We start from the raw sequence: 72,089 nt of genomic DNA, 5'->3' as shown, positions 1-72,089 counted from the left end.
TCACCGATCATAGATTTATTTTTAGCTGTTCAGGAATTATGGGTTTGCTATCAACCTGAAGGAAAGAGAAGTTATGTAAAATGCTGTACATAGCAAACAATATGTCCAACAGTCCACTGACAGTGAAGAAACTGAACTCAATGTGGCAGTGGACTTCACCAAACTGTCAAGCGTGTTGACAAACACTGACCATCTCAAACAAGAAATGTATGAGTTTGCATTGGAGACATGAATTGCTCCTTTGGCAGGCTGAAACAATCAGTCAGCTAGCGTGGCATCGTGTTTTACACTAAGACTAATGCTCCAAGTTTATTACATCCCAATGTTCTGGACCCTGACTCTGCTATTCGCCATCAAACTTGTGGTGCAACTCAAAAGGTAGGAACACATTATCACAGAGCAGAATTGTTGAAAATCAATCAATGTCAAGACTATGCAAATAAAGGTTTGGCTCCGTTGGGAAGGATATACGTGTGTGATTGATATATGTCATGATGTGGAGATGCCGGCGTTGGACTGGGGTGAGCACAGTAAGAAGTCTTACAACACCAGGTTAAAGTCCAACAGGTTTGTTTCAAACACGAGCTTTCGGAGCACGGCTCCTTTCGGAGCACGGGTTCACCTGAAGAAGGAGCCGTGCTCCGAAAGCTCGTGTTTGAAACAAACCTGTTGGACTTTAACCTGGTGTTGTAAGACTTCTTATTGATATATGTGGCATATGTGCTCAGACATGGTAAACATTTGCACGATAGGCAAAAGCAACATTTTAAAACAATTTAAGGATGGCCTGAAACTGTATGGCTTTGTCAGAAACAGCTAGATGGCATTCAGATCTATAACAAAGAGGATGACTTTGCAATACAGTGGTGGCAGCAGTAACAACTGAGTGAGCAGAAAAGATTTGCTTGTATGGTCAGTGGGCTAGACAAGTTAACCACGTCAGCAATCAGCAATTTACTTTTGGCCGAACCAGATACATTGGCCTGAAGGGATGGGTGTCAGAAAACACGTCTTTAACCTCTTGAATAACCCATAGCAATGATTGATCCTGAAACATAGCCTTAATAAAACAATGCAGCTTTGTATGTACATTGCCTTTTGGTTCAGCTCATTAATGAATAGAACAGAATTCTTCATTGCCTGCAGTGCAGGATTTTTGAAGAACTCCTGATCACCAACCATGCAACCTCATTTCATGCATTCTTCATAGAGGCCAGAGTTCCACAGGCATTTACTTTTTCTCAAGTTGGATAGCACTCTTCACTCTGATGAAAAAAAATGCTTGTATCATGTGCCCATTAAAGCCAAATGGCCTTTGTGCTTTAGTTGCTCCTTAAAACTGGCATAGTTCATCCCAACCTATGACAGATGGTTCACTTCTTGAGAAACTGTTGGGTCAAATTTGTCTGCCATCATAGATTGGTGCCTTTTCCTAGTCCAAAATGGATCCCCCCTGAAATTTCATACTACCATATGACAGAGGCTAATATCAGTCATAGGTTGATACTCTGACAATGCCTGAGTCGCTATCGGAACTTGCAGCCCCAATGGGTACGGGGTCTGTAGAAGAGCACTTTAAAGGAGCAACCTGAAAAATATTTATAATTAAAGGTTGGCACTTTCAATTGTAACAAAAGATTATAATTAATTATAATTAAAACTGACTTATAACTGTTGCATTTTGTGCTTTCTTAATTGTCTTTCCATAAAACTGCATTGAATTAATGGTCTTGCAACCAAAAAATTAAAAATACCATTTATGCATGAGTTTTTCTCAATGGAACAAGTTTGCAACTTATTTTGTTCCTTTCATTCCAGGTTGAGTATCTTGTACAACAGAACGTAATCCCCCCTTTCTGTAATTTATTGGGAGTTAAAGATGCTCAGGTAGTGCAAGTTGTGCTTGATGGACTGAACAATATTCTAAAAATGGCTGGCGAGGAAGCAAGCACAATAGCAGAAATGATAGAGGAATGTGGAGGTAAGCTTTCAGAACATGAATTTTTCTCATATGAAATCCATTTTTGGCATGCCCATTTAAATCATGGGAACTGAAAAAGTATGTGTATAGATTGCAGATAAAACTTAGTGAAAGTCTGTACTGCTCCATCAGTATTTCATTCGTAGATCAAAATGATCTTTACAATTGTTTCAACAGCTTCTAATTTTCTCCCCGACAGGTTTGGAAAAAATAGAAGCCTTGCAGCAACATGAAAATGAAGAAATCTATAAACTAGCTTATGAAATCATAGATCAATACTTCTCTGGTGATGATGTAAGTAGAAAATTGATTTCTTGTTTCGCTGACAGGCAGTTGATTTCTGGGGAGGGGGCAGGTGGATATTGGAAATATGTCTTAGATATCTTAATTCCTCAGTGTCGACGAGATACATGTGCAGTGTCATAAATATTCAACTCGCCATTGAGCAGCAAGTTTGTTCCTTGTGGGTATTGGTTCTGTGCAAATACTTAACACAGGAAGTCACTGTTTTTCTTTGCTTGTGAAATAGAGCAGTACCATTTCAGCAAGAGTGCAAATGACAATCAGCTGCCCCTCTGTCCTTGTTAACATTTGCAACAAAACCACGACTTGTAGCTGGAGCGACAGAAGTAAACACTGGTTTTGCCCCTTTTGATGGTTGACTTCTGCCACAATCGCCTTTCATTTAAATCCGGAAGTAAATTTATCCAGAGTTGACGTCTGGTGGCGGCCATGGAGGAGTAGGTCACACATTTGATAGCTCCCGCCTGTGATGGACTTTTGGACCCTTTTCCCCCCCCGGTTTTTTCTCGGTTTTATGGGATTAATCGGTAAGGAGTGAGACAGTGAGGAGAAATCACCCTACAGTGTATGGAGAATTGGACCAGAAGTGGGCGAGTAAGAAGACAAAGTTCTACAAGAAAGACGCAAGCAGAGCTGGCAATGCGGGAAAGCTTAAGAAGGACGCGTTGGACGAGATCAAGGCTTCGATTGATCAGGTTGTGCAGAACCAAGAAATCCACGGACGTGCGATCCAGGAAGTGGAGAAAAAGGTGTCCGAGCACGAGGAATACATAACCGTGCTGGAGACCAAGATGGAGATGATGAATGACCGCCATAAAAGAATGCTGGATAAGCTGGAGGACTTGAAGAACGGGTCCAGGAGGTAGAATCTGAGTATCGTCGACCTCCCTGAGGGCAATGAGGGATCGGATGCGAGGGCCACATGCTGGGGAGGTTGACGGGGGCTGAGGTGTTCCGCCGGCCCCTGGAAGTGGATAGAGCGCACAGAGCCCTCGCGAAGAAGCCCCGAGCGAACAAGCCGCCGAGGGTGATGGTGGTATGTATGCAGCGGTTCCTGGAACAGCGTTCTGTGGTGGGCCAAGAAAGGACAGAGCAGCAGGTGGGAGAATTGCGAGCTGCGCATTTATCAAGGCCTGGGCACGGATTATGGCCATGAGGCGAGCCGGGTTTAATCAGGCAAAATCAGCCCATTTAAGAAGGGGATGAAGTTCGGGATGTTGTACCCAGCGCGTCTGTGGGTCACATATGAGGACCGGGAATTTTACTTTGAAACACCAGACGATACATTGACTTTCATTAGGGAAAAAAGACTGGATGTGAACTAAAGACACTGAATCCTTGGGGAGAGTATTGCAATGGCGATTTGTTGACAATCAGTTTTGTGCTGGTTTGAATAAGTAGTGTTATGTGCCATAAGGAGCTGTTTCGATGGCTAAAGTTAACTTTGTCTTGCTGGGTGGGGGGGGGGGGGGTTCAGTGGTTGTTTTTCCACTGTTTTTTCTGCTGTTTCTTTACTGGGGAATGTGATGCTTTGAATATGTATGTCCAAGTGGGGGGGTGAGGTGAGAGACAAGACTAGATTGAGAAAGGGGTGGGTTGGCCAAGTATTCCATTCGGGGCTGGACCCAAAGACCAGGGGAGTAGCGATTTTGAATAATAAACGGGTGGCATTCGAGGCAGGGAGAATCGTGTCAGACGGGGGGGGCAGGTACATAATGGTGAGATCCACGTTGGGTGGATCTACGGTTAGTTTTGAGAGAGGGCAACGCCAGCTATGGAGGCTGGATGTGGGATTGTTGGCAGACGAAGCGGTCTGTGGGCGGGTGAACAAGTCCATCCAGAACTACCTGGAAACAAATGATACGGGGGAGGTCTCTGCAGCAACGGTCTGGGAAGCTTTGAAGGCAGTGGTCAGAGGGGAATTAATCTCGATACGGGCCCACAGAGAAAAGGTGGAATGGGCTGAGAGGGATAGGTTAGTTGAGATACTCCAAGTGGACAGGAGATACTCGGAGGCCCCAGACGCAGGGCGACAGAGGGAGTGACGGAGGTTACAGGCGGAGTTTGGGCTGTTGACTACAGGGAAGGCGGTGGAACAGCTGAGGAAGGCAGGAAGGGCGAACTATGAGTATGGGAAAAGGCAAGTAGAATGTTAACGCACCAGAAAAAGGGAGGCAGCCAGGGAGATAGGGAGAGTAAAGGGTAGAGGTGGGATCACAGTCCTGGACCCAGTGAGTGTGAATGAGGTGTTTAAGGACCTTTACAGCAAATTATATGAGACGGAACCCCCCGGCTGGGGTGGAGAGGATCAGGCAGTTTTTGGGTCAGTTGAGGTTCTCGAGGGTGGATGAGGATCTGGTGGAAGGGTTGGGAGCCCCAATTGAAATTGAGGAAATGATGGAAGGGGCTGGAGGGCACGCAGTTGGGCAAGGCCCTGGGGCCGGACGGCCACCCGGTGGAATTCTATAAGAAGTTTTTGGAGATATTGAGCCCACTGCTGGTGAGGACATTTAATGAAGTGAGAGAGAAGGGAGTCCTCCCCCAACAATGTCGAAGGCCTCGATTTCATTGATCCTGAAACAGGAGAAGGATCCGGAGCAATGCGGGTCATACAGGCCAATTTCTTTACTGAACATGGACGCCAAACTGCTGGCTAAGATATTGGCCACAAGGATAGAGGATTGTGTCCCGGGGGTGATAGGGGAAGACCAGACGGGATTTGTAAAGGGCTGGCAACTTAAGGCCAATGTTCGAAGGCTTTTAAATGTTAACGTGATGCCCTCAGAAGGAAGGGAGATGGAGGTGTTGATCGCGATGGATGCGGAGAAGGCTTTTGATCGGGTGGAGTGGTGTTACCTGTGGAAGGTGCTGGGAAAGTTTGGGTTTTGTGAGAGCTTCATTGACTGGGTGCGGTTACTCTCAGGCACCAGTAGCGAGTGTGCGTATGAACCGGTTGAGGTTGGGGTATTTTAAACTACACCAAGGGACGAGACAAGGGTGTTCCTGCTCCCCGCTACTGTTTGCCCTGGCCATAGAGCCATTGGCCATGGAACTGGAAAGTGCTTGTTTGGGGGTGTGGAGCACAGGGTCTCGCTTTACGCAGATGATCTGCTATTGTATATTTCAGACCTATTGGAGGGGATGGGGGATGTTATGTGAATCCTAGGGGAATTTGGTAATTTTTCGGGGTATAAATTGAACATGGGGAAAAGCGAGATGTTTGTGATACAGGCGAGAGGGCAGGAGAAGAGACTGGGAGAGCTGCCGCTTAGAATGGTAGGGAAGAGCTTTCGGTTTCTGGGAATCCAGGTGGCCCGCGAATGGGAGGCACTGCATAAGTTAAAGCAGTCGGGGGAAGGGTGGGTTGGCACTACCAAACTTTTGTAATTACTACTGGGCGGCGAATATAGCCATGATTAGCAAGTGGCTAGTGGGGGAAGGGTCGGTGTGGGAACGAATGGAAGCAGCGTCATGTAAAGACACAAGTTTGGGAGCACTGATAACGGCACCTCTTCCATTCTCGCTGGCCTGATACTCCACAAGTCCGGTGGTGGTGTCGACTCTGAGAATCTGGGGGCAGTGGAGGAGATATAAGAGAGTGGAGGGAGCATCGGTTTGGACCCCGATTTTATAATAACCAGCGGTTTGTACCAGGTAGGCTGGATGGTGAGTTCTGGAGATGGCAGAGAGCAGGAATTCATAGAATCTATAGTGCAGAAGTGCCCATCAAGTCTGCACAGGCCCTTGGAAAGAGCACCCTACTTAAGTCCCATGCCTCCACCCTATCATCTTTATCCCGGTAACCTACCTAAACATTTTGGACACTAAGGGGAATTTCAATCCATCTAACCTGCACATCTTTGGACTGTGGGAGGAAACCCAAGCACACACTGGGAGAATGTGCAGACTACACACAGACAGTGACCCAAGCCGGGAATCGAACCTGGGACCCTGGAGCTGTGAAGCACCTGTTCTAACCACTATGCTACTGTGCTTCCCATAATTAGGAGCATGGGGGCTCTATTTATAGACGGGAGCTTCCCCAACTTGAAAGCCTTGGAGAATACATTTGAATTGCCAGCAGGGAATGGGTTTAGGTCTCTGCAGGTAAGAGACATCTTGAGAAGGCAGGTTCAGGCCTTCCTGCTGCTGCCGCCACGGGAGATGCAGGACAGAGTGGTCTCCAGTACATGGGTCGGAGAGGGAAAGGTATCAGATATCTACCAGGAACTTTTGGAATCAGAGGAAACTCTGGCGGAGGACCGTAAGGGCAAGCGGGAAGATGAGAGATAGAGGTGGGTCTGCGGGCTGATGCCCTAAAAAGGGTTAACACATTATTATTATAAAAATTGCAAATACCCTAATACAAATTATTTTTTAAAAGTTGTGGGCAGAGTGTTGATCAAGTTGACTGCTCTGTATTTGATGGTGTTGAATTTCTTGAGTATTGTTCCAACTGAACTCCTACAGATTAACACAAAAAAGACCATTACGCTCCTGACTTGTACTTCCAAGGTGGTAGAGGGACTTTGAAGAGTCAGGAAATGAAAGACCGATTTGCAGAATATGCAGCTTCAACCTTTGTGTACCAGCAGTATTTACAAGACTGGTCAATTGAGTTTCTACTTACTCAATGGTAACTTCCAGGATGATGTTGCTAGTACACTCCAATGGTAATGTCACTGAGGAGTGCTTGAACTCCTTTCGGCTATTAGAGACATCTGACATTGTGGGGACAAATTCAAGGTCAAGTATTCAAATTCGGCCAGACTATGTGTTTTTTTTAGTTAAAAGTATCCCTGGTATTGGAGATATTGATTTATTCTTCCCCTTTTAAAACAAAAATTTGCCAGTTAATAAAATTGAATGTCTTAAGCCGAAACCTGCAACAATAGTTTTCTATTTCTTCCATTTTTATGTATACCGTTTGAATATCTATCTTCATTGTTGATTTCATTTCAAATTTTAGATTTTTCTTTTGTTCACTAATTGATGAAGTTGGTACTTGGTGCCAAATGCTGCTGCTTTAAATTGCAATTGCTCTCCAGCATTGATGTGTGAAATGTAAAGTGATAACATAACCATTCTTTGTGCTCGACGCTGGAGGCATGAAGACTTTCTGTGATAGATAAAAATGTTAATATTCAGTGTTAAAAATGTCTCTATCTTTAATTCAGAAGTAATGATTAAATCTAACACAGAGGGGTTGAGGTGGAATTGCTGGCTCTTTGAATGACCGAGCAAATGAATATAGAATATTGCAAAGAAGGTGGTTTACTTTTGTTCTCAAACTGACCTCTATAGACTGTTGGGTGATGCCCAGTTAGGTAGCTCAAAGGGAAATCCAGTATAATTGGAACAGTGCCTTTTTTAAAAAGAAAAGGAAGTGAAAAGCTATTTGAACAGTTATTTTTTATAAAGTGGGCTGGAAGTTACATTCGTTGTGTAAGCATAAGAGACAGGCATAAACCATTCAGTCCCCTCGAGCCTGCTCTACAATCCAATAAAGATCATGGCTGATCTTCGACCTCCGTTACACTTTGCTGCACTATTCTCATCCCGTGGTTCCCTCAGTCGCCAAATATCTGTGGATCTGTGATTTGAATATACTTAGTGACTTGAGTATGCACATTGTCTGAGCGAGACAGTTCCAAATATTCACAACCCTTTGAGAAAATTAATTTCTCCTCATCTTGATCCTGATGGGCAGCACAGCAGCACAGTGGTTAGCACTGTTGCTTCATAACACCAGGGTCCCAGGTTCGATTCCCAGCTTGGGTCACTGTCTGTGCAGAGTCTGCACGTTCCCCCGTGTCTGCGTGGGTTTCTTCCAGTTGCTCCGGCTTCCTCCCACAAGTCCCGAAAGACGTGTTGTTAGGTAATTTAGACATTCTGAATTCTCCCTCCGTGTACCTGAACAGACGCCGGAGTGTGGCGGCAAGGGGCTTTTCACAGTAACTCATTGCAGTGTTAATGTAAGCCTACTGGTGACAATAAATATTATAATTGCCTACTGTTAGTTTTAGACTTGACCCCTACTTCAAATTCCTCATCAAGTGGAAGCATCCTTCCAGCATCAACCTTTTCAGTTCCTTGCAAATCCTATGTTTAAATGAGTTCATCTCTCATTTTTCTAAAAACTTTTCTAGTCTATTCAATCCCTCCTCATTGGTCAGCATCCCTCACCATGGGAATTGTCTGGTGAATCTTCATTGCCCTCCCTCTAAGTCAAACATGTCCTCTTTAGGTAAGGAGACCAAAACTGCACACATTACTCCAGCTCTGGTCTCAGCAAAGCATTATACAATTAAAGAAATACTCCTTTACTGTTGCACTCCAATCTCTTGGACTAATACTACTTTACTCATTTAGCCAATCCCTTTGTAGGTAAAAACAAATTACATTTATACAGCACTTTCCCCTGCCATTGGATGTCATAGCGCTTCACAGCCAATTAAGTATTTTTTTTCAAAGTATAGTTGTTGTATTATAAGAAAAGTGGCAGCCAATTTGCATACAGCAAACTCCCACAAACAGCAATGTGATAACTAGATAATCTGTTTTTATGATGTTGGTTGAGGGATAATTATTAGCCACAGTGGATAGCTCCTCTGCTCTTCTTCATAATAGAACCATGGGATCTTTTACATCCAACCATGGAGCCTTGGTTTAATGTCTCATCCGATAAACAGCACCTCCAACAGTGTAGAGCTCTGTTGTACTGCAATAGAGTACCAGCCTTAATTTTGTGCTCAATTCCTAGAGTACAACTTGATCCTTGTGACTGGGCAAGAGCGTTACCAACTGAGCCACGGCTGATATTCAAAAGCTACTTGCTTTCCTAATTGCTTACTGTACCCAATCCGAGTGTTAACTCTGTGATCCATCATTGGGACAGCATGGTAGCACAAGTGGATAGCACTGTGGCTTCACAGCTCCAGGGACCCAGGTTCAATTCCCACCTTGGGTCACTGTCTGTGGGGAGTCTGCACATTCTCCCTGTGTCTGCATGGGTTTCCTCCGGGTGCTCCGGATTCCTCCCACAGTCCAAAGACGTGCAGGTTAGGTGGATTGGCCATGCTAAATTGTCCTTAGTGACCAAAGGGTTATTGGGTTACGGTGATAGGGTGGAAGTGAGGGCTTAAGTGGGTCGGTGCAGACTCGATGGGCCGAATGGCCTGCACGGTATGTTCTGTGTTCTATCAGATTGCGATTTGGAATTCTGGCCATTTTCATCTTTCTTTAGGAATGCCTGTGCCAATTGTAATACTCCAACTGCGGTACTAACTGAAAGCAGTTAACTTAGCACAAACTAAGGATTAAAACTTGGTATTTCTGCACTATTTCATTCAGCTGTTAGTTTGGTCTACTCATTGAGAATGTATGCACGAGGGCAGCACGGTGGCGCCGTGGCTGGCACTGCTCCCTCACGACGCTGAGGTCCCAGGTTCGATCCCAGCTCTGGATCACTGTCTGTGTGGAGTTTCCACATTCTCCCTGTGTTTGCTCTGGGTTTCGCCCCCACAACCCAAAGATGTGCAGGCTAGGTGGATTGACCATTCTAAATTGCCCCTTAATTAGAAAAAATGAATTGGACACTCTAAATTTATAAAAGAGAATATATGCACTTAAACAAGGTATTGGATCCAACCAGCTGAACTTGTTAACTTATGCCATCATTTGAGAATTGCAAATACTTAAAACTGTCAACTCACTTTTGAAGTAAATTACTTCACTGCCCTCTCGGCTTTGTGATCTGTTTGGTACAAGGTCTTTTCTTTTTAATATAAATTTAGAGTACCCAATTATTTCTCCAATTAAAGGGCCAATTCACCTAGCCTGTGCATCTTTTTGTGTTCTGGGGGTGAGGCCCACGCAGACACAGGGAGAATGTGCTAACCGCACTGCTGCCCTTGTACAAGGTCTAATCAGTGAGTTTCCATTTTATTTTTTATCTCCATGTGGTCCATAAGGTATGTGGTGCTTTTCATTTTAAATATGCAGTGAATTAGATCCTATTACTCAAAATGTATATTCCCGATGAGTTTACCTAACAAGTAGCTCAACAATACATTTCAGAAATTCCCAGTTTTGATCCTGAGTCTGTGCTGAGTTAGATGATCTCAACTGGTATTGGACAGGAGGGAGATGCCAATTGACATTAGCTGCAAGTACAATGATCATTAATTATGACCATTAATTACCTATCTTGGTGTACCTTAGCTCAAGATTTGTGTGGAAACGACTGGCTTGAGTATCTTGTCTGTTGACATTTCTGGTGATGTGTGAATCCTCTATAGTTTTATCGTCTGTGAAAAGAATTACAAGTTTGGTTTAACCTTTTAAAGCTTTCTGATGTTTAAGAATGGCAATGCATATCTGCCTGATGTAGAAATAGAACATTTACCTTCCATTTCCTCAAAGTTTAGATTCCGTGTTTTACAGAGAGCAATTGGATTGGAAAGAGTGAACACAGGGATATAACATATAAGGGTTTAGGCTGAACCTTGAAGCTGTAGCGCAGTTTCAGATGGTTTATAACTGCTGACTGAGACTTGAAGAGTTCCAAATATTGGTTAATACTTACCAAGAGTTAATGGGACAAATGAGATAGTCCAAATCATTTCTTACATAAACCAGTTTCAACAAGGAAGTCATGCTAATTTATCCTCTGTCTCCTCTCAATAGATCGATGAAGATCCGAGTCTCCTTCCTGAAGCAACTCAAGCTGGAACTTTCAGTTTCGATCCCACAACAAACCTTCAAACAAAGGAGTTTAATTTCTAAGCTGAGAAGATTCTGTAGCTTCCCTGCCCCTTGCCAACCCAAAACACCAAAAAAATTCACCAAGCAGAAGTGTGATGGAGGCTCGAGAGACATCTGCGCATCTACATTTGATGCTTTTTGAAAAGCCTAATTATCAATCACTCAGCAATTGCCAAAATTTGCTACCACACGGATTGTTGACAGGTGTGCATGATTCTTGTGAGCCCATGAGTAACTATCATATCAACAAATGAGGGTAATCCCCAACATCGCCTGTGATTATACCTTTCCCTCCCTGGTACCTCATTCCTGTGACAGTAGTAGCAGTCTCACTTACAACGTTGCATATTAGGCACACAAGATAGTAGCTCTCTACATAGAACAGGAAGATTTCTGAACGATTAGGTATTTATTAATGGGACTTGCAAAAAGAGACTTGGCTTTGACGTGTGAAATAGGTTTTTTTAGAAGACTTTTCACCGGGGCTTACAATAGAAGGATTTGCAAATACTGTAGAACCATCATGGCCAAAGTAGTCCATGGATGAACCAAAACCAGGATTTTTATTTTTCTGGCGACTGCAAAAACACTTTTTTTTTTGCTATAGGGAGGTTTAAAAAAAAAAAAAAAATCCTGCTTGCATCCATGCTAGATTGTTGTGCTTGCACTGCCTCACAGACTAGAGCTGGAAACTAAACTTAATGAATGGAGCCAAGTTTAACCACAACTTCTTGACAGTTTGTGCAAGTTCTGTGAAAAAGAGCCCCTGCTGATTACTACAACCACTACTAGAACCTGTGTTTTAATTTTTTCTCCCTGCTCTTTTGAAGTACTTAACAAATGCTGTGCATGGTGTTTTACCTGAGCTGCAATTATTATATTGATGTGACTTGAGCCTCTGCTTTAAGCTGAAAGCAAGATTCAACCATGTTTCATATTCACGTTCAGGTTTCTCACTCCGTTAGATGAATCTGAGTTTCTAGCCCCAAAAAAATCTTTAAATTAACCATTTAATCTACTGCGAATCTTGCTTCCAACTGTTAGGTGAATCAGTATTTTTTAATTTCAGGTTAAGCCGTAGTAAACTAAATTGTTGGACTTTTAATGGGTTTAAACTGTGGAGCTTCCATGTTTGCAGTGACACACAGTCTTAGACAGTCATGCATCGCAAATTGACCGTTCCTTACTGTGGATACTGCTGATGGCTGTGAACCAGCAGCTGTTTCATTAAATTTGGCCATGGACTTGAGTGTTATTGACGAGAATCTAAAGCCACACTTTTTATTCAAATGGCTAAAACAAATTGATGAAAAGGAGTAAAATGTACAAAAAGGAGTGTAAATCTTTACGGGGAATGTAACGTAAGCATTGTATAATGCTGTACAGAAGCTTACAGTTAAGTGTACATCTGGTCCGTTAACGTTGAATGCTTTATTTACTGTATTTAAGATACACAGGTTTTTTTTTGTAGGTATTAGGCTAGGTGACACTATTCAGGGATGGGTTTTGTTGCTGTGGTGACTGGATGTAAACTTTCCCCCCCCCCACGCATTATTGGAAAGGGACAGAAGATTGCATTGAAACTAAAGTAGTTATCAAGTGTGGGCAGTATCTACTGTAACTGAATCAGAGAAATGCAATCAAAGCTCTGCAAATGAGTTGTTTCTCATTGATGAACAAAATTGTGCAGGTTTATATCCATCTTAATACCTTGCCGCCAAGACTGAGCCACTTTAAAGACTACCATGTCTTGTATCTTTACAGGATACAAGCTATATAAAACTGCAAGATTTTTACTTGCTGATGAAACTGTTTTAATGATACAAATAGTGTTTTGGCCTTGGTTATTTATATCCTTTTTATAAATTTTAAATTAAAATCTCTTTAAGGTGGCTCATTTCAGCTCTTCTGCCTGAAGAATGAGTTGGATTTCATTGTGCCTTTGTTTTTCCTATATATTTTTATGTTGTAAAATCTGCTACATATGGTAACTGCATAATATCCATTCGCACAATATAGAATTTAAAATGTTGTGTGTGTGATTTACTATGTGGAAAGGGACATTCAGTATCAAATAATTGTAGAATCTAAAACTCAAATTCATGTTTAAATACTACCTCTTGTTTTAATGATCTAATTGTCAAAGTATTATTCCCCTGACCCCCCCCCCCCCCCCCCCCCCCCCCCAACCACACACACACACACACACCAATCACCCAAATAAAAATCCTCCTTCCCTAATTTGGGTGTTGATTCCTCACCAGGATGCAATTCAGTGGGTTTCTCATCAGCAGCCCAGGATCCACATGAAGGACCCGAGTCCAGCTCCCTTAGCCCAGTAGCTTGATCCTATTTTTGGCCATGTTATTTTACAATTTGTCCTGTTTGAATTTTCTTGACCTGGAGATTTGAGAAGGGCTGTCTTAATGGACTAATCTTCATTAGAAAACACAATCTATGCAAATTAATTGGAACATGCATTTAAACTTTATAGATGCCCTGCGATGCTCCTTGGTACATGCCTATTCAGCCCATGAAGGTAAGAGGGGTCACCTCTGATATAAGAGACAACGTATGTTTCAAAGAGGAAACACAGTTAATAGTGTCTGGAGTATTTCATAATATAGTATCATGTCATGGGTTTATTTAAGGGAAAAAATTTATTTTGTCAGGGGCAGGGGAGTATAATTTTGCCTACGTGACAAACTAACATGGTTGGGTTTTTATATAAGCTTTAAGCTGTTTTGGAGGGGTTTCCTGCTGTTTCCTGCTTCTATCAGGTGGCTTGGTTGCTTTACCTATGTTGGTGAGTTATAACAGAAAAGTATCTCTTCCTGTGCTTATTGTAGAGAACCTACATACAGTTTTTTTGTGAAACACAACATCAGCCCTGGAGCATATTTCAGAGCAAAATCGTTCCCTTCCTATTTTTGCATATCAATATCCAGACATACTGCGAGTAATTAAGATATTTTAAGTCATTAAAATAATTTTACTAGTTAATTCCCTTCATGACTTTTGTAAAATAAAAATGTTGTTAAATGACTTATTGGCATCTCCAGGAGGTGAAAATGTGATCATAACCATTTATTTAATTAAGATTTGTATATAAGAGTTCAAGTTGAAAAGAAACTCCCATTGAGATTTCGGGGGAAATCATTTGAGAAGATTTGGTGATAAAATGTTTACTTACAGTGGGTGGCTGCAAATGGAGTGCAGCGGATGGCAGAATTCTGACCAAAAACAATTACAAATACTGGCATCTGAAATAAAACAGAAAATGCAGACAACTCCAATACAATGTCTACCTGATACATTCACCTGGTTTTCTTTGAGAGGCTGACACCAAGTTTACCAGCATTTTGTCTTTTTATACAGTGTCTGTCACAATTGAGTAATCTCTAGTAATTGCTCATTGTAAATCATAACCCACAACTGTGAACATAGTGACTGCTTTGCACAATGGATTTAGTGGTAGTGACCCTATTTGGGAAATAAACAGAATTCCAAACTGATGTGCATTTTCCCCAATATGTCTAAACTGAACTACAATTGGAATTAAGGTAATCACTGAATAAAGTTTGTTTTTTTATTTTCTTTTAGAGACAGTATGAAATAGAATGACTATGTGCAAAAAGTGTTAATTTGATAAGGTAGTGTGCAGTTTTATGCGCTGCTAATCGTTATTTTTTTTTATTTTCTTTCCTCTGGAATTGGAATTGAGAAATGCCAGCTCCCACTCTGATTAGCGGATCTCAATTTGGGACGATAGTAGAGCTCCTACAGTGGGACTTCAACCTCCTAGACTAGAAAATGGGGACAATTCAGCCAGGGTTTCTACTTGTGAACTCTGTCTAATAATCTTGCTGGAGAGTGCATGACTGGCAGGATTCAACTAGGCTGTGATACTTTTGTGCTGCTTATTGTGCAGGCTCATCCATCATGAATGCCCACTTATAAGCTATTGGATGGTTCGAGTTGAGTATGGAACTGTAGCTCAACTTTATTAGGTTCAACCAGACTTAGGAGTGAAGTCTTCTTAAAGGCAGTGATGATAGGCCGCAGAATATTATGTTATGCAGAAATAAGTGGTCCTGTTGAAAAAATGCAAGTTACAAGTATAAAGGAGAATGTAACTTGTATTGTTCATTTGATTGAACAGGTGAGTAAACTAGAATGTTTTTGGCAAGTTTTTTTTCTGGAAGTATTTGACATTTCTATTTTTGGTTCTTTTCACTTGCTTGCCATCAAAACCCCCCATGTGAGAAAAGCAGTACACAGATTTGCTTTGCCTGTTGCCATTTGTACAAATTCGCATTTCCAGCAGGTTGGATGGTGATCAAATATCTCGACCACTTGCCTCCCATTCATTCAACTTTCTACCCATCAGATAACAAAAGCTGGAGATTGAAATGGGGATGATCTTTGTCTTTTTCTTTTTTTTTTTTTTTTATAAATTTAGCGTACCCAATTATTTTTTCAATTAAGGGGCAATTTAGCGTAGCCAATCCACCTACCCTGCACATCTTTGGGTTGTGGGGGCGAAACCCACGCAGACACGGGGAGAATGTGCAAACTCCTCACAGACAGTGACCCAGGGCCGGGATTCGAACCCGGGTCCTCAGCGCCGTAGGCAGCAATGCTAACCACTGTGCCACCGTGCCGCCCATCTTTGTCTTTTTCAGCCGTAATTAGTTAGGCTACAGAGGGAGCTGCAGCAGCCTTGAGCCTCTGGTTTCCTTTTGTTATGGTTAAAAGTTGAAATAATGGAATACTTTTTATGCTCAAGTGTAGTTTGCTTGGGTGCACTAGGTGTGTAATCTGTCGCTAAACCAGTGCGTCTTAACCTGTATACGGTGGACAAATGACTGCAAGTCTATTCCTTTTAATCAGTCAATATTTATTCTCACACATTCAATGTTATTGTTACACAATCACACACTCAACATAAGTTATGCTACATATGAGACCTTAACTTCAGAGTGACTAGCAAGTACCTGACAGATATTGGCCTTTATCTGCATCCTGAATCTTGTAGTCCTCAATGTTCGGTCCTTGGTCTAGTTTGTTCCTGGCTTTGATCTTCCTTCTGTTGGTTGAGTGATGGTCTTTCTCGCGTTGGCCGGTGAAGGTCACTGCTGTTATGTTGCTACTGCAGAGAGAGATTCTAAGGTGGTGCAGCACCTTTTAACCTGCTTGGATTTTGTGCTCTATTTGAGCAGTCTTTGGGTCATTTGTCAATCTATTGATTAGGGTTCGATCACCCTGATCAATCAAGTCCAATCAGAGGCTGCCACATTGATTTTGGGGTGGGCACTCAGTGGCTATGCCTGCAAGTGTTGGGGGCAGGTAGGCCCTTCCAAATAAAGAGTTTAGGTGCCACTGTGTCTGGTAAACACGTGTGATTGACAGGGTAGTGCTATTGTTTCTGGGATAGTCTTGAAGATGGCCTTTTTCCTGTGTATTGCTAGAGTCTGGGCTGCAGTTTATTTCTTAGTGTTTATTTGAGCTGTAGCCTACATGGCTTCGAATTTGGCCAATTCTGCCAGCATCCTTTGCAGAGCGCCATCTTAGGTGGCCGTTCGGCCACAAATCTATATCCGAAAGCATCCAGATCAAAATTTATATTTTTCAGTAGAAAATTTATTCGATTCCATCGAACGTATCCAGAGCTAACTATTTACAAAAGACACAAGGACTTGACAACCACTGGTGGGATGAGAACCTTTTTTGCATTTCACTTGCACTTGTCACCTTGCGTGGAGGGGACTGTGTTGTAAACTCGATCCACCAACGAACTATTATAGAGAAATCATTCCCGTACCAGCCTCCCCGGACAGGCGCCGGAATGTGGTGACTAGGGGCTTTTCACAGTAATTTCATTGGAGCCTACTTGTGACAATAAGCGATTTTCATTTCATTTCATTGAAGAGAGTAATATCTAAAATTCAGGAATATGATCACTTCAGTGTCTTTTTGTGGTGGTTAAATTCCTAAATGAAAGATATTTTGTTACCTTCCAGTCTACAGGACAGGATTGCATTCAAGTCAAATCTAATGTCAAACTTGAACATGTAGATTGTATTAATGGTCGAGTGGATAACCATCTTTTCTGTGGATTTAGAGATTAGAAATTACCTAGATTTGATTCATGCTCTGCAATTCAGTTATCTTACTTCTGTGGATGTATGGCAGGAAACTAGGTCTCCACTCCGGCAGTGGCAATGCATCTGAGTATTTCCGTTCTGCTGGAAAATTTGTGTAGACGTTTAGAGTAGGTTCACAAAGACTGGCAGATTAGGGGAATTGCTGAACAGGGGCTGGTGCTTGAATAACCGTTTGCCGTTGAATTGCCACCTTCAGAAAAAGTTCTAAAGCTGAAAAGAATGCAAAAATACTTTTATTTATATATAATCTCCAACCCTGGCTCAAATGACTTAGCGTGTGAAGTTAATACTTTAATAAATAGTATTTGTTTATTCCTTTTGTCTTCTGAGCCTTATATCCTAGTAAACTGATGTGACTAATATCCTGAACTACATCCATACTCATTTCAGGTTTCAGACTCCCTGTTCCCTGAATCATAGTTGCTAATAGCTTTTTAAAAATCTAGTCTTGGACTATAAGAAATAATTATTTGGAATCCGTTCCTCATTCTGTTATCGATTTTCCTTTTCCTATTAATTCCACCGTATTAGCTATTACTTTATGAAATTTGACATGACTTCCTCGCGCCCTGGTGAAGAGAAAGAGATGAGATGACTTAATATGATGCATAGCACCTCTTATAGCTGTTAATGAATAATGTCAACCATGATTAAAAACCCAATGAAGGGCAGCACAGTCGCGCAGTGGTTAGCACTGCAGCCTCACGGCGCCGAGGTCCGAGGTTCGATCCTGGCTCAGGGTCACTGTCCATGTGGAGTTTGCACATTCTCCCCGTGTTTGCGTGGGTTTTGCCCCCACAACCCAAAGATGTGCAGGCTAGGTGGATTGGCCATACTAAATTGCCCCTTAATTGGAAAAGATGTGCAGGCTAGGTGGATTGGCCATACTAAATTGCCCCTTAATTGGAAAAATGAATTGGGTACTCTAAATTTTTTTTAAAACCATGAAATGTATTTGAGATTTAAAAAAAAATATATTTTTCATTTTCCTTTTTCACATTTTCTCCCAAATTTACACCCAACAATAAACAATAAACAAATGTAATGTCAATCCTCATATCAATAACGTGTTAACATAAACAAATGTCAAAAAGGAATCACCCATAGTCATCATTAACACATACAGTCCCCTTCTCCCAGCCCCCAACCCCACTAATGTTTGATGTTATCCAATTCTTGAAAGTGTGTAATGAATAACGCCCATATGGGCAGCACGGTGGCCTAATGGTTAGCACAACCGCCTCACGACGCTGAGGTCCCAGGTTCGATCCCGGCTCTGGGTCACTGTCCGTGTGGAGTTTGCACGTTCTCCCCGTGTCTGCGTGGGTTTCGCCCCCACAACCCAAAAATGTGCAGAGTAGGTGGATTGGCCACGCTAAATTGCCCCTTAATTGGAAAAAATAATTGGCTAATCTAAATTTATAAAAGAAAAAAAAAGAAAAATGAATAACGCCCATGAATTGTAGAACCCCTCCATCCTTCCCCTCAGTTCAAATTTGACCTTTTCAAGCGTTAAGAATTTCAGCATGTGTCCCTGCCACGCCAGGGCACAGTGTAGAGAGCTTGATCTCTGCCCTAACATGATCCACCTTCGGGCGATCAACGAGGCGAAGGCTACAACATCTGCCTCCTCTCCCGTTTCGAACCCCAGCTGGTCTGACACCCCAAACATGGCCTCCCGAGGGCCAGGGTCCAGTTTCACGTGCACCACTTTAGAGATTGCCCTAAAAACCTCCTTCCAGTAACCCAGCTTTGGGCAGAACCAAACCATATGAGATATTAATTATGTTTATTGATGAAATAACTCCGTAATTGGACTGTGGGTTATCTGTTTATTTTATCGCTGAAGGTGAATGTTTAGCAATGTTCTCTTTAACAATTTGATTCCATTGCTTCCTTCATATCATCTAGAAAACCGTATTTAAGGAAAGGTACAGAATATTGAGTCAGTAACTAGAAGGCATCAATATCTGCGTTCCTTGGCTGATCCCAATAAACTGCAGTCCTTTTAATTTTTTTAATTCATTTATGGGATGTGGGCGTTGCTAGTTAGACCAGCATTTATTGCTTCATTCTTAATTGCCCTTCAGAGATGGTGGTGAGTTGCCTTCTTGAACTGCTGCAGTCCTTGAGGTGTAGGTACACCCATTGTGCTGTTAGGGAGGGTGTTGCAGGATTTTTCCCCAGCGACTATGAAGGAAAGGCAATAGATTTCCAAGTCAGGATGGTGAGTGACTTGAAGGGGAATCTCCAGGTGGTGGGGTTCCCAGGTATCTGCTGCTCTTGTCCTTCTAGATGGTAGTAGTTGTGGGTTTGGAAGGTGTTGTCTAAGGAACCTTGGTGAGTTACTGCAGTGCATCTTGTACATGGTACACACGGCTGCCACTGTTCGTTGGTGGTGGAGGTTTGAATGTTTGTGGAAGGAGGAGCAATTAAGCGGGCTGCTTTGTCCTGGTTGGTGTCAAGCTTCTTGCGTGTTGTGTTGCATTCATCCAGGCAAGTGGAAAGTATTCCATTACTCTCGTGACTTGTGCCTTGTAGATGATGGACAGGCTTTGGGGGGGTCAGGAGGTGAGTTGCTGGCCATAGGATTCCTAGCTTTTGACCTGCCCTGCAGCTACAGTATTGATATGGCTAGTCCAGTTTAGTTTCTGATTAATGGTAACCCCCCAGGATGTTGATTGATACCAGGTTGTTAACTTTTAGCACAAGTAACTGTGTACAGTATTATAATTAAACTGAGAAAAACGTTGCACTGGGATGACTTCTAGTTAGTGTCTTTCTGAGGTTCAGATTTTGTTTCGGCACTACTTCTATGCTTGAGATAGTTTTCTCTGGCAAGATTGTCTATTTTCTCTAGTTTCAGGATCGTTTCAAGTTTTCAGCAAAAATGTGCACTCTCTGGTTTTGGAATGCTGAAGCAGTTTTTTACTTCAGAGAGAGAGGGAGCGACTGTTACTTTCTCTTCCAAAGTCTAAACACTTCTGCCCAGCTCTCAGAAAGCATCACGCAAGAACCAATCACTGACTGTTGTCAGGCAGAACACTGTCCCTGGCCAACCAACAGGTTGCCGACCGGCCAATTGAACCAACTTCCTCCAAAGCTGCTCCAAGATCCACCTGGCACTGAAGCATCTGGTTTTCTCCTCTCCAAAATACAAAACTTGTCGTGACAAGCAGGCTGCTTCAGCTTGTGTCCTCTGCTTAAAGGAACATTATGATTATGGGTCTTTGGACCAAAATAATATAAGGAAGTGGGAACAAAGGAAATAACCAGGAAGTACTCTTACACTGTTAAGATCCAGCGCACACTTAATGGGTTGAATGGTCTCTCCCTGCACCACAGCACTGATCCTATGATGCTTGATGAGATTCGGGTTATAGTGCAGACATTTTTCTGCAATAATCTTTAATGTCATCTAAACTGCAAGATTAACACACAAGTGGTTTTTAACATCTGAATATGGCATTTAAATTGTAGTCTTGCTTCAATCAGTTTGTGGTATTGTAACTTAACATATTGCTGTAACTATACTTAATTTGTTAATTTAATTTCAGCCATTCCAATTGCCAGAAATGTAAGTGACTTAATAAATGTATTTTTGTTTGGACGAGACTTAACCAATTAAGGCAAACCCAAACTTTTCGATAGCAAATTTAGAAAGTTTCTTAAAGAAATTGGGCGGCACAATGGTTAGCACTGCTACCTCACATCGCCAGAGACCCGGGTACAATTCTGGCTTTGGGTAACTGTGGCGTTTGCGTGTTCTCCCTGTGTCTGTGTGGGTTTCCTCCCACAGTCCAAAGATGTGCAGGTTAGGTGGATTGGCCACGCTAAATTGCCTCTTTGGTGTGTCGAGGCATGTGCAGGTTAGTTGCCGTTTCCGGGGAGAGGGCAGGTGAAGTGGGCCTAGGTAGAGTGCTCTTTCAGAGGGTTGGTGTAGACTTGATGGGCCAAATGGCCTCCTTCACAGTGGATGCTATGGTTCTATTCTGCTCTGGTTCTAACAAACTTGGGACAATTACTTCTACCGCTTTAGCAAGTTGTACAATCTACTGAAGTGTCGATCACAATGTCTCGGTGTCTGATCTCAAACGCACTTGTGGAGATTGACATGTGGTTTGTACTCCGGAGACTCTGAACTGAAGTCTACAGAACCTCTATTTAACCGCTGTATGATCATAACATCATACCAGATGTCAGACCATTGATTTAATGAGTGGCTTTAACTGTTGTGAGAGAAGTTTAATTTGCTTTCACTATAATCATTGTCTACTTTGTGAAAATAGGCCTTGGGGATAAAGATCGATATGGATCGGAACAGGAAGAGGAGACTCGGCAGTACGTTGATTTTGATCGTTTGCAGCCTTCCCGCCAGTGAAAACGGGAGTGCATCCCATCTCTGTAGGATCTTCTTTACTTGCTCTGCCGGATTGGTCAGATTCCACTTGTGGGTTTGTGTCCATGGTCCTATCTGGATTCCCTGGTAGCGGAAATTGTTTAGGATTAATTTGAATGGGAGTCCCTCCAGCTGTTCTTCCCCCATTCAGGTTCACTGGGAATGCCTCGCTGTTGCCCAAGTTGAGTTTGTAGCTCAAGAAGGCTCGGAACTCTCTCAGAAGCTGCATGATTGTTTTCAGGCCATTCGGAGGGTCCGAGACGTAGCGCAGCAGGTCATCCGCAAAGAGCAAACCTCTAAAGCAATAGAAATATGCAATGCCTTTGACAGCTAAGAGGAAAGCAAGAGCTACAATGAGGTGATAAAGTATTTTGATCGGTATTGCTCTGAAGAAAAATGTGTTCTCTGCTCCTTCTTTGATGCCCTTCCAGCTTTTTGCGTTGCGCAGAGCAATCGCCAATGGTTCACTTGCTAGGGCGAACAAGAGCGGGGACAGTGGGCATCCCTGCCTTGTGTCTCTGTGAAGCTGGAAGTATTCAGAGCTGGTGATGTTGGTCCGAACGTTTGCATTGGGAAGCTGTACAAGAGTTTCACCCACGAGGTGAATCCTGTTCCCAGCTCAAATGGCTCTAGTGCCTTGATAAAGTACTCCCATTCGACTCTGTCGAAGGCCTTTTCTGCATCCAGGGAGGCGAGGACCTCTGGTGTTCTCTCCCCGGAAGAGGTCATTATTACATTCAGCAACCGCCTGATGTTTTGCAATAGCTGCCTACCCTTGACAAAGCCTGTCAGGTCCTCTGCGACCACCTCTGGTACGCAGTTCCCCAGTCTCTTGGCCAGCACATTCGCGGAATATCTTTGCGTCTACATTAAGCAGTGAAATGGGTCTGTATGATACACATTCTGTTGGGTTCTTGTCTTTTTTGGGTATCAGCGATATCGTGGCCTGTGTTAGTGTAGGAGGCAGGCTTCCCCTCACTAACGAGTCTGCGAGCACGCCCCGTAGGTGTGGGGCCAGGGTTGGTGCAGATTTCTTACAGCGGTCCGCCAGGAACCCGTTAGGTCCCGGCACCTTACCCACCTGCATGGAGCTGCTAGTTTCCATGATTTCTCCCAATCCTCTTGGTACTTCCAGCTCCCTCTGGTTTTGGAGGTGTACATACAGCCCTTGGTAGAATATCTCAAACGCTCGGTTGACCTCTATTTGCTCGATTACCATTCTGCCTCCTTCACCTGTGCTGTCCCCCTCGTGCCTACCTGCTTTCTCAGCTGGTGAGCCAGGAGGCGGCCAGCCTTTTCCCCGTGCTCGTAAAAGATGTCCCGGGTCTGGTGGAGTTGGTTCACTGCTTTCTTGGTGTATCTGTAGCTTTTTCCTCTCCGCCAGAAGCTGTACGGTCAGGGCCTCGGAGTATTTTTTGTCAACCTCCAGAATGGAGTCAATCAGTAACCTGGCCGCCCTCTCTTCCCTATCTCTCCATGTCTGTAGGCTATAATCTCTCCCCTAAACACCGCCTTCAGTGCCTCCCAGAATGTGGAAGGTGAGACTTCCCCGTTTCCGTTATTTGTAACATATTTGCCTATGGCTTGCAATAATTTTTGACCAATGTCCTTATCAGCCAGTAGGTCCGTGTCCAACCTCCACGTGGGGTGCTCGGTAGGGCCCTTCTCCAAACTCACATCCACGTAGTGTGGAACGTGGTCGGAAATAACTATTCCGCTCTTACTATTCCTGGAAGCACCGCTTTCCCTGCTGTAAAGAAGTCGATCCTCGAGTATGCTTTGTCGACCGGCGAAAAGAATGAGAATTCCTTCTCATCGGGGTGTGGGAACCGCCACGGGTTCACCGCCCCCATCTTCTCCATGAATGTTCCCAGTTCCCAAGCCATGCCTGCCCTTTCCCTAATCGGGAGTTCGATCGGTCCATCAGTGGGTCCTGTACACAGTTGCAGTCACCTGCCCCATGTGCATGTCAATGTCAGGGATTCTGCCAGTCTTTTTTTATGACATATATGTCGCCCCAGTTGGGAGTGTACACATTTACCAGAAGTACCAGTGACTTGGGTCACTAACTGTACAGAGTCTACACGTTCTCCGTGTCTGCGTGGGTTTCCACCAGGTGCTCCGGTTTGCGCACACAAGTCCCGAAAGACATGCTGTTAGGTAATTCGGACATTCTGAATCCAGCCCCCTCCCCCCGTGTACCGAACAGGTGCCGGAATGTGGTGGCTTGGGACTTTCACAGTAACTTCATTGCAGTGTCAATGTAAGCCTACTTGTGACAAAAAAGATTATTATGACTTACTGTCCTTGTCGCAGTGAACCACGTCCTCTTACTAATCAATATGGCTACTCCCGTAGCCCTCATCTTGTAGCATGAATGGTACATCTGTCCCACCCAGCCCTTTCTTACCCGCAGTCGGTACTTCTCCCTCAGTCTTCCTGCAGGAAACACAACTATGTCAGCTTTCAGGCTTCTGAGTTGGGCGAAGACTCTGGATCTTTTCACCGGCCCGTTAAGTCCCCTGATGTTCCAGGTAATAATCCAGGTGGGTTTTTTTTGTCCCCTCACTCCTGCAGAATCATCCATACTTAGCTGGTGGACGCACCCCTGCACTCCAGGGTTTCCCTTTTATTAGGGGGCCATCCAAAATGGGCACGGTCACTGTTCTCACCATGAGGCCAGGCCCCTGCACTCCGCAGTTTCCCTTTGTCCAGGGGGCACCCAACATGGCCGCCAACTATGTTTACGCCACATGGGTGCGCCCTTGCATTCCGGGGTCTCCCTTTGTTTAGGGACCCTCCAAAGTGCCTGCTTACGGCGTCATCTTGCTTCTTCAACCTCTTCCTCATTTGCCGAAGCTTGTACAAAACCAAACTCATATTTTTCCTGCTCTGTTCTGTGCCCGCCCCTTCCAACCAGGCACTTGCTCCCTGCCGGGAGGTGAGCCGCGATCCCCCTTCCTTTCTGTCTTCTCATGCTAGCTATTTCTGCTAGTGTGGTGGCCTCCCTGTTGGGGCTGGCCAACCCCTTCCTTATGCCCACTGATTGCCTGCTTTCCCCATTTAAACCCTCACCTGCCTTCCCCGCCCTCATTTCTTTCTATGACCCTGTCTTCTCTTTATGGTCGGAAAGAGGCAGTGCAGTCCTGCGCAAACATGCTCACTGTGCAATGAGTCTTTTGCTCTTTCTCAGTCTTTCCCTGAACAACTCTCATCGTTGCTGTGCCTGTCCCTTGTCCAGGCCGTTGGTTCTGACAAATTAATTTACTTCCTCAGGGGAGTTAATGTTTTTTTTGATACGTGACTCAGAACCTAGCTGGGAACAGCATACTGAAATGTACCCTGTTCTTGTACAGGGCTGATTTCGCCTGATTAAACTCGGCCCTGCATTTTGCTAGATCTGCCCCAATGTCCTGGTAGATTCTGATTTTGTGTCCTTCCTAGCTGACCTGGTTATGTTCTTTTTTCCCCTTTTTCTTTAGTTTACTTAAATACTTTTCTTCTCTTTCTCTCGGGGAGGTTGGTGAACTTGGTGTTCCTGAGCTCTGCACTGGATCGGCTTGTGCCTGTCTGAGCCACACTTGTCGGCACCTCTGCTCCCTCGCTACAGTCCTCGGTCCCCAAACTCCACGGCCAGTTTTTTAAATTAAAAGTTTTCCTTCGATTGGGCAGATAAGCCCGAAGTGCCGGAGCCTGCGCCGGAGCCACCCGAGATGCGGCCGTCGCTCCATGCCTCCGCACCGGAAGTCCAGTTCATAATCTGTTTCATTCCGTGATAAAAAAAATACTTACATTTATAGGGTATCTATGTTGATTCTAAGACTCCCCAGCAAAGTTTCTAGTTAAAATATAACTGGATGCTAGTTCTTTCCTAAAGATCAGGCATTGCTCATAAATGAGCTGATGTTTGGGATCTGCATAAGACAACTACTGATTCTGCATTTAATAATCGCTCATCTATAAATGCCCAAACTAAGCATGGGACGTTCTGGTAAAATGAAAATTTATTGCTGCCAAAATCTTTTCATGAAGCAAAGGTAAAGAATTTCAAATTATGGTTGATTGTCTTATAACATTCTTGTCGAAGCATCGTGGATAATTGCACTGTGGTACAAAAGACAGGAACAGTAGTAGACCATTCAATCCCTCGGCCTTTTTCCCCATTCAATGTGATCATGAGTGGTATGTAACAAAATGCATTTGCCTGCCTTGGCCTCATATCCCTAATACCTTGGCTGACAAAATCTATTGATTTCATATTAAGTATTAATTGAGTTAGCACTTGTATTTTTGTGATAGTCCACACTTCTGCAACCTCTACGTCAGTGTTTTCCAACTTCTCGCCTGAATAGCATTGATTTTAAGGATATATCACCTTGCCCTAGACTCCCCCAACCAGCAGATGAACATTTCTCAATCTACCCAAATGATTCTTATCAAAAAATTTAATCCAAACATTTCTTTACCGTCTATATTCTGGGGAGCGCAAGCCAGATTGTCATGTCATAATAATCGAAGCCTTAGAGCCCTGGTGACAGTTAAGTGAATTGTGATATACTCCTGTCAAAGTTGATATATCCTTTCTAAGGTGGAGCACAGAGAACTGTACACAATACTCCAGATGTGGTCTAACCACATTATATTGTTGCAGGAAAGCTTCCTCCTCTTTATATTCTAGTTCTCTGCTGGAGGGAGTCTGTTTCAAGTATAAACATCAGTACAGACCAATTTGTGCTGCACTTTTAATTCTATGTTTAAAAAAAATGTTCAGTCCAGATGGTCCCAGTTCCTGTGTTGAGTTGACTGATCTTGGCCAGAGAGCGTTTGGGGCAATACATTTAGCCTCTGAGCCGGGAAAGGGTAAGTATGTTAAGAGTATGACCTATGGTAGAAAGTGTATGCATGGACTCTTCTGTGATGTCTTGTAAGAGGAAATAGCCATTTAGTCTTTCACATGAAGTATGGCCACTTGTGTGAGGGAGCAGAAAGCTGCTGGAGCTTTGTGGTTTTTGAAGAGGAAAGAGAGTTATTGATTGCTCTTGTCCCTTATTTGGTTTAGGAGAGATCGGTGCAATAGAGGAAATAAAGAGAATCTTGCAACACTTTTTTATTTTCTATTGGTGCGACTGTTCCAATGCTTGTCTAGCTAGGCTCCCATCTTTCATTAACTTAAATTAATTAAAAATCTACAGCCCATGTCCGAACTCAAACTACATCCCATCACTCCTGTGCTCAGTGACCGACATTAACTCCCAATCCAGCAACACCATTTTAGAATTGTTACCTTATTTCCAAACTCCTTTATGTCCCCACTCCTCTCTACCATTGTACCACTTTCAACCCCACAACCCTCTGCGATGTCTGCACTACTCCAATTCTGGCCTGTTGCACACCTTGGATTTTAAAAAGCTTTACCATTGGCAGCCATGCCTTAGCTGATAAGGCTCTGGAATTTCCTCCCTCCTGCCTCTTTCCTCCTTTATAGCACTCATTAAAAACCTTCCCATTCCATCAGCTCCTTATAGATCTCCGAGACCTTCCCCTGTCCTACTCCTGTTTCAACACCACCTTATCCTGTAGCCCCTGGGGCGTCAAGTGCGGGAAGATCAAAACCTGTCTCTGTACAAAATCCCTCACCTGTAGATACTGGAACCCATTCCTCCTGGCAACTCAAACTCCTGCTCCAACTCCTCCAGACTCGGGAAACCCTCATCAATAAAGAGATCCCCAAATCTCTCGCTCCCTACCCGCTGCCACCTCCGAAACCCCCTGTCCAGCCCCCCCCGGAGCAAACCAGTGTTTATCATCGGTGCCCACACAGACGTCCACTTTAACCTCCTGTGCTGCCTCCACTGTCCCCACACCCTCAGGGCTGCCATTACTACCTGGCTTGTAGAGTACTGAGCCGGCAAGAACGGCAGAGGTGCCAAACGGTCTTCCGTTGGCGGCTATGCAGTAGCTCACGCTCGTGATGGTCTTTTGGGGGATTTGACTGGTGAGGCAGAGAAGAGAAATCCCCCACCGGTTTATGGAGTTGTCGACCAGAAGTGGTCTGCAGAGAAGATTGTTGGGCAAAGAAGAGAGTGGAGTCTGCAGCATAGGAAAACATGGCGGAGGCTCATGAGCTAGGACTGCTTGCACAGTGGTCAACAGAGCAGCTGGTGAAATTCCTTCAGGAGAGCTTCGCCAAGCAAAGGCAGGAGTACCTGGACCCGATTAAGACGGGGATTGATTGGGTGGAGCAAAGATTGGAAGCCCAGGTGGAAAAAAAGGTGGCTGAGCACGAGGACCAGCTAACCGTGATGGCAGCGGAGATGGATCTGATGAGGGACCACCAGAAAAAGCTGCAGAAGGTGGAGGATTTGGAGAACAGGTCATGCAGGCAGAATTTGAGGATCCTTGGCCTCCTGGAGGGCTTCAAGGGATCAGACGCAGGAGCATAAGTGGCACGTATGCTCGAGAAGCTGCTGGGCGAAGGTGCATTTGCTCGACCCTTGGAAGTGCACAGGGCACATAGAGCGCTTGCGAAGCCGCGAATGAGCCGCCGAGGGCGATGGTGGTACGAATGCACAGGTTCCTGGATAAGGAACGGACGAGGAGCTGCAAATGGAAAATAACGAACTGCATTTACCGGCACTGGCCAAAAAGGCGGGCTTGGGCAGCAAGGTCCCAGGTTCAATCCTGGCTCTGGGTCATTGTCTGTGTGGAGTTTGCACATTCTCCCCCTGTCTGCGTGGGTTTCGCCCCCACAACCCAAAGAAGTGCAGGGTAGGTGGATTGGCTATGCTAAATTGCCCCTTAATTGGATAAAATGAATTGGGTACACTAAATTTTTTTTTTTTTAAAGTGCAAGCTTTAACAAAAACATCAGAGTATAATTTGCCAAGAAAGTGATTATTCCACCAAACCACTGTAAAATGAGTCTGTTCAGTGTTATGACACAAGAGGTGCAAAACCTGTGTGTGTTAAATACTGACACTGTAGGTTCCTAATTCTACCATCTGATTATAATCAGTTTTTGATCACTGAAGTATTAAACATTAATATAACCCTCCTAAACTGTTCTCCCCCCCCTCCCCCCCCCCTCCCCCCCTCCCCTCCCCCCCTCCCCTCCCCCCCCCTCCACCCCTCCCTCCCCCCCTCCCCTCCCCCCCCCTCCCCCCCCTCCCCTCCCCCCCCCTCCCCCCCCTCCCCCTCCCCTCCCCCCCCCCTCCCCCCCCCCTCCCCCCCCCCTCCCCCCCCCCTCCCCCCCTCCCCCCCCCTCCCCCCCCTCTCCCCCCCCCCCTCCCCCCCCCCTCCCCCCCCCCTCTCCCCCCCCTCTCCCCCCCCCTCCCCCCCCTCCCCCCCCCCCCCCCTCCCCCCCCCCCTCCCCCCCCTCCCCCTCTCCCCCCTCCTCCCCTCTCCCCCCCCTCCCCCTCTCCTCCCCTCTCCTCCCCCCCTCCCCCTCCCCCCAGAAATCGCCAAAATTGAAGAGCACACATAGGTCTAATTTTTGCTTTTGTAACCATATCTTCTCTTTACAATATAAAAGCTTTATACAACTAGGTACAGAAATTAAGATAGTATAAATAAGTCATTTGTGGATACTTTGGACATTTGCGCAATTTTTTTTTTAATTAAAGGTTCAGAGTACAAGACATTAAAGAACATTTTGTGGCGATCATTCACTTTCTCATACATGACATTTTGTTCTTTACAAAGTACATGATTTCACAGAAATTTTGTAGAATAGACGTGATGCACAAATCCAATCCTATGACAAGCACTGTACCAGGAATACAGATTTTTCATGATTTTAATCATACATTAAGGCTGAATGTGGGATGTTCTGTTCAGTTTTTTGAAGGTAAGGATGGAGTTGATTAAAGTTACTTGTAATAGTCACTCCTCTCAGATTTATTTTGTCAAATTTCAAAAATTCAAATTGAGGGAAACATTTAAGATTTTTACATCCTTTTGCTTAATCTTGGGCATGTACCCTCAACCTCAGGTCAGCAGGTGAGTGACAATCTCCACTGTCAATCTTACTCTAATGATAGATGATAGTTCTATTGAAAAATACAATTTCTGCAAATAAGTCACCAATGAAATAAATAAATTTGATCATTTGTCCTAATACACATCTTCCTCTCATTCTGTTTCTCACTTGGCTTTGTTCTTCAGGATTGTTCACCTCTAACATCTTCCAGTTATGATGAAAAGTTATTGACCTTAAATGCTAAATGTGTTTCTTTTCTACTGCCTAACCTGCTGGGTGTTTCTCACATTTTCTGTTTATCTATCATATTCTCAGCCTTTATTTTACTTTTGAAAATAAACTAGCTGTAATTTTGAAGAGTGAAACCAGTCCAAATGTGACCAAGATTTGACCACTGCATGCTCCAATTCTTGTTTAGATCTAAATGACAGTCCTTGCAGTGTGATTGGTTTTGTGCTCAAGCTACAGTTGTGTCTTTGCAAATATTTCATGTGCAAAATTGTACTTTATTATTAACAAAGAATCAAAACAGAGGCAAAACCGAATCAGGGAACTGTGCAAGAGAAAGGGCAAGGATGAGTAAAGTTGACAATCATAAACAGCAAGATTGTGACTGGAAAAATAAATCCACTGCAGAGGCAGAGAAGAATATACCTAGAGTAAAGCCATTGTGAAAGGAAAGTAGATTATAAATAAAACCCAAAACAACTAAGAGCCAGATGATTAAAAATACACAATTTGTATAGTTTGAGCTATTTTGGTACTGTAATATTCATTCGGTATTTGTAACTGACACTGAAAGCAGTCATTGTATGCCTCCTGGAGAAACAATTGTGCTAAAATTTAGAGTACCCAATTCATTTTTTTTCCAATTAAGGGGCAATTTAGCATGGCCAATCCACCTAACCTGCACATCTTTGGGTTGTGGGGGCAAACACTGAACATGCAAACTCCACATGGACAGTGACCCAGAATCGAACCTGGGACCTCGGTGCCGTGAGGCAGCAGTGCTAACCACTGCACCACCGTGGTGCCTCTACAAATTTTATTTAATCTTCCGAGAACCACATGCATAAAGGCTATGATTTACTGCACATGTTTATGTCATTGCTCCCATTAATAAACAATATTGAAAGACAAATGCCCGATAAACTCAGATTCTGTACACTTGTGTTGCCAATTGTGGTACTGACAATTCGAACAATTAACACGCTAGAAACTACAGACCCAGGAAAATCAAAGTTACTGATATCCAGCCAGAACCAGGCAAGGTGAGAGTGTATGGGTGTGTTTAAACAGAGAAAATCAGAAGATCTGTTGTTCAAACAAAATCTTTTCAAATCCTGGAGGCGGAGGGCTGTAAAATTCACTGAACTGGCAATCCAAAATTGCACTGTCATCAACTGGAAAAGAGAAAGATAAGCCATCAGATAATTGAGCATATGCATGGTATTACTGACTGGAAAAAAAAAACATCTTTATAAATGTAAGGAATTCTGATTTGTCCATTCACTGCTCAATCCAATCGGTACAGATGAATCAGACAACTTATATAACAATAACATTCCAAGGTGTTTCTCAGCATTATGGTTAGAGGTAGGTAAAGGAGGAGAGAGTTGCAGAGAGGGAATTCCAGAGCTCGGGGCCAAGACAACTGAGGACCGGCCACTAAAGGTGCAGCAATTATGACAGACAATGCATACGAGGCCAGAATTAGAATACAACATACCTCAAAGAATTGTGGGGATGGAGGAAGTAGGGAGGGGCAAGACTGGAGGGATTTGAAAATAAGGGCGAGAATTTTATAACTAAGATGTCGCTTGACCAGGAGCCATGTGTATCAGCAAGCACAGGAGTGGTAGGTTAACGGGACTTACTGCGAGTTAAGACATGGGCAGCAGAGTTTTGAACAATCACAACGCAATGCCAGTTGCAACTTGCTCTGATACAATAAGACATTGTTCACCAAGATCATCAGATCTGTTTTGTAGTAATATAGTGCTGCGTATTTTTAAATGCTCACAAGCTTTCAACAATGGTGTTTTGTTGCAGCAGGCCTCAGTTCCAGAACCAAAGGGTTGTAAACATGACTAAATACTCAGTTCACAGTGGCTAACAGACACCATGTGAAATAACACTGTGTTAAAATTATGCTGGTTTAAGGGAGAAAATGGTCAGGTACATAATTGTGTATTACAATCAGATCACCTAGAAATGATTCCCATGCAAGCTTGAGTTGAGATCAGGTTGTATGTGTGAAAGCAATCATATATATATATAAAATATTAATACGGAAGAAAGAAAATAGGACAGCTTTATTTGACAAATGACATGGACAAATGGGCAGCACGGTAGCATTGTGGATAGCACAAATGCTTCGCAGCTCCAGGGTCCCAGGTTCGATTCCGGCTTGGGTCACTGTCTGTGCGGAGTCTGCACATCCTCCCCGTGTGTGCATGGGTTTCCTCCCACAGTCCAAAGATGTGCAGGTTAGGTGGATTGGCCATGATAAATTGCCCTTAGTGTTGGGTGGGGTTATGGGGATAGGGTGGAGGTGTTGACCTTGGGTAGGGTGCTCTTTCCAAGAGCCGGTGCAGACTCGATGGGCCGATTGGCCTCCTTCTGCACTGTAAATTCTATGACATGGAATGGAGTAAATAAGGTTGATGAACTACAGGCACAAGTATCCACACTGGATTATGAAAAGGCCTGGCTCAAACAAGAGAAGGAACAGGCACATAATATTCCTGGCAGAAGGGTCAGGGCGGGAGATGTGGAAATATTGAACAAAAATTATTATAGCACTAGAAAGAAATGACGTACTTGAGGATTTAAAGATTGAATCCATTTGATTAGAATTAAGGAACAATAGCGGAGCTATTACACTGCTGCTTGTATTTTATTCAATGCCAAATAATGCAAAAGAGATTGAGGAGCAGACTTGCATTTGTTGATATAAATGAAGAATGCAAGAACTCTAGGGTAAAAAGCTTTGGCTGCAATTTCTGAAATGTGCAACTTTAAAGTGACGACCCCCCACCCCATTACAATCATTGTCTGTAGGAGCTTTCTCACTGAAAAAAAACATTCAAACATTCACTGTGTAAGTTGAAAGACTTTGCATTGCTAAATTCCTATAATAAAGAAATGTGCCAAATAATCGCATGTTTGAGGTGATTAGCAAAAGAACCAGAGACAACATGTGTGAAAAAAATTTAAGCAGCAAATTATGATGATCTGGAATGCACTGCCTGAAAGTGAACCTAGGGACAGTTAGTACATGCCTGCTATGTTTAGTCTGACCTGGGGGTGGATAGCTAGCTGTATAGGCCAGCAATGTGACTATCAAAGTAATGTTCTGCTCCATCTAGTTGAAGTGCATGCTGTCTGCCTTGAACTATACTGCGAAAACAGCAGACCAAGATTCAGGCAGACATTCCCTGGAAGGGGTGTCCTTGATATCTTAATTGTTGTTGAAAACATTATAAAATAAAGTGAGGCTAAAGCTCTCTTTGGAAAATACATTTCATTTGGTGCCTCTAATCACAGGATAGCTGGCTGGCACAGATGATAAAAACAGTGACTAGGTTACATTTACCATTTCTGGCATAGCTACAAGATTGCTCACCCTGATCTACCCAAATAGGCAATGTTCAACCAGGGACAATCCCAGTTGGACCGGTAACAAATTTACATGACCTCCAAACATAATTGTGGAGTAATTGCTTATGCATAAGTTTTGAACTGTAGTCTACCTTGCCATACAATTAAGCAAACCTATAACAATGTTATGTTGTGCTATGATCTGATATGCTAAGACTCACTGTATTGCTCTGTACCATTCTTCATTATTATGCTATTCAATGCTAGGCTATGAATGTTATAGAATCCATGTAATCCCTGCAGTGCAGAAGGAGGCCATGCAGCCCACCGAGTCTGCACTGGCCCTTGGAAAGAGCATTCTACTTAAGCCTATGCCTCCATCCTATCCCCGTAACCCTACCTAACCTTTTGGACACCAGGGGGCAAATTAGCATGGCCGCTCTACCTAACCTGCACACCTTTGGACTGTGGGAGGAAACCCACACAGACACTGGGACAAAGTGAAAACTCCACACAAATGGTTACCCGAAGCCAGAATTGAATCTGGGACCCTGGAGCCGTGAGGCTGCAGTGCTAACCACTGTGCCACCATGCCACCCATATGTTATGATTTTAGGTTCTCAAGTTTAAAATCATTCAGTAAAGGGAAATCCTACCACCTGATCAGGTTGAATTTAATGTTGCATAGCTATTGATTAGGTCAAATAGTTTGCCAATATTATGCGGGCTGTTGGGAGTCACAAGTGAGTCACCCAAATTCAAAAGACAGGAATGTGGAAGAATGGGAAAATATTTTTTTTATTTGTTCATGGGATGTGGGTGTCGCTGGCTGGGCCAGCATTTTTTGCCCATGAAGAAGTGAGCCATTTCAGATGGTATTTAAGAGTCATCCACACTGCTGTGGGTCTGGAGTCACATGTAGTCCACACCAGGCAAGGACATCAGATTTCCTCCCCTAACCGATATTAGTGAACCAGATGGGTTTTTACGACAATCAATAATGGTCATCATTAGACTTTTAACTGCACCCATCTGCAGGATTCATACCCTCTCCCCAGAGCAGTATCCTGGGTCTCTAGATTACTAGTCCGGTAATATTACCACTAGGCCACTGCCTCCCTCATTAACACTAGGGGAAGTAAATAAGCTTTGAAAACATTTAGATTTCAAATTCCACCAGTATAAAACATTTTCCAAAGTAGGACAATATTTAAAAACACCAACAAAAATAATTAAATGCAAAATCAACTTTATCTAGGTCACAAGGACACGAGTCAGTTTACACAGTATATTCTGCATTACACATCATAAATCTTTGTAGGTAGCACCCCCTAGAGTTGAGAATACCCCATGTAATGAAACAGCACCACCACTGGACAATTCCAGCTTTTTGGCCTCTACATTTCTGATACATTGGAATCCAAATATTAAAAAAGAAACCCTTCTTTCTCCTCCCCAACCCCCTCCCCAAAATAGTCTTAAAACTTCTAATTTGAAGCAAGGTTTATCCATTCCAGCATGATCATTCTCCAGACCCTATTTTTTGTAAACCTTTTCCTCATGGAAGTGTTTCTTCTGAATTACTAGTTCACGTTTATCACTGTAGAAGCCAATTCCAGGATCAAGACATGATAGATTTTGCTGCTTTTAATTGAGCCAAAGGCTTACATCCTTTCTACAGACAGGGAACATCTGTAGAGTAATTCAGTTTGAGGCAATGTTTTATCTAAGCTGTGTGGGTGCACGACTCAGCACCAATCTTAAAGGGATCGCACCATGCAACAGGCCATGCACAACAAAAAACAATTGAGCAAACATTGTTTTCAGCCATAATCATCCCTATTTTAACTGTTAGCTCAACAGTGGTAATAGCAGAAGTTTCAGAGCAAGTCACTTGTCTGTCACTAGGTGAGTGGTGGGGAAGCATTTTGAAATGGTTGGGAGGGATAGAATCAGCAGTCTACATTTTTTCAGTGGGTATGGGGAAGGAGATCATGGAAGTCATCTCTAGTTTGCCTTGCGTATGCACAAAATAACATAAATACACCAATGATTGCCATGAACTCCAGCCTCTTTCCTGCCAAGATAGTACAAGGATGGACTACTACAGCACTAGATCTTACCAATATTTTCTTTTACTGTGTAAGATACCGAGTACTGCACGGGAGTACAAACTCCAGCAATATATGGCTCCTGGACTAGGGAAATCCGACCCTCCAAGAATAAGGAACTCAATCCTATGTGTGCTACTACATACTCGCTGGTTTGCTGTGTTCAGATTTTATGGCGTTGTTCCCAGCACTGTTCCCTCATTAGTTGATATAAACTGTGGCACAGTGGTTAGCACTGCTGCCTCATGGCACCAAGGTTCAATCCCGGCTCTGGGTCACTGAGTTTGCACATTCTCCCTGTGTCTGCGTGGGTTTTACCCTCACAAACCAAAGATGTGCAGTGTAGGGGGATTGGCCACACTAAATTGCCCCTTAATGAATTGGGTACTATAATTTTTTTTTTAAATAAATAAACAAACTGGAACACCAGTTCGGTAATGCAAGATACATGCAAATTAATTGGAACATTGATTATAATTTCTTATCTGGTCATCGAGTTGCCATACTATACACCTAGCTTTTTTAAAATTTAGAGTACACAATTAATTTTTTCCAATTAAGGGACAATTTAGTTTGGCCAATCCACCTATCCTGCTCATCTTTGGGTTGTCGGGGTGAAACCCACGCAAACACAGGGAGAATGTGCAAACTCCACACGGTCAGTAACCCAGAGCAGTGATTGAACCTGGGACCTTGGCGCTCTGAGGCAGCAATGCTAACCACGGGACTTCCGGTTGCTGCGATGCAGTGCTAAGCCGCACTTTCGGTGGCTCCAGCTATTTTTGGACTTTCGGGCTCTGTTAAGGGCCCGCAACGGCGCTGTTTTGACTTTTCCCCGGGTGGGAACGCAGCCTCTGTGCTTGGCGGCCGGTGGATGGGCTGGACTAGAAGTGGAGCGACCGGAAAATCGACTTTGCAGCAGAAAGGACAAGATGGCAGCAGGCGGGGAACCGGCAGCGTGGCAGCAGTGGGCGAGGGATCAGCATGAGCTGCTGCTGCGCTCCTTCCAGGAACTAAAGGCTGAGATCCTGGAGCCGTTGAGGGCATCGCTGGACAGGCTCGGGGCGACTCAGGCTGCGGAGATTCAGGAGCTGCAGCAGAAGGCTTCAGAGAACAAGGACGAACGCCTGGGCCTGGCGGTGAAGGTGGAGTCGCACAAGGCGCTTCACAAGAAATGGTTGGCAAGGATGGAGAATCGCTCCCGCTGGAAGAATCTGCGGATTTTGGGCCTCCCGGAGGGGCTGGAAGGTTCGGATTTGGGGGCCTACGTGGTCCTGATGCTGAACTCGCTGATGGGCGCAGGGTCGTTCCGGGGACCCCTGGAGCTGGAGGGTGCCCATCGGGTGCTGCTGTGGAAGCCCAGGCCGAACAAGCCGCCCAGGGCGGTCTGGTCCGCTTTCAACGCTTGGTTGACCATGAGTGTGTGCTTCGTTGGGCGAAGAGGGAGAGGAGTAGCAAGTGGGAGAATACAGAGATCAGGATCTACCAGGACTGGAGTGCGGAGGTGGCGCAGAGAAGGGCTGGGTTTAAACGGGCGAAGGCAGTGCTCCACAAGAAGGGGGTCAAGTTTGGCCTGTTGCAGCCGGCACGCCTGTGGGTCACTTATAAAGACCGCCAACTTTATCTTGACTCCCCGGAGGAGCTGGGGGCTGGGGAACGTTGTACGCAGCCCGGAGGCTTTGTCCTCCTTGATATCCTTTCGCTTTTTTTGGTTCTATTGGACGATGCTTTTTTGCGGTTCTGATTTTTCTTTTCTGCTTTTCGGGACTGTTATCTGTTTATTTGGGTGTTTTATCATAGTATGTTGGGATTTCTATTATTTCACTGATTGCGGGTTTGGGTGGGGTTCGCGGCCCTTTTAGGTCATGTGCCTGTCTTCCTGCGTTTTGGGTCGGGGGGGGGGGGGGGGGGGCTTGGAATGGGGGCGTGGGCTTTTCTCCCGCGCTGGAGAAGCAGGGGGCAGGGTCGGCATTGGGGGAATGGGTGTGTGACACTGGGGAGGGTAATTGGGGTGGTGGGAGCAGCAGGAGTCGGCTGACTTACGGAAGTACAATGACTGGAGTTACGCAGCTTGGGGAGGGGGGGAGGGGGGGGGAAGAGAAAGAGAGGAGAAGAGAGAAGAGGGGGGGGGTGATACCGGGTTGCTGCTGGAATGGCCAAGAAAGAGCTGGAGCATGCAGAGGGAGTCGGGATGGGGGGTCTGTCGCTGTGGGGAGCGGGGGGCGCAGGCACGTGGCGGATTAAGGAAGGTTGACGGGGGAGGGGGGCAGGTGGCCCTCCAATCCGGCTGATCACCTGGAATGTGAGGGGACTGAATGGGCTGGTCATATCCCACGTGTTCGCGCACCTGAGGGGGCTGAAGGTGGACATGGCTATGCTTCAGGAGACGCACCTGAAGGTGGCGGATCAGGTTAGGTTAAGGAAGGGGTGGGTGGGCCAAGTGTTTCATTTGGGGCTGGATGGAAAAAACTGGGGGGGGGGGTTGTCGTTTGAAGCGTCGAGTGTGGTGGCAGACAGCGGCGGGAGGTACGTGATGGTGAGCGGCAAACTACAAGGGGAGCGGGTGGTGCTGGTCAATTAATACGCCCCGAATTGGGATGATGTGGGTTTCATGCGGTGCATGTTGGGCCGGCTTCCAGATTTGGAGGCGGGGGGGCCTGATAATGGGGGGGGGGGGGGGGGGGGGGATTTCAACACAGTGCTGGATCCGCCACTGGATCGATCTAGTTCCAGGATGAGTAGGAGGCCTGCGGCGGCTAAGGTGCTGAGGGGGTTTATGGACCAGATGGGAGTGGTGGATCCTTGGAGGTTCGCGAGGCCGAGGGCCAGGGAATTTTCATACTTCTCCCATGTGCATACGGCCTACTCCCGGATTGATTTTTTTGTTTCGAGTAGGGCGCTGATTGCGAGGGTAGTAGACGCTGAGTACTCGGCAATAGCCATTTCAGACCATGCCCCGCATTGGGTGGACCTCGAGCTGGGGGAGGAGGGACACCAGCGCCCGTTCTGGCGCTTGGAGGTGGGGCTGCTGGCGGATGAGGTGGTGAGGGGGCGGCAATGCCCCCGACAATGTCTCGGGCGCTGATCTCCTTGATTCTTAAGCGAGACCAGGATCCCCCTGCAGTGTGGGTCATACAGGCCGATCTCACTCTTGAATGTGGACGCCAAGTTGTTGGCAAAGATCTTAGCCACGACGATAGAGGACTGTGTGCCGCAGGTTATCCACGAAGATCAAACGGGGTTTGTGAAGGGGAGGCAGCTGAACACTAATATACGGAGGCTCTTGAACGTTATAATGATGCCGGCGTTAGAAGGGGAGGCGGAGATAGTGGTGGCGCTAGATGCGGAGAAGGCCTTTGATAGGGTCGAGTGGGGGTAGTTGTGGGAGGTGCAGGAAAGGTTCGGGTTTGGGGAGGGGTTTGTCAGTTGGGTGAGGCTGTATGAGGCCCCGATGGCGAGCGTGGCCACGAATAAGAGGTCGGAGTATTTTCGATTATATAGAGGGACGAGGCAGGGGTGTCCCTTGTCCCCCCTACTTTTTGCGCTGGCAATTGAACCCCTGGCTATGGCGCTGAGGGAGTCGGGGGATTGGAGGGGGCTGGTCTGGGATGGGGAGGAGCACCGAGTGTTGCTCTATGCGGACGACCTTTTGTTCTATGTGGCGGACCCGGTGGAGGGAATGCAGGTGGTGATGGGGATTTTCCAGGAATTTGGGGATTTCTCAGGGAATAAGCTTAACTTTGGGAAAAGTTTGTGGTACACCCGGGGGACCAGGAGAGGGGGATTGGGAAGATCCCACTGAAAAGGGCAAAGTGGAGCTTCAGGTACTTGGGGGTTCAGGTGGCCAGGAGCCTTGCATAAGCTTAACCTCAAGGCTGGTGGAGCAAATGGAGGAGGAGTTTAAGAGGTGGGACATGTTGCCGCTATCTCTGGCGGGTAGGGTGCAGTCAGTCAAGAAGACGGTGCTCCCGAGGTTTCTGTTCCTGGTCCAGTGCCTCCCCATCCTTATCCCGAAGGCCTTTTTTAGGCGGGTTAACAGGAGCATTACGGGGTTTGTGTGGGCACACGGGACTCCAAGGGTGAGACGGGTGTTCTTGGAGCAGGGCAGGGATGGGGGGGGGGGGGGGGGGGGGGGGGGGGCTGGCATTGCCCAACCTCTGTGGGTATTATTGGGCTGCCAACGCAGAGATGGTGCATAAGTGGGTAATGGACAGGGAGGGGGCAGCATGGAAGAGGATGGAGATGGCATCCTGTGTGGGCACGAGCCTGGAAGCGCTGGTAACAGCGCCGCTCCCTCCAACGAGGTATACCACGAGCCCGGTGGTGGCAGCTACCCTCAAGATATGGGGGCAATGGAGGCGGCACAGGGGGGAGGTGGGGGCCTCGATGGGGTCCCTAATACGGGGGAACCACCGGTTTGTTCCGGGGAGAATTGATGGCAGGTGTCAGGAGGCTGGGGGACCTGTTCAGAGACGGGAAGTTCGCGAGCCTGGGTGAGCTGGAAGGGAAGTTCGGGCTCCCCCCAGGGAACACCTTTAGGTACATGCAAGTAAGGGCGTTTGTCAGGCGGCAGGTGGCGGGGTTCCCTCTGCTGCCGCCGTGTGGGGTTCAGGACAGGGTGCTCTCGGGGGTGTGGGTTGAAGAGGGGAGGATCCCGGAAGTGCACCAGGTGATGCAGGAGGTAGACGAGGCCTCGGTGAAGGAGCTGAAAGGTAAATGGGAGGAGGAGCTGGGTGAGGAGATTGAGGAGGGGGCATGGGCGGATGCCCTGGAAAGGGTGAACTCCTCCTCTTCTTGTGCGAGGCTTAGCCTCATAGTTTAAGGTGCTGCATAGGGCTCATATGACCGGGACAAGGATGAGCCATTTTTTTGGGAGCGAGGACAGGTGTATTAGGTGCTCTGGGGGCCCAGCAAACCATGTCCACATGTTCTGGGCATGCCCAGCGCTGGGGGAATTTTGGAAGGGTGTAGCAAGGACGGTATCGAGGGTGGTAGGATCCAGGGTCAATCCAGGCTGGGAACTCGCAATTTTTGGGTTTGCAGTGGAGCCGGGAGTGCAGGAGGTGAAAGAGGCCGGTGTTCTGGCCTTTGCGTCCCTAGTAGCCCGGCGGAGGATTCTTCTTCAGTGGAAGGATGTGAGGCCCCCAAGCGTGGAGGCCTGGGTCAACGATATGGAGGGGTTTATTAAATTGGAGAGGGTGAAATTTGCCCTAAGGGGGTTAGTGCAGGGGTTTTTCAGGAGATGGCAATCATTCCTAGATCTCCTGGCAGGACGGTAAAATCAAAAGGTCAGCAGCAGCAGCAACCGGGGGGGGGGGGTTTATCTCTTGTTTTTGTTTTGGGTTGAATCTTTGCCAACGACTGCCGTTTATTTATTTCTTCTCTTATGTATACAACGGGGGGGGGGGGGGGGGGGTTTTGTTCGTAGAATTTTCTGTTACTGTTTTCCTTTTTGTGAAAATGTGAATTAAAATTTTTTTTTTTAAAAAGCAATGCTAACCATTGTACTACACACCTATATAGGCCATGAAGACAGTAAACTTCAACATTTTTATACTACAATGTATAAATTGACTCACCATATACAACTGGATACACTGTGCCCCTAATTCCAGATGCTGGACAATGCATATTTTTTCCATTCAAATAAATGTTTAGTTCCACATGATCATAAGTAAGCCCCTTGTAAAAAAAAAAGTTATTAAATCACTATAATTCTGTAGTTAAACACAACTGCAATAAACTAAGGTTCAAAACAAAGATTCAAAACTCACAAAATCTGCTTTATAAATAGCTTATGAAATCATTGATGTTTTGAAACACTAATCTCTTCAGTTATGCCTCCTTTCAAATTAATTCACTACCACTGTACTGGAAATGACATGCATCATAACAGAAAAACAGGGTCAAGTGATGGCTGGGTAACAAAGCAGAGCGCCAATCAGTTCATATCTGAAAAGTATGCATTTATATTTTTTTTAAATCTGAATGAACTTTAAAAAAATTAAATGGTTATTTCTTGATTTATTCTGGGGTAAGTTCCCAGTGACCTAGTATCTTTTCCAGTGAACATCAGCTAAGCTACTTGAGCTAGCAGTGATGGGCTTAATGCTTTCCCTGCCACTCAAATTGTGCAGGATAACTATCAAGGACATCAAACCTACACCAATGTTTTCCCCACTCAGTTCAAAAATTACAAGGACCCCTCGCATCCCTCCTCCTCCAGTCTTCTCTTCATCCATTATTTCCCCCTCCCTCAAATGCCACTTGTCCTGACTGAAAAAGGGTATCGCAGCACAACATTTATTTATGTTAAAAGATAGCATAAAACAAAATATGTTTTCATAAAGTTGGTTTCTCTTTCCGGGTTTAAGGCCTGAAATGAACTTCGGAAGCAATAGTCATTTTGCAATGCACCATCCAGGGTGGAAATGTGACGATCCAGTGTGGCAGTAAATTCATTGCAGCTGTAATTACAATGTGCTCATCAATGGAGAAAGGTTCTTTGCAAATTTTAAAAGCCAGCAGCAATAAATTTATATGAGTATATTTCTAGTTTCTGTTAATATTAGTTTGGTAGCTGCACACACACACAGCCCGATTAACTGCTGTGACATTAACTACAATAATGGAACAGATAGTACATTTGTGTAAATCAAGAAAAAGTCAAAGCAGGAATTTGTACATTTACAAGAAATGTCAGGTAACGGTTTAAAATGAACACATTGGTTTGTCTTTCATGTGTCACATGTATGTGCGATCGTTATGTTAACTTTGGTTTACTGAGAACCACTGCTGGAGTGGCCTTCTGGTCATTTTTTTTTAGTTCATGGAATATTGGCGCTGCTGGCATTTATTCCCCAAACTTAACTGCCCTTGAGAAGATGGTGTGAACTGCCTTCTTGAATAACTTGCAGAGTGATGATAGATGGGGAATGCCAGGATTTGGACCATGTGACAAAGGAACAGATCGGAGGTATGAATCAAGATTTTTCCACAAAAGGAATAACCACCTGCATTTACATAGTGCCTCTAATTTAGTAAAACATCCCAAGATTCCACACAGGAGTGCTTTCAGTCAAAATCTGACACTGTGCCACAAGAAGAGGTAGTAGAACAAGTGTCCAAAAGCCTGGTCAAAGAAGTAGATTAAGGGGCATCATAATGGATACCCATGAGATTTAAGGGAGAGAATTCAGAGCTTAAACCCTGGACAGCTTTGGTCCCATGTCACCAGAAGCAATGTCTCTACATTGATCTGATGGTTGAAGGTACAGGGAGAGCTGAAGTCTTCCTACCCCTCCCTGTAGAGAGAGGAATGCAACTTTGCTTTTACTTACCTGTACTTTTGTTAAGGAAACAGTACATATGTGAGAAGCAACACTAGTTTCAGCTGCAGCAGCCAGAGCTATAGAGGCATCAGGGGAAATTATTCAAATATAGCTATTTAAAGTTAGAGCGACAAGGAAATCCTTGAAAACCAAAAGCCCTAGAGAGTATCTGCAAATCCTAAATTCCTTTTTACATACCACAATATCTCCTTCCTGGGGAAGACTGTTTGCTGGAAGTCTGTTTCGCTCTTCGTTATTGTGATAAATAGCGCCATCGTGCCTCAGCACTAAACTTTGAGCATCCCGACCGAACGGAATCTGATTAAGGTTGGCTTTTTGCGTAGCCACCCCAACTCCCCAAACTCCTGAAATATAATAAGAGTGCAATATGGTTACAATTCATTTCAGTTTCCTGAAATCTAATCTGCAGCTAAGTTTGCTTCAATTTCTTGAAAAACACAGTGCATATTTAAATGCAACCTCAGAAAATTTATAATCTTGATACATCACAATCAGATTCCCTTACAATTGAAGCAAATAATTTCAGAAAAACGATAGATGCATGGCACTGACATGCCAACATACGCCAGAATGGCAAGGCATGGCTGGTGAATTCCCCACACTATTGCTTTTATTGTTTTGACCAAGATAATAAAGGCAGAAAATTAAGGCTGGAAACACCACAATCCAACAAATGCAGGAGAGAAACATTCAAAATCAGCATTGCTTTGTGGAAGGGCTCTCCAGCAGTCCAACCTGAGCTATGGAACAGGTCACCAGCCAGTTTTCTGACCACTTTAAATGCATCCGTGTGAGACTGGGGACGAACTTATTAAAGGGAGGAAAATATATACTTTATTTAAAAAAATAAAATAAAAACACATAGTTCCGTTATTTTTAATGCATAGGAGTGCATGGGTATGCGGAAGTGTACAATCAAATTCGCCTAACTTTTTATTTGAAAGTGAAAGGGAATTTCCCTCCAGAACTTGCTTGCAATTTTACAGAAAGAACAAAGGGAAGATCATCAAGTATATTTCATCTTAAGACAGCGCTTGAAATGTTTTCCAACTATCACCCCATTGTGAGGCTTGAAAATTGCCATGACCCCAGCATGTGAGCAGAATGAGCCTGAGCCAGGTAGACGATTAGAACTATGAATGTGGGGGATGAGAGAGCTGTGATGTAGAGAGTGGGAGAGGGGATAGGGAGGTGGAGAGCAGTGAGGGCAGGGAGGTGGAGAACTGCGAGAGCCAGGGGGAGAGCTGTGTGGGCGGGGAGTGGGCAGGGAGGTGGAGAGAGCTACAAGAGCAGAGAGAGGGGGCAGGGAGGTGGAGAGCTATGAGTATGGGGAGAGCTGAGGGAATGGGGAGATGGGGGTTGAAAACCACATCCATAGAATCCCTATTCTCTGGATGTAGTCTGCACCAACCCTCTGAAAGAGCACTACCCAGGCCCACTGTAATTCCTGTAACCCCACACATTGATCATGGCCAATCCACCTAACCTGCAAATCTTTCCACTATGGAAGAAACCGGAGCACCCGGAGGAAACACATGCAGACATGACGAGAAAGTAAAAACTGCACATAAACAATCACCCAAGGCCGGAATGGAACCCGGGTCCCTGGTGCTGTGAGGCAGCAGTGATAACCACTGTGCCGCAGAGCCGCACCTACTTTTACACTGGCCTTGTTGGAGCAGGAAGCAAGCCTGAAAGATAGGTCAGTAAGGCTATGCCCACCACTGGAAAAAAAAACAGGCTTTCCAAGTTCTAACTCTGAGCTTCATGGCAGCTATTACTGCATCAGAGCTAATTCATCCTAAATCCCACTGAGGGGTCACAAGCCAGGTTTGGGAAGCCCCATCTTATACAGACATAAGAATCAAAGCACTTCACTATTACTGGGACTGCACTATTTTGAAATACAGTCACCACCTTGTCAGGAAATTAGTTAATTGGGAACTGGGATAGCCTGTGCAGGATATCCCCTTAAATGGAGTCATGGGTTAAGCAAACATACTGCACATTTGATTCAAGGCACTGGAGGGAGAAAGGTAGCACTTATATGGGATTCCATTTCATTCACAATTGTACACTATGTGGGACACAGAGCAGACCTGTCATGACAATAACATTATTTGGTAAAGTGTAATTATTTTTGTCAGACATAATTCCTAGCAACATCTAACAGTTACAGCATAAAAAGAAAACAAGATGCTTTACAGAAGTGTAATCGGGAAGAAAAAAAAGCCAAAGAAGGAGAGCTTGTCAAAGAATTGGTTTTTAAGGAGGGTCTTAAAGGAACAAAATGGAGGGGCAGAAGTTTATGCAAAGAATTCTACAACACATGGCCAAAGAGAGAAGGGATGTGGAGAAAATGTATAAGAAGCTAGAGCTAAAGTGATAGTGGTTTCCTCTAACACTGGAAGATTACCTCATTGAATATCAGCTTATGCTCAAAGTGAAAATGCATAAGAACATAAGAACATAAGAACTAGGAGCAGGAGTAGGCCATCTGGCCCCTCGAGCCTGCTCCGCCATTCAATTAGATCATGGCTGATCTTTTGTGGACTCAGCTCCACTTTCCGGCCCGAACACCATAACCCTTAATCCCTTTATTCTTCAAAAAACTATCTATCTTTACCTTAAAAACATGTAATGAAGGAGCCTCAACTGCTTCACTGGGCAAGGAATTCCATAGATTCACAACCCTTTGGGTGAAGAAGTTCCTCCTAAACTCAGTCCTAAATCTACTTCCCCTTATTTTGAGGCTATGCCCCCTAGTTCTGCTGTCACCCGCCAGTGGAAACAACCTGCCCGCATCTATCCTATCTATTCCCTTCATAATTTTAAATGTTTCTATAAGATCCCCCCTCATCCTTCTAAATTCCAACGAGTACAGTCCCAGTCTACTCAACCTCTCCTCATAATCCAACCCCTTCAGCTCTGGGATTAACCTAGTGAATCTCCTCTGCACACCCTCCAGCGCCAGTACGTCCTTTCTCAAGTAAGGAGACCAAAACTGAACACAATACTCCAGGTGTGGCCTCACTAACACCTTATACAATTGCAACATAACCTCCCTAGTCTTAAACTCCATCCCTCTAGCAATGAAGGACAAAATTCCATTTGCCTTCTTAATCACCTGTTGCACTTGTAAACCAACCTTCTGTGACTCATGCACTAGCACACCCAAGTCTCTCTGAACAGCGGCATGCTTTAATATTTTATCGTTTAAATAATAATCCCGTTTGCTGTTATTCCTACCAAAATGGATAACCTCACATTTGTCAACATTGTATTCCATCTGCCAGACCCGAGCCCATTCACTTAACCTATCCAAATCCCTCTGCAGACTTCCAGTATCCTCTGCACTTTTCGCTTTACCACTCATCTTAGTGTCATCTGCAAACTTGGACACATTGCCCTTGGTCCCCAACTCCAAATCATCAATGTAAATTGTGAACAATTGTGGGCCCAACACGGATCCCTGAGGGACACCACTAGCCACTGACTGCCAACCAGAGAAACACCCATTTATCCCAACTCTTTGCTTTCTATTAATTAACCAATCCTCTATCCATGCTACTACTTTGCCCTTAATGCCATGCATCTTTATCTTATGCAGCAACCTTTTGTGTGGCACCTTGTCAAAGGCTTTCTGGAAATCCAGATATACCACATCCATCAGCTCCCCGTTATCTACTGCACTGGTAATGTCCTCAAAAGATTCCACTAAATTAGTTAGGCATGACCTGCCTTTTACGAACCCATGCTGCGTCTGCCCAATGGGACAATTTCTATCCAGATGCCTCGCAATTTCTTCCTTGATGATAGATTCCAGCATCTTCCCTATTACCGAAGTTAAACTCACTGGCCTATAATTTCCTGCTTTCTGCCTACCTCCTTTTTTAAACAGTGGCGTCACGTTTGCTAATTTCCAATCCACCGGGACCACCCCAGAGTCTAGTGAATTTCGGTAAATTATCACTAGTGCATCTGCAATTTCCCTAGCCATCTCTTTTAGCACTCTGGGATGCATTCCATCAGGGCCAGGAGACTTGTCTACCTTTAGCCCCATTAGCTTTCCCATCACTCCCTCCTTAGTGATAACAATCCTCTCAAGGTCCTCACCTGTCATAGCCTCATTTCTATCAGTCGCTGGCATGTTATTTGTGTCTTCCACTGTGAAGACCGACCCAAAAAACCTGTTCAGTTCCCCAGCCATTTCCTCATTTCCCATTATTAAAACTCCCTTCTCATCCTCTAACGGACCGATATTTACCTTAGCCACTCTTTTTTGTCTTATATATTTGTAAAAACTTTTACTGTCTGTTTTTATATTCTGAGCAAGTTTACTCTCATACTCTATCTTACTCTTCTTTATAGCTTTTTTAGTAGCTTTCTGTTGCCCCCTAAAGATTTCCCAGTCCTCTAATCTCCCAGCAATCTTTGCCACTTTATATGCTTTTTCCTTCAATTTGATACTCTCCCTTATTTCCTTAGATATCCACGGTCGATTTTCCCTCTTTCTTCCGTCCTTCCTTTTTGTTGGTATAAACCTTTGCTGAGCACTGTGAAAAATCGCTTGGAAGGTTCTCCACTGTTCCTCAACTGTTCCACCATAAAGTCTTAGCTCCCAGTCTACCTTAGCTAGTTCTTCTCTCATCCCCTTGTAATCTCCTTTGTTTAAACACAAAACACTAGTATTTGATTTTACTTTCTCACCCTCCATCTGTATTTTAAATTCCACCATATTGTGATCGCTCCTTCCGAGAGGATCCCTAACTATGAGATCATGAATCAATCCTGTCTCATTACACAGGACAAGATCTAGGACCGCTTGTTCCCTCGTAGGTTCCATTACATACTGTTCTAGGAAACTATCGCGGATACATTCTATAAACTCCTCCTCACGGTTGCCTTGACCGACCTGGTTAAACCAATCGACATGTAGATTAAAATCCCCCATGATAACTGCTGTACCATTTCTACATGCATCAGTTATTTCTTTGTTTATTGCCTGCCCCACCATCTCGTTACTATTTGGTGGCCGATAGACTACTCCTATCAGTGACTTTTTCGCCTTACTATTCCTGATTTCCACCCAAATGGATTCAACCTTATCCTCCATAGCACCGATGTCATCCCTTACTATTGCCCAGATGTCATCCTTAAATAACAGAGCAACACCACCTCCCTTACCATCCACTCTGTCCTTCCGAATAGTTTGATACCCTCGGATATTTAACTCCCAGTCGTGACCATCCTTTAACCATGTTTCAGTAATGGCCACTAAATCATAGTCATTTACGATGATTTGTGCCACCAACTACAAGCATTCAGGTAAAGTACACTTATGTTGGTTTTTTTACCTCTGTTTTGAATCTTAACATCTCCAGTTTTATTCCTTTTGTTATTACTGGGCCTATTCACTGTGCTCCCCTCAGTCACTGTACCTTGTACTGTCGCCCTTATGGATTTCTGACTATGTCTTCTCTGCCTTGCACTTTTCCCCTTACTTCCTTTTGTTTCTGTCCCTGTTTTACTACCTTCCAACTTCCAGCATTGGTTCCCATCCCCCTGCCACATTAGTTTAAACCCTCCCCAACAGCTCTAGAAAACACCCCCCCCTAGGACATCGGTTCCAGTCCTGCCCAAGTGCAGACCGTCCGGTTTGTACTGGTCCCACCTCCCCCAGAACCAGTCCCAATGCCCTAGGAATTTGAATCCCTCCCTCTTGCACCATCTCTCGAGCCACGCATTCATCCTATCTATCCTGACATTCCTACTCTGACTAGCTCGTGGCACTGGTAGCAATCCTGAGATTACTACCTTTGAGGTCCTTCTTTTTAGTTTAACTCCTAACTCCCTGAATTCCGCTTGTAGGACCTCATCCCGTTTTTTACCTATATCGTTGGTGCCTATGTGCACCACGACAGCTGGCTGTTCACCCTCCCCCCCCAGAATGTCCTGCAGCCGCTCCGAGACATCCTTGACCCTTGCACCAGGGAGGCAACATACCATCCTGGAGTCTCGATTGCGTCCACAGAACCGCCTGTCTATTCCCCTTACGATCGAGTCCCCTATCACTATAGCCCTGCCATTTTTCTTCCTGCCCTGCTGTGCAGCAGAGCCAGCCACGGTGCCATGAACCTGGCTGCTGCTGCCTTCCCCTGGTGAGCCATCTCCCTCAACAGTATCCAAAGCGGTATATCTGTTTTGCAGGGAGATGACCGCAGGGGACACCTGCACTGCCTTCCTACTCTTGCTCTTTCTTTTGGTCACCCATTTTCTATCTCCCTCAGTAACCTTCACCTGCGGTGTGACCAACTCGCTAAACGTGCTATCCACGACCTCCTCAGCATCGCGGATGCTCCAAAGTGAGTCCATCCGCAGCTCCAGAGCCGTCAAGCGGTCTAACAAGAGCTGCAACTGAACACACTTCTTGCACGTGAAGGAGCCAGGGACAGTGGACGTGTCCCTGAGCTCCCACATCGCACACGAGGAGCATGACACGGGTCTGGGATCTCCTGCCATGTCTTAAACCCTTGGTAAACTTAAACAACTAGAATTTCAAAATAAAAATAAATAAATTAGACAATGAAAAGAAAAAGAGAGACTACTTACCAGTCACTTACCAGGGTTAAAAAGCACCTCCTCACACTCTGCACCGAATTACCTCACTGTACCAAATTACCAAGTTTAAATCTCCCACTCTGTATGAGTCTCACTCCGGATGTGTCTCCTGGAAAAGTGCTCGCTTACTGTGTGCGCTCTCTGTCTGTCTTTTATACAGACCTCAGCTAACCGATGACTCAAAAAAAACCTTAACTTCAAAGAGAATAATACAATGTGCCCCTAAACAGGCCGCAACAGGCCTCAGGTGGAATAGTTCGCTTAAAACCAACAAAGTTTTATTTCATAAAGAATCCAAGTAGATCACAGGTGACCCACATTTAGATACCTGAAGAGAACGATGACAGCTGGCATAGGGAAACTGCGAAGGTTAAGACTTCAAAAACAAACTAGTTACGAATGCATGCCACGAAATGGTCATTAAATGAGAACAGTAGGGCAGCCCCAGCTCTGACATTTTACTGACCTGTTGATTGGACTTTAAATTCAAAGTAACTTTTGTTCTGATGCAAAGGTGCATTGGCTAAGCAGCCTCCTGTGCCACATATTCTTCGCCCATTTTTCACAATAACAACATCAGTTCCTATGAAGAGAGACAGAATTAATAAGCTGAAGAGAATTAGCAATATTAAGAAAATACAAAAGCATTTTCAAGCTAAGTTCCGTTGTGCAGCAAAGTTTGATCTTTCCTAAACGGCAAAGAAAACTTTGCAGTTATGTAGTGCCAAGCATAACTAATGAAGTCCTTTTGAACTGTGGGAATCACTTCTGAAATGACAGAAACATTATAGTCAATTTGTACACAGCAAGCTCCCACAAACATTGTGATAACACCCAGATAATATGCTTTAGCAAGGTCGGGTGAAAGATAAAGATTGACAGATATAGGGAGAACTCATAAGTAGCAGCAGGAGTAGGCCATAACCCCTCGAGCCTGCAGTGCTATTTACCAAAATAGGAGTCACAAGTAAGCCTGACTGGGTATAATAATCTATCTTGTCACAAGTAGGCTTACATTAACACTGAATGAAGTTACCGTGAAAATCCCCAAGTCGCCACATTCCGTACCTGTTCGGGTACACAGAGGGGGAATTGAGAATGTCCAAATTATCTAACAGCACGTCTTTCGGGATTGTGGGAGGAAACCGGAACACCTGGAGGAAACCCATGCAGATACAGAGAGAACATGCAGATTCCGCAGAGACAGTGACCCAAGCCCGGAATCGAACCTGGGACCCTGGAGCTGTGAAACAACAGTGCTACCCACTGTGCTCCCATGCCGCCCGCGTATGGATGGCAGCTTTCCTTTCCCAAGGGACAGTAGTGAACCAGATGGGTTATGACAATGGTTTCATGGTCGTCATTAGACTTAGTACCAGATTAAAATTAATTAAACATGATTGCCCACTAACAAAGCCCGATCACATTATGATTTTTTTAGAATTCTGCTATAACCTCCTTTGTAATAGATTCTGGCAATTTTTCTATGTCAGAAGTTAAGTTGTGCTATCACAAGCCACAGCTGACACCTAGTATACTCATTCTACAGTAATGGCTGGTACAATGGCTACTTTCATTTTTCAGTATAATCTCATGAGTATTGAGATTTTTTTTTTAAATTCCCTCCAGATTTAGCCATGGGCTTCTTTAGATCTGTTGTGGTACATCAGGGGTCAAAAATGAGCTCACACACAAGAATGCTCCCAGCTCATATTTTGTTGTTGAAATCACGTTTGTTGTCCAAGGGAGGAGCTTCACCTTTCAAAAGAAAACAACCTATACACTTTATTCAAATTGGTTTTTGTTTGGCAGCCTTTTTTTGAATTCTAACTGTTACTCAAATTAATTAGAACTTGGCAACTTTCAGAAGCCGTTTACTAGCTTGTCTTTTCCTTATTGAGGCCCTGAAGAGAATCTGACAGGCCAAATTTATTTTTTGTGGGTGGTGTGAAAAAGAAAAAAAACATAAGGAAATTACTTCAATCAATTTGTTTTAGCAGAGTAAAGGCGATTTTATTTCTTAACTACACAAGGAACTGAGTTTAACAGTTGATAAATATATTTGCTGTATTACACTGGAACGTTTGTGAGTTGTGTTGCTGTTTAACAATTGCATTTGAGAGTTAAAGACAAAGACTAGTGTTGTGTTGATTTAACTGCCTTTCAAACACAAGGAGATACAGGAAGGAACCAGTAACTGAATTTAATCAAGACATCAGGGCTTTTGGCTAAGATCAAGTGTAGGATCAAGCATGAGATCAGGTGTAACGCCTGTACTTGTCAGCTTGGATCTAGTATGTCTCTTTTGTGGGACTATGAATTGAATCCAATTTGAATTTGAATTGTTTTTTGGAACAAGCAAAGGGATGGATTAAAGGCTTGCTCTGTCCACTCTGCACATTGGCTTTGTAACTGAGAAAGGAATCACTTTTTAAAAAACTCTAGGTTTGGGTGTTAATGCTATGTTTGGCTGTGGTCTAAAACATGGATATCCAGTTTAAACAATAAAAAAAATGGAATCACACATATATTCTACAGTAACTGACTGGGTCCACGTTTTTAAAAACTCAATTCTTTTGACATTCTGCAGTTTTCCTCTTCAAGGCAACATATACACCAGACAAATTTCAACATTCAGTTTTAGTGTGCAGCTCCTCAATCTCATGTCCATCAGAAGCACTCTTTAGATTATGAATTATGCATAACTCCAATCAGATGATATTGCAGCAATTTTTTAAGCAGTCCATGAAGCAACCACTCTAGCAAAAAAAGAATAGGACAAAGAATAGGTGATAACTATGAAATCAGTTGTTAGAAATTGGCTTAAATGGAACAAAAAAAGATAAATGAAACAAATAAATAATTTAAGTTTTATAATGGAGGATCTTGTTTATTATTTTAACCAAGAGATTGTGAGCTTGCAGTGCTCTGACTCTAACAATCTGTAGTCGTGAGAGATGGATGATTAATTGTTTAAAATTTCCGAGCAGTGAGAATCTGTGTGTTTTGTTTGTTTTATGTGGATGTTCGTACATTTGTGTTACCATTGTTCAGGGCTAAGTTTGTAAAAGTTCATATCTCTGGGAAATAATAACAATAATAATCTTTATTGTCACAAGTAGGCTTACATTAACACTGCAATGAAGTTACTGTGAAAAGCCCCAAGTCGCCATATTCCAGCGCCTGTTCCGGTACAGAGGGAGAATTCAGAAATGTCCAAATTACCTAACAGCATGTCTTTCAGGATAGTGGGAGGAAACCGGAGCACCCGGAGGAAACCGATGCAGACACGGGGAGAACATGCAGACTCCGCACAGACAGTGACCCAAGCCGGGAATCGAACCTGGAACTGTGAAGCAACAGTGCTACCCACTGTGCTACCCATCTTGTCAAATTAACCTTGTCTGGAGTTTTTAAATTTCAGACATTCAGGAAGTTTACAACAGAACCACAAGGATGCTTAAGTCATTCATTTTGGTCATTATTGCTTTAAAGCACTTGATATGTTTCACTGCTTATGTATGAATGGTATTTATGTGTTGTCTGTTTTACATTTTAATGTTTTCTGTCTGATGTGATGTGTGCCGGAATGTGGCGACTAGGGGCTTTTCACAGTAACTTCATTGAAGCCTACTCATGACAATAAGCGATTTTCATTTCATTTTTCATATTATGGCTTTGAAGATCAACAGCTATCAAAGGGAAGTTTAATTAACAAAACGATTTTCCAATGTTACCATCCAACAGTCATTTCTTTCTGGCCAGAAGGATGATTCTAGGATATTTTTGCTGAACAAGGCAGCACAGTGGCACAGCGTGTCCTGCTGCCTCGTAACGCCAGGGACCTGGGTTCAATTCCGGCCTTGGGTGACTGTGGAGTTTGCACATTCTCCCCGTGTCTGCTCCAGTTTCCACCCAGAGTTCAAAGATGTGCAGGTTAGGTGGATTGGCCGTGCTAAAATTGGACCTTAGTGTCCAACAATGTTCAGGTTAGTTGGGTTGGGGGATAGGGCGGGAGTGGGCTTCGGTAGGGTGCTCTTTCAGACGGTCGGTGCAGACGCGATGGGCCAAAAGGCCTCCTTCTGCATTGTAGCAATTCTACGGTTCTATGCGGGAATTTTAATGCTAATGATAATTCACACATATAAGAATTAGATCATTTTAATTCAATAGGATTGATTGGAATGTGTATATTTGGAATGATTATGCCCAATCTTGTGTTGGATTGGTCTTGGGTTAAAGCTTCCTTGTCAGGTTCAAAGAGTTATTTCTGACACAACTGAGATTGGAGAAAAAAAAAGGATGTAAAAGAGAGATTATTAAATAAAATGGATTTACTCCACACCTTTTCAAATCAGCAGAGAATTAATCCTTGCCTGCCAACAGTTGAAGATGTATTCACATTTTTACAAGAATTGCAAAATGTAAGTTTGAACTGTCAGATATGTTTGGATTAATCAATCCATTTTGCTCCAAGCAGAATGGGTCTTTGTGCTTCCTTTCACAGGTAACTGCAAGTGGAACAGAATTTACAGTAGCTTCAAGAATTTGAGAATCTATTTGTGGATAGACTTTCAGTATTGCAGTAATAGTCGGCCCGTTAAAATCTTGGGTGGGGGGGGGGGGGGGGGGGGTGTGTTAGCATCTAGTATGGAGTGACAAAAGACAGAAGGGATGAAGGAGTGCGAGATTGCATTCACCAGTCTTAAACAGCTCCTGGCAACAACACCGGCATAAGGATGCCAGATTTGACTTGCCCCCTTCCACATATTCGGCCATAATAATGAGAATTACTACATTGCTGCAATGATCCAACAATATGGAGATTATAAGCAATCTATAGCCTATTACTCTAACAAGCAATCAGTAGTTGCTGCTGGGTATAGAATACTCCCTAATGCTGATTCTGAACGGGAGAAGATTGAAAACTATCTCAGGCACTAGAAGGGCTAAAGAAGAGAGTCTATTACTTAAGTGGGTGGATTCAGTAGTTAAGGACGAGGGAAACATCCAGTTGGATATATGAACATTGAGGAAAGGATTGTAATGTGCAGATGAGAGTTGAGGCAGTGAATAGAGTAAGAGAAGTGCTAATAGAGGAGGCATTGAGACCCTGTTTAAGACGAGTTACAACGGAATGAATGGAAACCCAAGAACAGGATGGGTGATAGTGGAACAAGGCAGGACGAAGGAGTGGAACCTATTTGATGAGTATCGTGTGCGACGATGATGAAAAAAAGAACTGACATCTAAAGGGATTTTAAGACAATGAAAACCATACACACAGTTTAGGCAGTTTATATGGATACAAGACAACGCCTCTTTTGAAGAAGAGACAAGATAAACATTAATGGAAATCTGAAAGCTATCAACATTGTTGTTTGAATTTGGGACAATCCTGCGATGTGGTAAAGCAATGTAATTTAGCAAGTTAACTTTTAAAAAATTGTAATTTAAGTCAAAGAACAAGCAACCAAAATGTTCCTGCCTGGAATCAAAAAAAAGTTTGATTTTGTTTTAAAGATGTTGTTATGCAGATATTTTTTTTTATTGGACTACAAAATAGTCTCCAGGGCACGGGATTGGGATGTGATTAAGTAATTGAGGGTAGATGACAGACAGGTAATCAAAACAGCAAATGGGAATTGGAATATTTGATACAATACCAGTTTCAGTTATTTGGAGGTCTGCTTGGCCCATAATTTCATAAGTTAACTACTCAAGCCTGATTAATAGTGTTAGAACGGATCTACAGAGGTGGAACAACCTCCTTCTGTCTCTGGCCAGTAGGATCCAAGTAATTAAAATAAATGTACTTCCTACGATTTAATTTTTCTTTCAATGTCTCTCTATTTGTTGCCCAAATCCTTTTTTATTAAGGGTAACAAATTAATTTCTGCTTTTATTTAGGCAGGTAAGAATCCCAGAATCTGCAGTGTTCTGCTCCAAAGAGATAGGCGGGCAGGAGGATTGGCTCTCCAAATTTATGATTGGGCTGCCAACATCCCAAAAATTTGCAGTGGATTAGTGACTTTGATTCTATCTGGGGCTGAATGGAAGCTCTCTCGTGCACTGCTTCTACTCTTCATGCCATAATTACTGCATGGCTGGCCTTCTCTCCTGCTAGATTTTCTTAAACCCAGTGGTGGTCTCCTCCCTTAGGATATGGAACAGTTTCAGCAGCACTTTAAGCTCCTTTCCCTGTCTTCTTCAGCCCCTATTTGTAATAACCACCTCTGTTTACCTTCTGGTTTGGACCCTTCATTTAAATCTTGGAAGGCAATGGGACTTGAGCATTTTGGGGACCTATCTGTAAGGGGTAGGTTTGCCAGTTTTAGGGAGCTGGCTTGCAAATTTCAGTTGCCCAATTCTAGCTTTTTTCATTATTTTTGTGACTTTTCTAATAAGGTTTTTCCTTCCTTTCCTTTGACCCCGCCTTCCTCCTTGCAGAACAAGGTTTAATCCTTGGCTCAACCTGGCAAGGAGTCTATTTCAGACCTATATTGATCTCGATCTGATCTCTCGTCAGATCCTGGGGAGAGATAAAAAGGAGGAGCTGGGTCCTGTGCTTACTGATGAGGCTTGGTGGGAGGATCTCTACAGGGTCAATTCCACATCCTCTTGTGCCTGGTTGAGTTTGATTCAGTTCAAGGTGTTACACAGGACACACTTGACCAAGGCAAGGATGAATGAGTTTTCCTCAAACGTGGAGGACAGTTGTGATCATTGTTCACTTTCCCCAGCAAACCATACAGAGATGTTTTGGTCCTGCCCCAAACTTGCCAGCTTCTAAGTTTCCTTTTTCAACACTATATGGGAGATTCGTTGGGTGGTTCTAAATCTATGTCTATTAGTAGCCATGTTTGGGGTCTCAAATTCACTGGCATTTTACACTGGGGTAGGGGCAGACATTGTCACTTTTGTCTCACTGATAGCCCCGAGACAAATATTGCTTAGCTGGAGGTCTCCCATCCGCCAGTTTGGGCGATTTAATGTCATTCCTGCACTTAGGAGAAAATTAAATATACCATCAGGGGGTCAGTGGGGTAGTTCTACCGGAGAAGGCAGCCTCTTATTAGCTGTCAGGGGGTTTAGTTAGTGTTTGTGGGTGAAATCTAATGGAAACGTTTCTACGTGTCATTTGGGGCAGGTTTCCCACCACTATCTAACCACTCAGTCATTTTTTGGGGCCCTGTGGAGTTTCTCCCCGGTCAAGCCCACACCGGAGAACTGAACTCATTGGGCGAACCAGCTCCTCCGAGATCCGGCCACCATCTTGATATGGTGCCCAAACTCGGAGAGGGCTGTGGGTCCCCCACCCATGGGCAATGTCACCACTCCCACACACATGGGCATTACCCCACATCCCCCCTCACCCTATAGATTTGCTGAGGGCCCCCCTTCCCAGGCCTTCTTACGTTCCCTTTCGGGCCATCCTCTTCCAGGACCCACGCCCTTCCAGAGGCCCCTTCATGCCCACCCTGCATCTCTCTCCCCGCCCCCCCCCCCTTCCACCCTCCTTGTTGCATGGCTCCCCCAGGCCATCCTGGCACGGCCATCCTGGCAGTGTTCCTGCCAGCTTTGAGTGTCACCCAGGTGCCTTGGAGGTAGCAGTGCCAGGGTGCCAGGGAGCCCATGTTCCAGGGTAGGGCGCTGGGGGCCAACCTGCTCTGTCCCCAACCACCCAGGGGCCTCTGATACCCTGGGAGACCTGCCCGGTCGACATTTGTGTTGACCAGTACTGAACCGCACCCAGCTGGGGACTCCCTGGGGAGGCAAATAGATGCCGAAAGCCCGGTAGATCCTGGGTGAGCACTTCTCACATGAGACTTAGTCACGCCCATTGTGGGCAGAACCCTGATAGTGACACATTGCGAGATCTGAACAGATCTCGTGAGACGTACTGGCTGACGGAAAGCCCGCAGGAGATTCTCCCGGCATCTGCTGGCCACGTCACACTCCCGTTCAGGCACAATGCGGCCGGGAGATCACGGCCTAAGTTTTAGTTTGTGTTTTTATTGGGGTTTTGTTAGTAATTTTTGACTTTGTCATCTTGCATCTTCACAGGTTCATTATTTGTTATTTCAATAAATATACTTTTAAAAAAGGTACTGTTGGAAAAAAAATTGGGTCTCGCCATTAGGAAGATTAAAAAAAGGTAGAGTGAAATTACATACAGCTCAGCAGCACAAGACAAAGCATTACAGCAATGTATTTCTATTTTCATAGATCATAGAATTTACAGTGCAGAAGGAGGCCATTTAGCCCATCGAGTCGGCACCGGCCCTTGGAAAGAGCACCCTACCCAAGACCACATCTCCATCCGATCCCCGTAACCCAGCAACCCCACCCAACCTTTTTTGGAAACGAAGGGAAATTTAGCATGGCTAATCCACCTAACCTGCACATCTTTGGACTGTGGGAGGAAACCGGAGCACCTGGAGGAAACCCACACAGACACGGGGAGAACTTGGAACTTGGCATTTATAGTTGGCCTACCACCATATAATTAACTGAGCGAGCTCTATCATCTTGCTTAATAACACATTTTCAGTGGTGGTAACCAAAGCGATCCCATCAGGCAATGGTAAGCATTTCACAATTATGTGTCACCTTTCAACAATGTCATCGTCGAGTGCTTTGTCTGGTTATCACCACATGACTGAAGGGTGTGGTATGCGTTGGATGACAACTGCTTCTCATTGTTCTCTGGGCATTACAAGGCTATTTCCATGATAACTTTTGCCTATCCATTTTGTGCACAATAATTGGTCTCTGGAAACAATGTAACTGAAAAATCTCATGCCACAAATCAAAGGAGACTTAATTGTAAAGATGGTGATGTCACAAACAAGTTTCAATTAAATCTTTTTAGGTTACAAAAATAAAATGATTTTGCAAATACATTGACCAAAATATAAATGAGGAAGCATTATTATATAAAATTACTAATCTATATGAAGGGATATACTACAATATTTTGTTCTATTTTTGTCTCTGAGTCATACCGTAGGAATTAACAAACTGGACCACAGCAAAAAGCTACCTGCCAGTATGATTCAACACATTCCAGAAATGGCAATTATTTATTTTTCAAAAAGGAGTACATGAAGGTATGCAAGTTATTTTAATACTCGTGTTCCCACACTCCCCAAAGGATTTGAGGCATAGATTAATTAGGATGCTGCCTGGTACGAAGGCTTGAAAAATTGGGACGCGTTTTGTTATAAAAAATACTGAAGTGTTGAAAACGTTGAAAGTATGGGATCAGGTGGAGAGAAACAGACTCCTTCCAGTAGTTATGCAAGTAAGAATGGGTAAATTGAAACAGCATTAAATACGAGATGTAGAACATGGAGCAGGAGAAACCTCTTCCCACACATTCCTGGGGTTAGCGATGGAGGTAAAAACTATATCAATATTCAAGTTTAGATTGGATAGATGAATGAAGGAAAAGAGTTCAAAAGAGTAACAAGATAGGTAAATGTGATTTGAGTATTTGTTCCTGTAGGCAAAAATGACCCAGAAGGACTGGCTGGGCCAAATGTAAATGTCCAATAACATCTATGTACTTTTTGCTGAATGTCAGTATCAGAGAATGATTTTGTGACTGGACTGCCCAATAACAAGATGCATCAGATTATGCAATAATGATTATTTACTCCCTGATGCCACAATGTCTCATCAACATCGGAATGTATCACAATGCTTAATGGCGCTTGATGACAGTGACCATTTTCACCATCTGATTGTTGTGAAAATGTCCAATTTTATGATTTATATATTGTAGGAATACAACTTTTAGTTTTTGGTAAATTACATTTGTAAATGTAAGGTAATTAAAACTGGAACTCAGAAGTTGCTGAAGAAAGAGAGATGCTGTCTTGGCTTTCATCTTGCACTCATCACAACAGATTGCAGCGTTACCAACAATTTGAAGGGAACAATAATTTATACTGCACAAGAGTGCTGAATGGTTGGTAAGCAGACAATGTTTGAGTCGTTGCCATGGAGAATACAGCAGGAAATAGTTAACTGCGAAGCTTTCGTTCAAATTCAAACCAGTCAGGCCGACTTTGATTAATGAAGGCCCGCCATGGGGAATGAACTAGGAGAAGACAGGGCAACATGGTGGCGCAGTGGTTAACACCACTGCCTCATGGTACCGAGGACCCGGTTCGATCTCGGCCCTGGGTCACTGTCAGTGTGGAGTTTGCACATTCTCCCCGTATCTGTGTGGGTCTCACCCCCACAATCTAAGAAGATGTGCAGGTTAGGTGGATTCTTCATGCTAAACTACCCCTTTATTGGAAATAAATAATTGGGTACTCTAAATTTATTTTTTTTAAAAGGATAGCATATCAAGATGCACATCTTTATGTATATATAGCGAGATCATTACTTGCAATATGGCCCATGGGAAACCTTGTAGGAGCAGGTCAGACAAAGCGGAACCTATAAATTTGAGGTAGGGGTCCCACACTGGATCAGAGTAAGAACAGATCACAAATGTCAGGAATTCAAAAGGAATACATACTGGCTCAAGCATGGACTTCACTACCTTCTTGCTCAATGTGAAAATACACAGATAAACCCCATCATAACATGGCACCTCCAGTACAACCTATCCCCATGGCAACTGCGAGATGTCCCAAATAGGGATTCAAACAAATTAACTTTACCTGTCCAAACTTGTCTGATCTGACAAGTATATGGATAATTTAAGACCTCTTGTTTACCTGCTATTTTCCAACCTTTCTTTGATCTGGGGAATTATGTGAATAGTCCACATCGCTAACAAAGACAGGGCAATTCTCCTCAGACTTACTATCTTTAGTTCCCCGGTTATCTGCCATTTTATTTTACTTTATTTTTTAAATTTAAATTTAAAGTACCCAACACTGAGTACCCGGGTCGGTCCCAGCCCCAGGTCACTGTCCGTGTGGAGTTTGCACATTCTCCCCATGTCTGCCTGGGTCTCACCCCCACAACCCAAAAGATGTGCAGGGTAGATGGATTGGACTCGTTAAATTGCCCCTTAACTGAAAAAATAATTGGGTAGGCTATAATTATTTATTTTTTAAATTTAGAGTACCCAATTCATTTTTTTCCAATTAAAACTCCAAAAGGACAGTGACCCGGGGCCAGGATCGATCCCGGGTCCTCAGCACCGTAGGCAGCAGTGCTAACCACTGCACCACCTTGCCGCTCTTATTTATTTGTTATTCTATCATGTTTATTTGCCCCACACCATCAACCATTTGCTGACTGAACCGGTCTATAAATATAGAGGCACTAGTTCTTAAGAACTGTTGCCCTGAATTTATTCTGTCTTTCTCTGTTCTTACATCTGCAGAAACATTTGATCTATAAAAAATTATTTAAAATATCAGAAAAGGATATTTGGGCTCAAGAAATAAGAGTTCACAAAATAGTGTCAAGTTAATAATTCTTATACAGTATAACCTTTTGTACAGTGAAACCTTGTGGCATCATTCACTCAGTCAATATCTGGGGCTTAGAATTTAATTTCAAAAATTAATGGTCTTCCTCAAAATCATAATATGATGCCACATTGTTCACTGGCACAGTGGTTAGCACTGCTGCCTCATGGCACCAAGGTCCCAGGTTCGATCCCAGCTCTGGGTCACTGTCTAAGTGGAGTTTGCACATTCTCCCCATGTTTGTATGGGTTTTGTCCCCACATCCCAAAGATGTGTACGGTAGGTGGATTGGCCATGCTAAATTGCCCCTTAATTGGAAAAATGAATTGGGCACTCTAAATTAAAAAAAGAAATTGCTCCATCCACACCATCTTGTATCACAATACCTATTGATGCCACAGATCCACAATGCCCATCAATACCATACAATCTGATACCACATGACCCATCAACATCAATTGTACCAGTGCTTAAATACACTGCCTGATGCCATAGTGTTCATCAACACTGCCAGTTGCCACACTGCACATCACCGACTAATGCCAAATGTTTAATGGCACCATCTGATGCTACAATGTCCATCATCATCTGATGTTACAATGATTACCGGCATTGTCCAATGGCACAATGACTATTCCACCAGAACATACATTGCATCCTGGGCAATGGAGGTTTTGAGATTAGCATTAATAATAATATCTTTATTAATGTCACAAGTAGGCTTACATTAACACTGCAATTAAAATCCCCTAGTCGGCACACTACAGTGCCTGTTCAGGTACACTGAGGGATGTACACTCAAAATGTCCAATTCACCTAACAGCACATCTTTCAGGATTTTGTGGGAGGAAACTGGAGCACCCAGAGTAAACCCACTCCGACACAGGGAGAACTTACAGACTCCGCACAGACAGGGCTTTTGGACCAATGGTCAGAATTGGAGATTACAATTCGTGTTCGGGTTGGTGCTAGAATTAGGAACAGCAGGAGATCCCCATTAACACCATTATTAACGATTAGTGATATCCAGCAAATAGACTAATAGCAGTGAAGCCAACTCACAATCCAAGGGCTTCCATCATGCATCTGCATCAGAGTAGTGGGCTCCTAACATATATGGAGAGGGGCAGTTGTGTTCAATTTTAGATGCATCATATAAATCACGGGTCCCAATCTTAAAGCAAAATAAGAGGCTGTCACATATTCGAGTGACGCTGAAGAACTAAATGAGGTCCACAAGAGGCTGATTTACTGCCTTCGGTTAACAGCAGCAAAAATTGATAAACATGGGTCACATGGAGACTCACCCATGTGCTGCGTGTCTAACTGGACGGCGGGCATTTCCTTGAGCTGAATGTGTCCGGAGCCTCCATCGCTGCACCACCTCAAACAACACAACACCGACGACGCCATCTTCCCGGCACTCAACCCACCGACGTCACACGGCTTCCGCATATAGGCATGACGTCTCGCGCTTCCGGCCCGACGTACTGACGTCATCCTCCAGTGACCCAGCACGCCCTGTGGGCGGACGCTCAATTTCCCCGCCCTCCCGATGTGTCAGGCCGTCTATCCCGTGGTGCTGCACGCGCGCTCTGACCGCACGTGCGCGACCCCCCCCCCCCCCCCCTCCCATAGTTTTGACTGGTGGGAAGTGATTCAAAGAGGATCGCAGCGAATCAATCTCGGGACACACCCATGAATGACTGGATAAAAACCTGTGGACTCCCTACTTGACAACAGTGTACCAGCATGGTCACAGCTGGGACTGTAGCAGTTCAAGAAGGCCCACCACCGTCACCGTCACCTCGTCTGTACAAGGGCAAGGAGGATTGGGCAATATATGTCAACCTTATCAGAAACAGCAAGGTTTTGCAAACAGGAATGGAGATTAATGACAATTCAGTATGCATTTTGGTAATTTTAGCTGCGGGAGAAATGCTGGCCAGGAGAACTCAGCTGTGGTATGGGGCCTTTCACGTTCAGGTACGCTGGCACATGGCTTCCTTGGTTTAGTGTGTCATCCAAAAGACAAGACCTCCAACAATGTTGTGCTACCTCTCCAATGCACTGAAGATTCAGCCTACATGACATCCTCAAATCCTGGAGTGGGTTTCAGTATGTGTCCCGCTTTCATAAAAGCAAACTGATCTAATCCAAATTAGCAGTGTGTTTGACTTTCACGAGATAAAATCAATTTGTCATATTTGTCCTTCTCCTGGAGCCCTGACAGACAGAAGTTTGAAATTGCCTGCTTGAAGATATACTAATTTTAGTATTTTAAATAAACAACTTTGTTTTTTTTAATTGATTTTTTTATTACTTCCTCGCAATTCTTGTCAGCCGACCAGAATGGAAAACTTTCATTTGGGGAGGTGGCGAACACTTTGAGAAACATTGAGAATGCACAGTGATTAAGTTGTGTTGTCATTGAGAATGCACACACTTCCCAACAACTCATCTACCCTCCAAACTCCGCCTGCCCTGAAACTGGTAGTCTACAGATCACACATTGCCATCAACAAGCCTATTGAACCAGACTGGAAATAAGTCATCCTTGACCCTCAAGGACTGCCCAAAATGAGAAGGAAGAATAATTCATAGACTCATAGAATTTACAGTGCAAAAAGAGCTAATTTGGCCCATTGAGTCTGCACCAGCCCTTTGATACAGCACCCCACTAAGCTAGGCTTCCACCCTAACCCCGTAACCCAACCTAACCTTTTGGACACTAATGAGCAATTTTAGCATGGCCAATCCACCTAACCTGCACGTCTTTGGACTGTGGGAGGAAACCAAAGCACCCGGAGGAAACCCACGCAGACGCGGGGAGAAAGTGCAAACTCCACACAGTCACCCAAGGCTGGAATTGAACTTGGGACCCTGGAGCTGTGAGGCAGCAGTGCTAGCCACTTGGCCACCGTGCCGCTCATTTGAATAAAATACCTCAGCTGTAATTTTAACAGACCATAAACAATTTTAAATGAACAAGTAAATGCTGTTGTATTTTGGTGTTTAACACATGATTGCATACACTTGAAGGTCACTGACCACATCTGTAATGGACATTGCAACTCTTATGATCTGGAATGTGGCTTTATCTGCGTAATAGCCAAGTAAACAATAATGATGCAGAATGATTGATCAGCAAACCCATCCCACTGTCTGTGGCTTGCTAGAATGTGCCATTGTTTGATTCTTCATCCTTTTTGTAAATTAATTAAAAATATACTTCATCTAACTCAGGCGATAAACCAACAATTTATTTAACAATGAAAAGAAGCAATAAACATTACAAGAAACTTGTTTATAGTAATTAATAATGGAATATTACAATAATGAATAATGCAGGGTAGCATGGTGGTTAGCATAAATGCTTCACAGCTCCAGGGTTCCAGGTTCGATTCCCGGCTGGGTCACTGTCTGTGTGGAGTCTGCACGTCCTCCCCCTGTGTGTGTGGGTTTCCTCCGGGTGCTCCGGTTTCCTCCCACAGTCCAAAGATGTGCGGGTTAGGTGGATTGGCCATGCTAAATTGCCCGTAGTGTCCTAATAAAAGTAAGGTTAAGGGGGGGGTTGTTGGGTTACGGGTATAGGGTGGATACGTGGGTTTGAGTAGGGTGATCATGGCTCAGCACAACATTGAGGGCCGAAGGGCCTGTTCTGTGCTGTACTGTTCTATGTTCTATGTAAGATGCTTCAGTTGAGTTCTTCAACATAACCAGATCCATGAAAATAGCTGCTCACTTCATATCTGTGTAACTTTCCTCCCCTTGTCTTCCTGTATTTTGTTAATTCTAATCTGTTGTGCATTTTATCTCTACTACTGGGTCTTTACTCTAGCTCTGTTCCAATTAGGACAATCAGTGAATTTGCCTTCTTTCTATATTGTCTATTTCCGAATGCTTAGAGTCGCCAGGTATCGAATTATACCACCACAAGTTTCAACCGGCTATCGATCAAAGAGCCAAACACCAGTTAGCTAGCTCAAGGTCAAGGGTACTTTATTTACAGACAATCAATCATGCAACATAAACACTACTAGTTAACTACACCTATTACTAAGAAATTGAAAAAAAAATTGAAAATTGCTTATTGTCACAAGTAGGCTTCAATGAAGTTACTGTGAAAAGCCCCTAGTCGCCACATTCCGGCGCCTGTCCAGGGAGGCTGGTACGGGAATCGAACCATGCTGTTGGCCTGCTTGGTCTGCTTTAAAAGCCAGCGATTTAGCCCAGTGAGCTAAACCGGCCCCTAAATGGCTTATTGTCACGAGTAGGCTTCAAATGAAGTTACTGTGAAAAGCCCCTAGTCACCACATTCTGGCGCCTGTTCGGGGAGGCTGTTACAGGAATTGAACCATGCTGCTGACTTGCCTTGGTCTGCTTTCAAAGCCAGCGATTTAACCCAGTGAGCTAAACTAGGTCCAAGACAACTAAGACAGCCTATACTTAACTTCGGGCACCCGGTTTAGGTCAGGAAACAGTGGCCGCTGTTCAATTCTGGATCTCTTGGGTTCGAAGGAGTAACTGCTGCTCAGCTGGGCTCATCCGTCTGGTAGTGGGCGTTGAACTTGAACTTGCTTCTGGTGTTGCTGCGATTGGCGATGACCGTGACCGGGGTGCCAAGGTTAAAAGAGAGTGAACATATGGCGAATCTTCCCTTATACTTGGGGGCTTTCGCGCTCTTTTGGGCGGTCCTTCGATTTGGGCCTTACTAATTGGGTGATCCATGATCACTCCGTTCGATTCCTTAGCCAATAAGTGGGCGGGGCTCTGGATGACTGGGCGTGTCTCAGGCGGTCACTGACCCTGTTGTTTGTGTTTCCCTTGGACAGGGAGTGGCGCCGAAATGTCTGGGACTGTCCCGATTGCTGGAGTACCAGTCCTTTGTTTTGGGGGAGATGGGCCATCACCTGCTGATCGGCCTGATTAACATGCTAATGGGACGGGGTTTCGATACCGTTTGGACTTTGCTGACAAATATGCATTTCAGGATCAGAACCTGCCTGACCCTTGGCTTGTCCATTTTACCCATCAGTCTTTGCGAGTTGCTCTGTGCTTAGTTGGAAGTGGCCATCCCAGATTCAACAGCTCCTCCTTGCAACATGACTCTCATCACATCTCCAATAATTTACCCTTACATCCATATGTAAGGATTCAAACACAGCAAAGCGAATAAGAAAAGTGATAGGCAGAAAAACCAAGGGTCTGTATCAGATAATGACACTGTAAAAAATAGTAGGGACAAGTCAAGGAACATTAAAAGGTTAGCCTTAAGGTTTTGTACCTGAATGCTTGGAGCATTTGAAATAAAATGGATTGCTAATATAACCCCGCTATTAATAAAGGGAGGTAGAGAGAAAACAGGGAACTATAGACCAGTGAACCTTAAAGTCCGTAGTAGGGAAGTTGCTAGAGTCCATTATCAAGAATTTCATAGCACAGCATTTTGGAAAGCAATGGTATAATCAGACAAAGTCAGCATGGATTTCCGAAAGGGGTTTATCATGCTTGACAAATCTACTGGAATTCTTTGAAGATGTAACAAGAAGAGTTGATCAGGGAGATGTGATTCATTTAGACTTTCAGAAGGCTTTCAACGAGGTCCCAGAGCAGATTACTATGTAAAGTTAAAGTGCATGGGATTCCAGGTAACGTCTTGAGATGGATAGAAAGATGGTTAGCAGACAGGAAGCAAAAAAATGAAATAAATGGGCCTTTTTCCGATTGGCAGGCAGTGACTAGTGGAGTACCGCAGGGATCTGTGCTAGGACCCCAACTGTTCACATTATATATTAATAATTTGTACAAGGGAACTAAATGCAGTATCTCAAATTTGCAGATGATACAAAGCTGGGTGGGAGGGTGAACTGAGGAGGATGCAGAGATGCTTCAGCGGGATTTTGGACAGGCTGAGCGAAGGGGTACAGGCAAGGCAGATGCAGTATAATGTGGATATATGTGAGATAATCAACTTTGGAAGCAAAAATAGGAAAGCAGATTATTATTTGAATGAGTGTAAATTGAGAGAGGTGTATACTGAAATTTTGTAAGGATGTAGCAAGGACGGTATCGAGGGTAGTAGGATCCAGGGTCAATCCAGGCTGGAGACTCGCAATATTTGGGGTTGCAGTGGAGCCGGGAGTGCAGGAGGCGAAAGAGGCCGGTGTTCTGGCCTTTGCGTCCCTAGTAGCCCGGCGGAGGATTCTTCTTCAGTGGAAGGATGCGAGGCCCCCAAGCGTGGAAGCCTGGATCAACGGTATGGCGGGGCTTATTAAATTGGAGAGGGTGAAATTTGCCCTAAGGGGGTCAGTGCAGGGGTTTTTCAGGAGATGGCAACCATTCCTAGATCTCCTGGCAGTACGGCAAAATCAAAAGGTCAGCAGCAGCAGCAACCCGGGGGGGGGGGGGGGGGGGGGGGGAGTTTGTGTCTCTTTGTTTTTGTGTGGGTTAAATCTTTGCCAACGATGGCCGTTTATTTATTTTTTCTCTGTTGTATACACGGGGGGGGGGGGGGGGGGGGGGAGTTTGTTCTTTTTGTTCTTAGAATTTTCTGTTACTGTTTTCTTTTCTGTGAAAATGTGAAAATTTTAATAAAAATTTTTTTTTTTTAAAACAGAGAGGTGTATACTCAGTGAGACTTTCATAGAATTTATAGTGCAGAAGGAGGCCACTCGGCCCATCGAGTCTGCACCGGCTCTTGGAAAGAGCACCCTACCCAAGGTCAACACCTCCACCCTATCCCCATAACCCAGTAACCCCACCCAACATTAAGGGCAATTATGGACACTAAGGGCAATTTATCATGGCCAATCCACCTAACCTGCACATCTTTGGACTGTGGGAGGAAACCGGAGCACCCGGAGGAAACCCACGCACACACGGGGAGGATGTGCAGACTCTGCACAGACAGTGACCCAAGTCGGAATCGAACCTGGGACCCTGGAGCTGTGAAGCAATTGTGCTATCCACAATGCTACCGTGCTGCACTTTGGTGTCTCCGTGCATCAGTTTCTGAAAGTAAGCGCGCAGGTACAACAGCTGGTAAAGAAGGTAAATGGAATGTTGGCCTTCACAGCGAGAGGATTTTGAGTATAGGAATAGGGATGTTTTACTGCAATTTTATAGCGTATTGGTGTGGCCACACCTGGAATATTGTGTGCAATTTTGATGTCCTTATCTGAGGAAGGATGTTCTTGCTATGGAGGGAGTGTAGCCAAGATTTACCAGGCTGATTACTGGGATGGTGGGACTGTCATATGAGGATAGACTACGTCGGTTAGGATTATATTCAGTGGAGTTTAGAAGACTGAGAGGGGATCTCATAGAAATGTATAAAATTCTAACAGGATTAGACAGGGTAGATTCAGAAAGAATGTTCCTGATGGTGGGGTAGTCCAGAAATAAGGGTCAGAGTTTGTTCTGTGACTATTCTATGATGTTAATCTCTTCTCAAATAATACTGACACCAGTCACCAGGAATTATTCAAGAGCCAGCGTGATGTCATGGAACCTGCCCCTGGGATTTTTCTTTTCTATGTTGTGTTATAAAGCAAAATTCAACACAAAGGAGATATTTGGGCAAATCATCAAACGGTCAATCAAAGAGATATGTTTTAAGGGGCATCTTCAAGATGGTAAGAGAAGGGGAGAGGTTTGGAGGTGGAATTCCAGGCAACTAAAAGTCTTGGCTACCAATGGTGGAACATTTAACATTGGGAATAGGCAAGAAGTTAGAATTTGAGGAACACAGATTTCTCAGAAAGTTTTGACAGTGCCCCCCCCCCCCCCCACCCCCACTTTCCCCACTTTTGGCTAGCCAGAAAAAATGCACAAAAATATAAGGATTCTCACATATTGTGAGAAAGGCCTATTAAGGTTCAGTACAAGGTTTAAATTAAGGGGGCTCCATGTAATTTAACTTGAATAGCTCAATTTTCCACAGTACTGAGGAATATTATTGCATCCCTTACTTTCTCCCCAGTGAAGATTAGCCAATTCAGCACCAATTGTGGATTAAACTTGGGACCTTTTTTGTCTCAACCAACATCACTAAAATCAATGATCTGCTTCATTATTTTTTTTATACATTCATGGAATGTGGGTGTATTAAGGACATGGCTGATGGAAAACATTGAGTTATTCCAAATCGCAGTAGGTAAACTTGAAATAACTGCCCTCTACTGTAGATTTTGCAATTTGGTATAATGTGAGGAAAGGTCTGAAATCAAGAGAACAATGTCCCAGATGTTCTGTGATGATTTTAAATTAAATAAATTAAATAAATAGTTAATAAAATAAACAACAATAAAGTAACTAGAAGTGCAGTTAACTAAGACAAAGACTATACACAGTAACACTAATTGTACACAATTCCGAACAATCTTTCCTTCACTCCCTTCAGAGCTAACTCTCCCCAAGGGTTACAAATCACCTTATAGATTTTCAAAACTGTAAAAATCCAGTAATAGACCACACCAGGCAGTTATGTATCTTGGAAATGAATGAAATGAAAATCGCTTATTGTCACAAGTAGGCTTCAAATGAAGTTACTGTGACCATTTGGAGTTGCCTTTGAGGTAGAACAAACAGCTTGCTTTTCAAGACAGGCTGTCTTCACAGTCACAGCTTGCTTGGTGTTAAGCAGCTACTCCTGCTGTTGACTGAGGTCTAATAAATATTTTCTCTGCTTAGGTTTAATTGTCTCTGTGGAAGCGAGTCCCCTTTAAGGGGCGTGCCCTCACAGTCCATGTGACTGGCTCAGGGCCTACTGTGCGGAAGTGCATGAACCCGACCCATGAGGAAAATGCTACATGGCCTGGGGAGTGGGGTTCTGATCATAGTGAAGACGGAAGCCAGAGTGTTAACAACCATATTAGAGACTGCGCCTGGACATAAGTTACACTTATTAGTTGCCAATAAACACTTCTTCACGTATACCTGGCAATGCCACATAGGCAACGAGTATAAACTGGATCGATTGCAGTAATTGAATTTGAGGGGGGGGGGGGGGGGGGGGGGGGGGGGGCGGAGGGAAAGACTCCAACATGAACACAGAGTTGGGAAGCGTCGAAGATACAAGAGAACAGTGAATGAAAATTGCCTATGATGGGGAGGTTAGACCTATTGATCAGGGGACTGAAGACTGGAGCCAGTATATTGAGCAACTCCTTTATTTCTTCATAGCCAATGAAATAATGGGGGGGGGGGGGGGGGGGGGGGTGTTAAAGAGAAAGTTATCCTATTAACAGTTTGTGGATCAACGATATTATTAGAAAATGTCCTCGGAGGCTCCTGACACAAAATCATTCGACCAGTTGGTGAAGCTGGTCAGGGAGCATTTCAAACCCAGACCCTTGATCATACTAGAGCAAAACAAGTTCAATTCAGCTATCAGAGACTCAGGAAAAAATATCTTTGCCTTCATTGCCGGACTCAGGCAAATGGCCGAGCATTGTGAGTTTGGTGCAGCACTGGGTGACATGCTGCAAGATAGTTTAGTAAGCAGCATGTAGGAGGAAGTCGCACGTTGGGTGGCTCCTGCTTGATGCTTGAATATTTTAGAGTTTAATGCCCGGTGCAAGGGGCAATTCCTCGACAAATAAGTGCAGGAAGACATAAGGAAGGAGGGGGATGTCTAAAAGTCAAAAGAAAGCCGCTGTAAAGAAAGAGGCGAGTGAAGGTTCGCCGTTGAGCGAAAGGGTCAGCTCGGCAACCAGAAAGATGGTGGAGGCTGGGTCACTGAGTGGGGCCGCACTGCTTACGGCAGAAAAGATGACCGAGGTGATGACTTTAGAATTTGAGAAAGTTTGCAAAGCACATGGAGGTGATGAGGAAGGAGATGATGGTGGCACTGAAGGTGCTGGTGGAGGAGGCGATTGTGTCAAGGACATCGGCCGAGATGTGAGAGCAAGCATTTTTTTAGAATGCTAGTACACCAGCTGAGGAAGAGGGAGGCGGCCAGAGATATAGGGAGAATAAAGGACAGAGGGGGGAATGCGGTCCTGGACCCAGTGGGGGTGAATGAGGTGTTTAAGGACTTTTATAGCAAGTTATATGAGTCGGAACCCCTGGCTGGGGCGGAGGGGATGAGGCAGTTCCTGGATCAGCTGAGGTTCCCGCGGGTGAAGGAAGAACTGGTGGAACGGATGGGAGCCCCAATTGAAATTGAGTAAATAATGGAGGGGCTGGAGGTTATGCAGTCGGGCAAGGTCCCGGGGCCGGACGGTTACCTGGTGGAATTCTACAAGAAGTTCTCGGAGATATTGGGCCCACTGTTGGTGAAGACATTTAATGAGGCAAGAGAGAGGGGAGTCCTTCCCCAACAATGTTGCACGCCTCGATCTCATTGATTCTGAAACGGGAGAAGGACCCTGAGCAATGAGGGTCATACAGGCCGATCTCCCTGTTGAATGTGAACGCCAAACTTCTGGCTAAGATACTGTCCACAAGGATAGAGGATTGTGTCCCGGGGGTGATAGGGGAGGATGCGACAGGGTTTGTAAAGGGCAAACAACTCACGGCCAATGTTAGAAGGCTCTTAAACGTTATCATGATGTCCTCAGAGAGGGGGGAGATGGAGGTGGTGGTTGCGATGGATGCGAAGAAGGCCTTTGACCGGGTGGAGTGGAATTATTTGTGGGAGGTGTTAGGAAGGTTCGGGTTTGGTCAGGGCTTCATTGATTGGGTGCGTTGCTGTATCAGACACTAGTAGCAAGTGTGCGTACGAATCGGCAGTTGTTGGCCTATTTTAAACTGCACCGAGGGACAAGGCAAGGGTGTCTCCTCTCCCTGCTGCTGTTTGCTCTGGCCATAGAGCCATTGGCTATGGTATTAAGAGCTTCCAGGAACTGGAAAGGGCTGGTGAGGTGGGGGGTGGAGCATCGGGTTTTGCTTTATGACCTGTTCCTGTACGTTTCGGACCCTTTAGAAGGGATGGGGGAGATTATGTGGATCTTAGGGGAATTTGGTAGGTTTTCGGGGTATAAATTGAATAAGGGGAAAAGCGAGATGTTCGCGATTCAGGCAAGGGAGCAGGAGAGGAGACTGGGAGAGTTGCTGTTTAGAGTGGTAGGAAGGAACTTTCACTATCTGGGAATCCAGGTGGCATGGGAATGGGAGACCTTACACAAGTTAAACCTGTCCCGGCTCGTAGAAGAAATGAAGAAGGACTTTAGGAGATGGGACATGCTCCTGCTGTCACTGGTGGGGAGGGTACAGACCGTGAAAATGACGGTTCTCCCCAGATTTCTATTTGTCTTTCGGTGTCTCCCCATCTTTATCCCGAGGGCCTTTTTTTAAACTGGTGAATAAGGTGATTTTGGGCTTTGTGTGGGCGGGTAAAACCCCACAAGTGAAGAAAGT

The 72,089-nt window shown here is 44.4% G+C and overlaps 2 protein-coding genes across 2 annotated transcripts in view; one reads left to right on the top strand and one right to left on the bottom strand.

The window, feature by feature from the left end:
* Positions 1 to 14,565, top strand: part of LOC119969249 (importin subunit alpha-4) — a 122,414-nt gene extending 107,849 nt beyond the window's left edge. The window contains exons 14-16 of the mRNA XM_038802606.1: positions 1,819 to 1,981; positions 2,181 to 2,275; positions 10,973 to 14,565. Coding sequence (XP_038658534.1) covers positions 1,819 to 1,981; positions 2,181 to 2,275; positions 10,973 to 11,071 — 357 coding nt within the window. The 3' untranslated portion in view covers positions 11,072 to 14,565. The remainder of the gene's footprint in view (positions 1 to 1,818; positions 1,982 to 2,180; positions 2,276 to 10,972) is intronic.
* A 14,638-nt stretch (positions 14,566 to 29,203) lies between these two features.
* On the bottom strand, positions 29,204 to 62,191 carry spryd7b (SPRY domain containing 7b). Its single transcript, XM_038802604.1, has 5 exons — positions 62,033 to 62,191; positions 49,748 to 49,864; positions 42,838 to 43,004; positions 40,888 to 40,990; positions 29,204 to 30,997 (listed from the first exon to the last, which is right to left on the bottom strand). The coding sequence occupies exons 1-5, from the start codon at positions 62,178 to 62,180 to the stop codon at positions 30,900 to 30,902; spliced, it is 633 nt and encodes a 210-aa protein (XP_038658532.1). The 5' UTR covers positions 62,181 to 62,191; the 3' UTR covers positions 29,204 to 30,899.
* Between the last annotated feature and the right edge of the window lie 9,898 nt (positions 62,192 to 72,089).

Source organism: Scyliorhinus canicula, chromosome 7, assembly GCF_902713615.1.
Source record: "Scyliorhinus canicula chromosome 7, sScyCan1.1, whole genome shotgun sequence".
In the NCBI taxonomy this organism is placed as follows: Eukaryota; Metazoa; Chordata; class Chondrichthyes; order Carcharhiniformes; family Scyliorhinidae; genus Scyliorhinus; species Scyliorhinus canicula.
Note: the sequence above shows the minus strand (reverse complement) of the source record. Positions and strands in the feature narration are given on the sequence as shown.

Excerpts from the sequence above, each read along its gene's own strand:
- spryd7b (XM_038802604.1), bottom strand. The coding sequence starts at position 62,180 with ATGCGGAAGCCGTGTGACGTCGGTGGGTTGAGTGCCGGGAAGATGGCG. Across the intron at positions 49,865-62,032 it reads GTTAGACACGCAGCACATGG|GAACTGATGTTGTTATTGTG; the intron begins GTGAGTCTCCAT and ends CTCTCTTCATAG. Across the intron at positions 43,005-49,747 it reads ATTTAAAGTCCAATCAACAG|GAGTTTGGGGAGTTGGGGTG; the intron begins GTCAGTAAAATG and ends ATTATATTTCAG.